This window comes from Miniopterus natalensis, chromosome 3 (genome assembly GCF_054644295.1).
Source record: "Miniopterus natalensis isolate mMinNat1 chromosome 3, mMinNat1.hap1, whole genome shotgun sequence".
Lineage (NCBI taxonomy): Eukaryota > Metazoa > Chordata > Mammalia > Chiroptera > Miniopteridae > Miniopterus > Miniopterus natalensis.
Window position 1 is genome coordinate 96,783,434 of NC_142083.1, and position 71,764 is coordinate 96,855,197.

At 46.7% G+C, this 71,764-nt stretch overlaps 1 protein-coding gene across 1 annotated transcript; it reads left to right on the forward strand.

Moving 5' to 3' along the window:
* The first annotated feature begins 10,671 nt into the window (after positions 1 to 10,671).
* LOC148093583 (acyl-coenzyme A synthetase ACSM1, mitochondrial-like) lies at positions 10,672 to 54,081 on the forward strand. Its single transcript, XM_087815155.1, has 13 exons — positions 10,672 to 10,863; positions 16,318 to 16,528; positions 18,964 to 19,171; positions 24,512 to 24,652; positions 26,591 to 26,750; positions 27,832 to 27,911; positions 31,765 to 31,888; positions 34,092 to 34,172; positions 34,818 to 34,919; positions 50,055 to 50,182; positions 51,260 to 51,359; positions 52,191 to 52,310; positions 53,913 to 54,081. The coding sequence occupies exons 1-13, from the start codon at positions 10,672 to 10,674 to the stop codon at positions 53,997 to 53,999; spliced, it is 1,734 nt and encodes a 577-aa protein (XP_087671281.1). The 3' UTR covers positions 54,000 to 54,081.
* Positions 54,082 to 71,764: the final 17,683 nt, after the last annotated feature.

Consider the following 71,764-nt stretch of genomic DNA (forward strand, 5'->3'; position numbering starts at 1 on the left):
TGCCCTGGGTTGTACAGGTTATGCCCAGTAGAAGTGCATCCTGCTGCAGGGGCACCTTTTTCAAGCTCTTCAGTGATCTCCAAAGTGATTTAAAGGCCATTCAGAGAATTTTTGACTTAAGGTAATGGATTTTTCAGTTAAAGTTTCTCAATTTAAAACATTTTTGACTTTTTTGCTCAATGTCTTTATTTGTTCATTATGAGCTTATTTTAATTTAGTCCTTGAGCATAGTTATTAAAGCTATACCACAGTTATTAAAATCCTTGTCTACTATTTCCAATATATGTGTCATCAGTTTCTTCTATTGATGTCCTTTTTATCTTGAAAATGGGTTATGTTTCCCTGTTTCTTTGTGTATCTAATAATTTTGGATTTTATGCTGAACATTGTCTATAATATGCTACAGGGATTCTGGAGTTTGTTCTGTTTTACTGAAGGGTACTTTGTTTGTTTGTTTGTTTGTTTTTTGGTTTATTTGTTTGAGCAGGCAGTTACTTGGCCATACTTAAGCTCTAAACTCTGTCCCCTCTACAGTTTTCAGAAATCGACCTCCTTCAGTTCTTTAGACTGAGACTAAAAGGATTCTGTGCAGTTGAGGGATCAGCCATAAATTTGGGTAAAGTGTATACACAGAGTATGGGGATTTCTTTCTCTGGCTCTTTCTTTCTTGAATTTTCCCCATAAAAAGTAGGAAACTCATCCAATGCTATCCATTTCCTTCAAGGGTAGACTCCCTCTGTTTTCTGACAGCTTTGGTAGCTCTGTAGTACATTCTAGTGTTGTTGTTGTTGTTGCTTATATTTTGTTCAGGGTTTATAGTTGGTATCTGTCAGAAAGTGGGTCCTGTGGAAGATACTAGTCCATTACTTGAAGTGAAAGTTCTGTAATTAAATCCCTAGTTGTGAATTTTTTGGTTACCGTCCGCACCTGCCTGTATGCATTGTGAGTGTGTACACTTTAATTCAATTAAAACACCTCCCCAAATGCTATTTTATGCTACTATGTATTAGCCGTTCCCAGGACGGAGCAGGAGAGCATTTTGGACTGTAATCCATACACAAGCTTCAAGCTAAACTTTGTTGTACTTCAGAGTGTTTGCACTTGGATTTGGAATAAGTTAAATCTCCGCAACAGGTGATTATGAAAGAACTGTGGACTCTTTCAGTTGGGACTAATCCTCAGCTCAACAAGAACCGGTGAATAAACATGATGGCTGAGAGCAAATATTTTACTTAGAGCCGAGTGGATCTAGATCCAAACACTGCTTCTGCCATTTCCTGGCTGTGTGGCATGGGACAAGTAGCTTAGATTCTCTGGATGTCAATATTCTCATGAGTAAAGTGGTGGTAATGATAGTGCCTTCCACATAATGTTTATATTATATGACTTAATACATGCAAATAGCTTGTCACAGAGCCTGGAACATAATCAATGTTCAATAAATTTGAGTCAGGATTTTGTAGTCATGGGAAATTCTGAGTGTCAATTTCTTCATCTCCTAATGAAAAGAAAAACACATACCTTGAGACAATAATATATGTAAAAATGAGGTTATGTATATGAATTCCTTCAGGCAAGAGGTCCTCAAGAAGTAATGACTTCCCTCTTCCCATTACCCTTCCCCTCTAATAATAAATAATAATAATATCCTTATGATGTTCTAAGCTGTCTACATGTATTACCTCCTTTAATTCTCATATCAATTCTATGAGGTAGGTACTATTCTTATCTTCAGGTGAGGAAACTGAAGCACAGCATTGCAGGAACTTTCCCAGGGCCTGTGTGACCTAGCAGCTGATGGAACAGGATTTCATTTCTGCCTATTTGGCACTGGAGTCTCTGTTTTAAAAACAATAACAACTGCAAATTGAAAAGCACTTTCCATATGTTCCATATACTAGGCCATTTTGAATGCCTTCCAAACATTATCTCAAATGGCTCCCTTCAAGGGACACAAGTCCATGCAATACTGGATCTGAAATGACTGGAGAAGGTATTGGTGAATTCTGATGGCTTAGCCAAAGATAAAAACACACTGAGATTTTGTAGCATCCTAAATTCCAGAGCCAAGGAATTTTTGTTGTTGTTACCAGGGTTGACCAGGTAATGTAAAGAGAGTGGGAGTCCCTCCCATCCAGTACCCAGTTTCTCAGCTGAATAACTCATATCTATCTTTTTGGTGGAAGAAGCCAGAAATCAGAGATGGAGAAGTGTGGCAGGTAGGATAGAAGTAGAATACTGTCGGGAGGCTTGAGCAGGGCACACTGCCTTAAAGAAAACCAGGCCTCAGGTCCTTTTCTGGCCTTCTCGAGCCTTTGGGACCTTGGGCATGTTAGATAATCTCCTCACCTTCTGCAGAGATACAACATGACCGACTACAAGTGTCATTGCCAAAACCGAAAGCCAGAGTCACCCTTAATTCCTCTCTTTCTGCCCTGGCAGGTGTAGCTAAGTGGTTAGAGCATCAGCCCACACACAGAAGGGTCCTGGGTTCGATTCCAGCCAAGGGCACCTACTTCTGTTGCAGGCTCGATCCCCATGTGCGGGAGGCAATCAATCGATGTGTCTTTCTCACATCGATGTTTCCCTATCTCTCTCTCTCTCCCTTCCACTCTCTCTAAAAAGCAATGGAAAAAATATCTTCAATGAGAATTAACAAAATATATATATCACCTGCTGAGGATGAACCAAACAAACCCATCAGCAAGCCCTCCAAACGGTACCTCAAAGCTCCACCCCACACCTGCCTGCTCCATCCTCACCGCGAGAAGCTTGCCCAGGCCCGCAGGGCTCGGGCACCGCAGCAGCCTCCGCACTGCAGCCCGCAGCTGCGCCCGCCCCGAGAAGCCCTCCCCTGGGCGCCGCCCGTGAGCTCTCCCTGCGCAAACCCGACCGTTTCCTTCTGAATTACCCACTTTCCCGGGCTATTTTATTTCAAAATTAAGTCGCCAAGGAAATCAGTGACTTCGTTGAAACTTAAATCATGTCTCTTTGTCTTAAAATCCTCTCAACACTCCCCACCCCTCTTCACACAAAACCCGAGCTCCTCTCCCCAACCCAGCCGCCTGCCGCACCTGCCTCGACGGATCCTGGAGAAGCTCAGCCTCCAGCTCGGCACCTGCTGCGCCCCCGGCCTGCCCCGCTTTCCCCTGGTCCTCCCATGGCTGGCTCCTTCTCCTTCGGGTCTCCAAGTGTCACTTCCTCAGAGAGGACATTGTCATCCCCCCGCCCCAGTCCCACTGTTTTATTACCTTGTTCTACTTTCTTCTGGGCACCGGTTACCATTTGGGATTCTCTTGTCAATGTAACTGACTGTTTCTTTGCAGTCTCCTGCCTCTCTGTCCTGGGCGTATAAGCTCCTTGAGAGCAGTAACCTGTCTGACAGTCCAAAGCTCTGTCCAGCCTAGAGGGTGCCATTGAATATCTACTGGGTGAATGAAAGCACCATGGCTTTGCTATGAGGCTAAGGAAGGCAATGGGTGTGAGGTATTCAGGTTGACAGGACACTTGGCTACAGCCACTCAGAGGGCTAGGCTGATAGAGTCTCTGCCGTATTCTGATGTTACCATCTCCACACGCGGTTTCCAGGACCAGTGAGTCAGGGGAAGAGAGTATCAGGGACTCAGACCTGCTCTGAAATGCTCTAGACCAGGAGTGACTTGTGTCACTTCCATCTGGGGTTCACTGACCAGAACTGGGGCTCGGGGGCCTCATTCTAACTACAACAGAGGCTTGGCAATGAAAGAAAGTGCCCACGCTATCTTCACAGGGTTGTACTCGCTCTACCATATACCCATGTTAGACGGGAGAAAACTGAGGCACCCAGGGATAAGAAACCTTCTCAGTGTCACAGGACTGGCAACTGGCAAAAGCTAGACTGAAACGCAGGCTTCCTGGCCCCAGAGCCTGTCTTCTTGACCCCAACACGGGTGTTACAGCTCCACACAGGAGATCCACTGAGATCCAGGGAGGGTCCCAAAGACTTTCCTTCCTGTGCCCATTCCTTCTCAAAAGTGACTGAGTGGCTGCTCCTTCTGCCTGAATAACAGGGCTTTTTATACTTTGATTCTTTTGGTGTTTAACCTTTAGCTTACTGTGGCCCGTCAAATAACCCTGCCTTCTCACTCTCTCATCTCCATGAAATAAATGCCTGTCCCGAGCTGAAAATTCACCCTAATGAATGAATCAGGCAGGAAGAGCCAGGTTTCCCCTCAGTCAGGCAGGGATGTTCTAGATGTTTCCAGCAATCTTTGGTGGTGACTTTGGATGGTGATATTTCTCTCCTGGTTCAATGGAGGTTGAGAGTTAAAATGTATGGGAAAGTTGGGTCAGAGTCCTGAAGAAGCTCCTATCCCCCAACAACACCCCCAAAATGGCTTTAGTAGACAACTAACAGTTCAAGCCACTACCTGTGACAACCCAGGCTTATTCAGTGCAGCCTCAATATCTACTCAGCGTCTGAACGCCTGGGCCAGGCTCTTCCCTGGCGTTACATCATGTATGCCTTTCAGAGATCCTAGGGGACACATCTGATCAACAACCCCCAGCCTCCATTTTTCGGACAAGACGACCAAGGTCAGAATAGCCAATGGCCATCTTATAAGTGGCTGAGCCAGAATTGAAGCTCAAGACTTTGGGATTCCAAAGACCCTGCATTTTGCTACTACGCCAACCTTAAACTTAGAATCCCAAATTAATAAAATCAGCCAACATTGATTATGCCAAGCACTGTGCTATATGCTTCCACAAGTTATTTCATCCGAAGCACAAAAAAACAACCATACCTGGCTGGGTGGTTCAGTTGGTTAGAACATCGTCCTGATATGCCAAGGTTGTGGGTTCGATCCCCAGTCAGAGCACACACAGGAAGCAACCAATGAATGTATAAAAAAGTGGAACAACAAATCAATGCTTCTCTCTCACTCTCTCTCTCCCTTCACCCCCCAAATCAATAAAAAACAACAACATAGGAAATAGGTGTCACTGTTGTTACCCCCATTTTACAAGAAGGAAACTAAAGCTTAGAGAAAGGAGGTCAGTGAAGGTCAAAGAAATGGTAAATGGCAAACCTGAGGCTTAAACGTAAATCTCTGCCTCCAGAGCACTGACTTTATCCACCAGGCTAGCCATTTGGCTCTCATTTAAATGAAAACATTGGAGGTACAGGAGTGGCAAAGGGGAGCAAGTTAGCCACAGACAACAGTGAGAGTGTTCCGTTTGACTTTCTTTGTTCATTCACACTGCAAGTCATCCAACAAGAATTGCAGGTGACTTCATATGGCTGGCTTTTCTTTCTTTTTATAAAAAATTTATCTTTATTGTTGAAAGTATTACAGATGTCCCCTTTTATTCTCCACTGACCCCCTCCACCCTGCTCCCACCCACATGGTTAGTTTTGCTAATGATTGTCTCCCCATGAGGCCTATGATTGCCCTCTGTCCTATTCTACTCAGGTATCATATTCATCGGAGTCATCCAGTTCCTGCCAAGTTTTCCACGCGCTGTGTGCCCCGGAGCTAAGTTCAGTTACGTACACATTCCCGTAAACTGCTGATCAGAGAGAAGCACAGGCGCAAGTTCCCTGTTCCCTACCAACCCAAGACCTGGCCTACCTGTTTTCTAGACAGTCCCCAATCCCAGGTAAGACAGAAGCGAATGAGAGGAGAAGGTGAGATGGAGGGAATGAGAGGTGAAGGAGAGATGAAGGGAATGAGAGGTGAAGGAGAGATGAAGGGAATGGAGGTGAAGGAGACGGAGGGAATGAGAGGTGAAGGAGACGGAGGGAATGAGAGGTGAAGGAGACGGAGGGAATGGAGGTAAAGGAGACAAAGGGAATGAGAGGTGAAGGAGACGGAGGGAATGAGAGGTGAAGGAGATGGAGGGAATGAGAGGTGAAGGAGACGGAGGGAATGAGAGGTGAAGGAGACGGAGGGAATGGAGGTGAAGGAGAGATGGAGGGAATGGAGGTGAAGGAGACAGAGGAAATGGAGGTGAGGGAGAGATGGAGGGAATGGAGGTAAAGGAGAGATGGAGGGAATGGAGGTGAAGGAAAGACAGAAGGAATGAGAGGTGAGTGACAGCATGTGTGTGTGTGTGTGTGTGTGTGTGTGTGTGTCTGTCTGTCTGTCTGTCTGTCTGGGGGCAGCAAGTATCTACAGAGTCCTGACCCTACCGTCTGAGAGCCTTACTCGAGTCTGGCAATGCTGCTTACAGGTCGGCTGGCCCCGGGCAAGCCTCCCACCCTCCCTGGTACTTCATTCCCTCACCTGCAACATGGAGGGGGCGATAGTGAGGAGGGGGCTGAGTGGGAGTGTGCCCGGATGTGCCTCGCAGGCGGCTGGCACACAGCAGGTCATCAGTTTAATGTTAGGCCGCTCTGCATGGGGTGGGGGTGCCGAGGGGAGTGAAAGAGGCCCAGAAGGTGAACCCGTGAAAGACTCCACTAGGCAGCAGTGGGTCACGTTACAGAAGGGCATGCCTTTCATTTTCTAAAAAACTCTCATATCTAACTGGGGGGTTGGCTTTAGAATTTGCTGGGTGTTACTGGACACCTCAGCATTTACTGAGCCTTACCCTTATTAGACACACCGCTGGCAAAGGTGTTTTTCTAGATTATGTTACTAATCCTGCGGGAAGCTGGGTGGTAGATATTGTTGCTGTGCTCTCGATTTCAGAGACATAAATAGTGGCCAAAACCACCGGGCTGATAGGCAGTGGAACTGCCTGGCTGTGTAACTCCAAGATCCCCTGTGACACACCGAGTCTGTTGTTTTATAAAATAAATAGCATTATCAGTCCAAAGTCTCGTGAAACCAGAGCTCTGTAGCTGGAACTCTTCGAGGTACTGCGGGCCTGGGCATGTAGCAGTGAGCTGAGCCACCCCTGAAAGCCACAGGGCCAAACGGCCTTCAAAAGCCACCTGAAAGCATTTCGAAAGATTGCCCTTTGAAACTACTTTGTAAGATGTCCTTAGACGAGCGATTTCCAGCCGTTTTCCTCTCATGGCACACATAAACTAATTACTAAAATTCTTCAGCACACCAAGAAGTATATCATATTCTTTGCCAATCTGACCAAAACTTGGTATGATTTTGATTCATCCACACCGGCCAGCATTGCTGTGTTGGCTGTTGTCATTTCTTAAATTGACAGTCTAAGGGAAAAGAGATCAGTGCCCCTGACTAAACAGTCAGGTACTGCATGTTTTAAAATCTTGTGGCACGCCGGTTGAAAATCGCTGCCTTAGACTCTAAAGTCCAAGAGGGTAGGAACTCGTGCAGCCTCAGTAATCTCTGACAGTATCTAAAACCATATTGGCACAGTAGATATTTGATGACTGAAAAATATGTTCATCTGTCTTTCAGACATTCTGTAGCACACTGGATTTTCAATCCCCAATTTTCAAGTTTTAGTTTTCTGAATTAGGACAAAACGGGAAGAATCTAGCATTGTGTTGAGTCCTCACGTGTCAGGCATGGTGAGGAGTCTGTCTACATGTACAAACAGGTACAGACACAGAAAGAGATGGGGCGCTGCGTTTGACTGTCGTGATCCATGATGCCAGGCATGTCATGAGCAATGTCGTTAGAGACAGACGAGAGGCAGCCGTAGACACAGGTGTGATGTCGTCACAGACCCAGAGGTGAGAGCGACATTGGCGGGGTGACGGGGGGAGCCGGCAGTTCTGGAGACAGGTGCGCGGGCCGCGGAGCCAGGAGCCCCGATGTCTCTGGCGGCCGGTCTCCCTAACTCGCCGCGGGCGGGCCCCTGGCGTGTCGATGCGGAAGCTGGCCGCTGCGGTGCCCGCGTCAGGAGCGTTCCCTGTCCCTCTCTGGGCTCTAATTCCGCAGGTCCAGCGGCCGCTTCTCCCGAAGCCTAATTATGCAGTGAGTTTCCGCAGGGAGCGTTTGTCGCCAGGCACTCCCGAGCCCGGGTGCTCGCCTGTGCTCTGTGCCTACGTGCTTTACACAGGGTGTCCTCCCTTCGCTCCCCCACTCAGGACACAGGTGTCGCCAGCGTTTCCATACTTTACAGAGAGGTTAAGAAAATTGCCCAAGGCTGTGTAGCTGATGAGTGGAGGGGCTGGGACCTGACCCTGCGCTGTTGGGCTCCTGAGGACACGCTCTCAGCTCCCAGTCCCCCCAGCTGGCTGCCTGTGGTGTTGGGCCCAGTCACATGAGGAGGTTAAACCAGAATTTCCAACACATTTACAGTGTGAGAGAATGCCAAAGTCAGTTCTTTTTCATTCGATTAAGAGGTGTATTAGGTTGCTGGGGCTGCCATGACAAAGTACCACAGACTGGGGCCTAAACCTCAGAAATTTCTTTCTCACAGCTCAGGGGGCAAGAAGTCTGAGATCAAGGCGGTGGCAGGATTGGTCTCTTCTGGGGGTAGCTCCTTGGATTGAAGGCGGCGTCTCCATGTTCACATGGCGTCCCCCTCTGCGTGTCTGTGTCCTGATCTCCTCTCATAAGGACGTCAGTCATGCTGGGTTAGGGCCCATCTAATGACCTCATTTTAACCTGATCACCTCTCTAAAGATTCTTCCTCCAAACACAGTCTCATTCTGAGGTAGCGGGGGTTAGGACATGAATTTGTGGATTTCGACGGGATGCAGTTTAGCCCATAATGAAGAATTAATTAATGTCCTCGTTCTTTCTCTCCCTTTTGTGTTAAGGGGCTGTTGGAACAGTCCTGAGGGTGTTTTAAGGGAGCTTCTGAGGTCATTTATACACCTGTGTGTGAAAATAGCAGCTGAGTCTGGTATTGCTCTAAATCAGTTGGTGCCTGTGGGGGGAGGTACGTGTTGTTGGAAAAGCAAGGATGCGGGCTTCTAGAACCAGCTCTGCTACTAAACTTGCCTTGCAACCTTGGAGAAATCCCTGTCCTCTCGGGGTGTTGGCCTAGATTGGGGTTTTTAAGCTCCAATGTCCACAGAGGCTGAACAGGTACAGTAAGTGTAGAAACAGGAGGTGTGGCAAAATGAAGAGTGGTGGAAACCCAGGAAAGTTGGAGAACATCCTATGTAATTGGAGCAAAATTTCCTCCAAAGACGAAGGGCCAAAGAAAATATGCCTGAGGGCCAGGTCTGGACCAGCTGACAGCTCAGGGCCTTTCTTTCCCAGCAGCGCTCTGACTAAATGAGAGACGGTGACTGGATGGGCAGGCACTAGAAAGGAAGAGGCATATTGTAGGTCCTGTGGCCTAAGGACCCACGCTGACGAGGAAACTTCTCACATCCCCATGCTCCTTTCTGCAGACAGTAACCCAATTGAGTATTTAGGTGTGTTTTTCCTACTGGGAATGTATAGCAGGGTTGTGGGGGCAGCATCAAAGTTAATCGACGTTAGGTTATTATGGGTCGAAAGGACCTGAAAATAAACTGAGTTTTATTGATCTTTCTATGGGTCTCCTGTCAAACAGTAGGATCTTATTGCTGAAACGGAGGGGAGCAGGCCTCAGTGTTTGCACTGACAAAGTGCTTGAAACTCAGAGCTGTTCCTGAGGCAGCTTTCTCCCAGTCAGCGGTCTCCTGAAAAGATCATTCTAGCTTAAGCCAACTTTTACTCTCAAACTTCAAGAAGAACCCTAATAAATGAGAGTTTTGCTCCCATTTTAGGGGCATTTGTTGGGATCTGGAGTGGCAAAGAAGTCTCGTGGGCCAACTGGATGGATTGGTAACAGCTGCCGGAACCCTGTCCTGGGGAAGACCCTGAGGCTAGACCCAGTCCAGGGAGGGCGCTGCGGTCCGAGCCTCCTCTGTCCTGAGCAAGGCCGGGCATGTTTGTCCGTATCCTTATAGCCTCAAGTGACGGAAACCTAAGGCCAGGCAGGAAAAATCGTTGGCTCAGAGAATCCAGGGCAGGGTATTAACAAGAGGGGTGGAGATGCAGATGGGCCTGAGGAAGAACAGGAACCGGCAGCTTGAGTGGCTCCGAGATGCCCTCGGCCCTCAGGTCCGGCTCTGCCCCTCAGTCTTCTTCTCTCACGCAGAGCAGGTGCGGCTGCGGGACAGGGCTCAGAACCACCCCCCACACACACCCCCGGGGCCTCAGATGCGCGCCCCTGCTCCCCGGAGAGAGGCCTTTCCACTCTTGGGTAACAGGCAGGCACACAGGATCTGGGAGAGGGATTATGAGTAGCCCACTCTGGATTTAAAAATCCTGAGGAATGATTGCTCAACCCTGCACCAGTCCACTCTGGCAGGGGCTGGGGTCATCTGAAAGGACAGCAGCTTTCATGAGAGCTGCACAGTTGGGCTGGGCGGGAAGAGAGGCGTCCAGAGCGAGGCTAGCATTCAGCACAGGACATGCAGATGACAGTTTCCCCCACAGGGGCTGCCACGGGGCTGCCAGCCTGAGCCCAAATCCCAGGGGTGAAAGAGAAGGAGAAGGCCCTGGGGGATGTGTACCAACCTCGTCTGGTCGCTCTAATCCCTCCCCATAACTGTCTGCCTGTGGTTCCTAAGCTGGGAAGAGAAGCGCTAACCCCCAAATCCATGAGGTCTGCCTTCCAAATTGACCAGCTGAAGCAAAACTCTAGCCATTAGCCGGAAAGGTGCCTGCGTCTTGTGGAGGAAAGTCCTGCTCCATGACCGACCTATTGGCCATCTCTTCCCAAGGCAGGTGCTGACCTGAGAACTCCGCGCCTGCTTCTGAGAGCTGCTCTGCCATGCGGGGGCTGATGAGGATCCGGGCCCTTTGGGGCGCCCACAAATTCTGCCACGGCTTCCGCCCTGCCCCTTGGCACTTGCGCTACCAGCCTTTATCAGCAACTGGAGCCCCGAGGTGGAATGACCATGATACACCCGAGGAATTCAACTTTGCAAGCGATGTCATAGACTACTGGGCTCAAATGGAGAAGGTGAGGAGGCACCTGCGCTGGGGGTGAGGACAGGCGTGGCCTCCCCAGCTTACCTTGCTCCTAGCGGGCTGAAGGGCACAGAACCAGTGTGGGTCCTGCCTCATCTTACCAGTGTCATGGGAAAAGCTTATGTTTGGGGGTTCAGTTCTCAGCCTGACCACTTCTACACTTCTCCGAGCCTCAGTGGTTTTATCTGTGACACAGGGATAATATCTTTTAAGAAACAAGACAATAGGTAAAAGTATCTGGCACACAGTCAGATAATTGTGACCAAATGCAAACCTCAACTTGCAAGGTCAGCAAGTTGACTTTAGCCTGAATTCTGGCTTTCAACTAACGGGACTGAGTCTAACTGGAATTCATCTCATCAAACTTGGGCTTAACTCCATGTTACACCCAGAGGGGTGGGACAGATCACCTGATTGCACAATGCACATCTGACACATATTGCTAAGCCATGTCATCAGTCTTCCTATGAGGATAGCAAGCCAGGCTGGAGTCCTCTATCAACTATCTACTTGGGCGTGGCATTGGGTATATCCAGAGAAACCAGTCCCTGTGGCCTCTAGAGTTCACATGACTCTTCAGAGAAAACCAAGTGTTTGGTTTGGTTTGTTTTTTCCTAAGAAACAGACCAAAAAGGAGCAGTGCTGGCACCAGGGGTTGGGACAATGAGTGGTGTTCCAGCTAAGTCCCAGCTGATGACATTCTCAGCGTGCAAAGTTACCCAACATTATCTTCATACAAAGTGAGAATTCACCTGCAATGGAGTCAGAGTTGATAGAATTTTTGCTTCCCATGAACACGCACTCATGTGTTAGCAGTCAAGGCTTACATGCCTTTCATGAGGCTTTCTCCTGCCTCTTTCTTTTTCCTTAATTTTCATAATAACTCCAGGGAAAATGGAGCCTTGGGTTATGAAGAGCATTCTTTATATGCCATGTCAAGCACTTTGCATTTAATGGTCTGATTAGATGGGGACTTTTATTATCCCCATTTTACAGATGAGAAAACTGAGGTTCCAAGGGTTTTAAATAGCCTATGGAAATTACATACATACTAAGTAAAAGGGCAGAATTTGGGTACAGGTTATCTAATCCTAAAATGCATTATTTAACCTGGTCTCATGATCTGATGACACCAAAACATCTGTTCCTTCAGACTAAAAATTGACTTTCATTACTGCCCAGACCAAAAATCTGATGAAGACCCTTTGGACCAAGAGATGGGCTGGAGAGGGAAGAGGTAGAGGGGAGGAAATGAGCCCATCACTTTTCCCGAATTTATCTTTATATGATTCTTGCTGGTTCGTTCATGCATCACCCCGTGGCGATAGCCATCAAGTAAATAGTATTCCCCCCTGGAATGTCAGTTTTTGCTGGGTTTTATATCATCATCAGTCACTGTCAGCTCCTCCGTATCTCCCAACATCTCCCACCCCGAGCACCCTCATCCCATTGACTTTCATTCTCACAACACTTCCGATCTCTTTCCACTTTTCCAAGTTCCTTAACCAGGATCAGTGTCTCTCTAGTGATGCGTGGTGTTTGACACCTAGCAGTTTCTCAGTAAGCAATTGTGGAATAAATTAATTTTAAAAATATATATCTTGCCCAGCCGGGCATGGCTCAGCGGTTGAGCATCAACCTAGGATCCAGGCGGTTGGAGTTCAGTTCCCAGTCAGGGCACATGCCCGGGTTGCGGGCTCCATCCCCAGTCGGGGGCGTGCAGGAGGCAGCCGATCAATGACTCTCTCATCATTGATGTTTCTATCTCTCCCTCTCCCTCACCCTTCCTCTCTCTAAAATCAATAAAGATATCTATATAGATATCTATATCTGTCTATCTAGCTATCTATCTATCTGTGTATATATATATATATATATATATATATTTTTTTTTTTTTTTTTTCTTCTTCTTCTTCTTTTTTAATGCAACTCAGGCATGTGCCCTGACTGGGAATCTCCCGGATTATAGGTCCATGCTCAACCGCTGAGCCACTCTTCCCTGGCGGAATAAATTAATTTTGAAACCTGCCTTACAGTCCATAGGTCTTGGTGCTGCTCCTGTTAAAGACTCTGCAGAGGGCACACCACTGAGTTCCACTCTGCTCTCTGAATCTCCCATGCAATATAACAGTCTTAATAGAAATCCAGCATTTTTATGTGCACTCTTCTAGTTGTGTGTGGGTGTGGGAGTGTAAGTGTTGGCAAATAATTCATTATAAAACAAAAGAAAGTGCCTCGTGGCCCTAGCCAGGTAGCTCAGTTAGTTAGAGCATTGTCCCAACCCGCCAAGGTTGTGGGTTCAATCCCTGGTCAGGGCACATACAAGAATCAACCAATGATGCATAAATAAGTAGAAAAAGCAAATCGATGTTTCTCTCTCTCCCTCTCTCCCTTCCTTCTCTCTCTCTAAAAATCAGTAAATCAATAAAAAAATTTTTTTAAATACTGAGGCAAACCTTTCTATAAGCAATAGACTCCTGTGTGGGGGTTCTGTTTGTTTTATTGTGACTTGGATGTCTTTTTCCATAATTTTAAAACATTTTCCATTACAATTGACATATTATATTCATAAGTTATATAAATGTCTAATCATTAAGTTGTACACCTGAAATTCGTATATTTTTCATATTCAGAAAGAATCATCTCATTCATGAATCACCCAAGTAATTGATCTACTTTCCAGTTTTCTTAGCAAGGAGTAGATGTGTGTGTTTTTGTTTATTTAAAACAACTATATTGGTGTATATTTTACATAGAATAAAATGCACACATTTTCAGTATGAAGTTTAACGAGTTTTAGATTATTTCTATCAGCCCAAAAGTTTTCTTTTGTCTTTTCTCAGCCAATCCCCACCCACCCCCACCCTGACCCCAGGCAACCACTGACCTGCTCTTGCACCCTTTTGTGTCTGGTTTCTTTGACTCAGCAAAATGTTTTTTGTGGACTAGTTGTCAGTTCTTTTTTTTTTTTTTTTTTTTTTGCTAACCCTCACTGGGGGATATTTTGTCCATTGATTTATTTTTAGAGAGAATGGAAGGGAGGAAAGGGGGGTGAGAGAGAGAGAGAGAGAGAGAAAGAAGCATTGACGTGAGAGAGAAGCATTAATTGGTTGATACAGGGCTGGGATCAAACCTGCAACCCAGGTATGAGCCCTTGACAGGAAAGCAAACGGGAGAATCAAACCCGAGACCGTTCAGAGTGTGGGCTGACGCTCTAACCACTGAGCCAGGGCTGTTCATTTCTTTTTACTGCTGAGTTACTTAGTGTTTAATCTTTCAAAACTATTTCTCAATATCTCTTGGTTTCAAAGCTCACCTCATAAAAGTTTAAATTTCAAATCCAGCTTAAGGGTTGTGTTTTATCTTCTTGAAAACAGCTTTTGCCAATATATTAAATTAATCCTTAGCACAAAAATCCATAAGGACTTAAGTGATATCTTTGTCAAGGTGCAAGTATTAGGATCTAACGCACTGTCTGAATTCTGAACAATTGTTTTCTGCCTCGATCCACTAGCTTTCCCATCATTTTGTAAACCCCTACAGAAATAGTAATACTATGCTCCCCTTACATAAGCAGTCACGACTTGTAAATGCTTCTTAATATCCTTTAATCTGCTAGGCAAGAATTTTTTTCAAAGCACTGATTTTTTTATAGCTAAAAAGATACATATATGTATATGCACATACATTAATCTTATCTCAGATGAGATACCCTCTTTGGTTCCAATCATCTGAGTAAAAGTAGCAATAGGTTCATGTTTTTGTGTCTGTGGGGGAAAATATTGCTGGAAAAATATACACTAAACCATTTTCAGTGCTAACATTCAGGGCGTAAAAATGTGACGAGAAATTTGAAGAAATTCTTTGGTTTACAAGAATCTTTTCTGCTCATAAGTTTCTGTATTGCCTGAATGTTTACCCTGAACATGTTTTGTTTGAGGAATAAAATTGTTTGGGGAAAAACCATGCTCAATATAGAAAACTTGGGGAAAATAAGACAGGTGATTTAAACAAGAAAATTGGCCATAAATATTTAAAACCATTTACATATGTGCATATATGTGTGTCTTGTTTAACATTTTATCTTTTTGGCCTAAGAACAGTGCGTAAGAAATAATAATAACTTAGTAATATTGAATGAATAAGTGAGTAATTGTTATTGAATTTGGATTATAATGTAAATATGACTTTGCTTATATAAATTAATATTATATTGTTAGCATTTTATTGCAAAAAATCTGAATTTTGTTACTGGTTCTAGAATTTTGGAGACAGCATATCCTTAGATGCTGCCAATCTTTGTCTTTCAATTGGGAAATTTAGTTCACTTACATTTAAAGTAATTACTGATAGGGAAGGACTTACTCCTGCCATTTTGTTGACTGTTTTCTTGATGTCACAGCTTTTATTTTTCTCCCTCATTTCCTCTTTTACAGCTTTCTTCTGTGTTTGGTTTACTTTTCTGTAGTGATATGTTTTGATTCACTTCTCACTTCTGTCTGTGTATATTCTGTGAATTGTGTATATTACACAGAATGTCTAAAAGTTATAATAATCTGTTTTAAACTAATAACAACTTATTTCAATGGCATATAAAAGCCCTATCCCTTTCCAGCTACATCTCACCCCACTGAATGTTGCAAACAAATTTCACTCTTTTCCTTCATCCCAAAGAGGGGGTAGGAATCGGGTGACTTCCTCCCAACCATGCGGCACCACATCAGACAAGGGGTGGTGCGAAAGGGAGAAAATCATCACAAAATGTCCTACTGTTCTGAGTATGGCTTTAATTTGTTGGTTGCTGCAGATCCTTGACTGTTTCAAGAGGTCCCACAGAGCTATTTTAGTCTGTTGTTTACTTGATCTTTCCCTGAAGGAATGGGGGCCTGGAGCTTCCCAGTCTGCTTCTTGAGAATTTCACCTTTAGAGGTAATTTAATTTTAAAAATAAATTCCTCCAAATATTCAGAACCTAAATTAGCCTCTTTTATTATGTAGCAATTATATTAATAGTAATATTTATCGAGCACCTACAATGTCAGGCACAATTATGTACACTTTACGCGCTTAAATAACTCATTTAGACTTTACGACCTTCTAGGTAATATTATTGTCCCCACTTCATAGATGAGGAAACTGAGGCACAAAGAGGAGCCCACTGTCTATATGGAACTAAGACAGACACATGGGGAATGGAGCTTTAAGTCTTCAGTTGGTGACATGAGGCTCTTCATGGTTTCATGTGACTGGAGAGGAGGTGGCTACAGTAGAGCAGAAGTTGGCTGGATCAGACCTCACCCCTAACTTCTGTTGGCTCTTGAAATGATTTAAAATGGGGTCTCGGTCCCTGAGCCTTGCTCCCTGGACCGTGTCTATGACAGTGGGTGGGGATCCGTGCACTGTTCCTAGGAGGCAGGAGGTCACACACGCTGTATGATCTTGACCAGGAAGGCAAAAGAGGCCCAAACCCAGCCCTGTGGTGGGTGACTAACGAAGGAGACGAAGTGAAGTGGAGTTTCCAAGAGGTGACAGACTTAAGCTGCCGCACAGCCAACGTCCTCACACAGACCTGCGGCCTGCAGCAGGGAGACCGCCTCGCCTTGATTCTGCCTCGAGTGCCCGAGTGGTGGCTGGTGGCCCTGGGCTGCATCCGAACAGGTCAGTGACTCCGAGGGACCCCTAGAGACTTAGGGATGGGCAGAGCCGCCTGGTCCTGGGATAGTAGGTGCCTTCTCTCCCTACCTTCTTTCTTCTTCACGGTCTTTCTCTTTCCCAAACTCCCTCAAATGCTTTTCACCCCTTCCCACCTATTCTCTCCCTCAAGTCACATTCGCTCAGACACAGCGCCATGGTTCTCCTTCATTCACACGCACGCACACACTCACACTCACCACTGCCTCTTGCACAGCCCCAGACATTATCACTTCTTAAAGATTCATCAATTGCTAACCTTTTGTCATATTTGAACATCCCACTGAGTTATTTAAGAATCAGTTGCAGACACTGTGACACCCATAAATACCGTGTAAATACCCATAAACACTGAGCCCCAGACACTTCCTTCACATAGCAACAGACTTGTCACACAAGAAGCCTGACATCAGTACAATGCAGTTACCTGGTGCATATCCATAGTGGAAATTCCTCAGCTGCCTTAATAATGTCCTTGAGAGCCATTCCTTTCTTTAAGTCCAAAATCCAGCTGAGGGTCATGCTTTGCATTTAGTTGATTGAGTTGTCATGTCTTCCAAGTGTCCTTTAATCTAGAATGGTTCCCCAGCCTTTTCTGTGTGACACTGACATTGTTGAAGTGTCTAAGCCAGTTGCTTTGCAGGAGGTCCATCCAGAATTGCATTTCTGACTCTTGCTTCATGATTATATTCAGGTTAAGCATCTTTAGCAGGGGTACTGGAGGGCAATGCCGTGTGTTTTGGGGTGCATCACGTTAGGGGTACATGCACTTGTTTTGCCCTGTCATCAGCGATGTTGTTTTATCTCGTTAGGAAGGTGGCATTCGTCTTTGCGAAGGCACCATTTCCCCTCGTCGGTAGTAAGTGGTCTGTGGTGTAACATTTATGAGGCCGAGTGAATATCCTGCTTCCCCATTGCCTTCCACCCTCTGGTTGGAGCACCCACTGGTGATTCTTGAGTGACTTGCATATTATTATGGTGGTTTTATATCAGGATTTTCTGTTTATACCCCCCCCCCACATTTATTAGTTAGCATTCTTCTGCAGAGATTTCCCATTTAATTGCCTATCTATCATCTATCTATATCTATCTGTCTATCTATCTGTCTATCTATCTATCTATCTATCTATCTATCTATCTATCTATCATCTACCTGTCTATCGATCATCTCTCTATCATCTCTCTTTTATCTATCTTTTACCTATCATCTATCTACCATCTATCTATCATCTATCTGTCATCTATCTATCTATCTATCTATCTATCTATCTATCTATCTATCTATCTATCTATCATCTATCTATCATCTATCTAATTTAGAATCAGTATGGGACTCGTGGATTTCTGTTGAATCACTTCAGTTGAATCACATGTTCACACATCAGTCTGTTCATCTTTTGCTTATATTCTCTCTCTCTCTCGCGCGCGCTCTCATTAAATAGTTGGTTAATTCATCAAGGTCACATGGAATCAAGGTTAACAGCAACAGCAGAGGTATCATAAAGAAGCCATGTCACCTGTGGAGCTAAGATGGCCCATGACAAAGCCGAGCTGAGCCCTTGGGGACAAGCACACTTAAGAGGGTAGACGCAAAGGAAGGGACTCCCAAGAGGTCAGAGCACACACTGGGCTTGAGGGCGGGAGCAGCCCAGGTGACAATGGCCATTTCGAGACAGAGCTTAGAGGAGTGGGAGAGAAAGGTGGAGAGTGGGCGCGTCCTCAGTGTCAGGTGGGCAGTGTGGCGCTTTCCTGGAGACAGGGCACGGGTGTTCGTGAAGAGAGGAAACGGGACAGGGGAAAGTGGGTGCTCTGTGGAGCGTGAGCAGCTAATGACATGGACGACTCAGGGCAAGGCACCTGGCGGGGAGATTAGAATCCACTAGGCACGCGAAGACCTGAGCTCACTGTTGGCCACAGAGGACGGAAGGGGAGGCCGGAGAATTCAAGGGACAGCGTGGGTAGATTTGGGTGTGAGGCCTGAGGGAAGGGGGGTGCACAATGCCAGGGGCCTGGCACAGAGGGAGTGGGAGGAGGAAGGGGGCCGGGCCGCAGCTCTTCCCGATGTCAGAGACCGTCCCCCTGGCCTCTCTGTTCCCAGGTCCCATGCAAACTTGTGCGAAGTGGGGCCCACCTGTCTGCGGGCCGCATCCACCCAGAGTAGAACAGTTTAGGGCAAGGGTTTCAATTGTAACCTGCAGGGGACTCACTTGGAGGTGTCGTTAAGATGCAGGTTCTGATTCAGTAGGTTTTGGGGGGGCGGGATTCCTAGCCCCGGTGCTGCTGCTGCTGCTGCTGGTCTTTGCAGAGCAAGAGGTTGGGGGGTTTCTATGCACATAAGCCAGGCCTGGAGCCCATGGCTGTGAGAGAGAAAATGAAGCAATTAGGTTCTTTCTTGTCCCCAGGGATCATCTTCATGCCAGGGACGACCCAGATGAAAGCCAATGACATTCTCTACCGACTAAAGGAGTCTAACGCCAAGAGCATCATCACCACAGATGCCCTTGTCCCGGAGGTGGACTCTGTGGCTTCTAAGTGTCCCGCTCTGAAAACCAAGCTCCTGGTGTCTGACCACAGCCGTAAAGGGTGGCAGGACTTCCGATCTCTGGTCAAGTGAGTTTCCGGTCCAATAAATGTGCCCCTGAGGAATGGTGGGAGGCCATCGGTGCCCAAGCACTGGTAGACAAGCAGCGAGTGGTATGAAGCTCACCAGGTCTGACTCCGGAAAACTCTTCCCAGCTATGTCCCTGGCCTGCTGCGTGACCCTGGGCTAGTTCCTTCCCCTCTCTTAGCTAAGGTTGCTTTGTCTGTAATATAAGGACATTGCACTTTTATGTTTCTCTCACTACAACTTTGAAAAAAGATGTATAATGTCAGATGATTACTGTGTTTCAACCGTCTTGTAGGTGAGGAATCTAAAATGTTATTCACATAAATATAAATATCCCCAAAAATGTATATACACACTTTGAATAATCATAGGGGCAGTGTTTACTACAATACATTTCATTTGCAAAATTGAGCACTCAGCTGTTAAAGCATGTGTACATCTTTTGGGAACCCTGTATGTGAATAAGTTGAAGGAGAGATTGAAAATGGATGTTTAAGGTGAAACTTGACACAGCAAGAAAAATTGAGGCTGTGGCTGCCAGGGAGTTTTGGGAGCCGACACCTTCCAGGGGCTGGGTCCCGTAAGGGATACTTTGCAGGAAAAGTTAGGGAAATGTTGGGAGGTAAGAAAGACCCTTTCCACCTCCAAAACTCTAATTCTGTAAGCTTTCAGCATTGTTTACACTGTTGACATAAGAAACTTCCAAACCTGTAGAGAAATTTTGTAAGAGTTTGAGTCAAACTGACAACATACGCTGGGGAGCAGGATCCGAAATGCTCCAGAGAGTGGCAGTTGTGCAGCTTCTTTTGTGCGTTTGAAATTAAGGAGGGACTAAGAAAGATTACAGGAAGGGGGAGAAGGCCAGGCGGGGATCAGACTGCAGGGTAGTGAAGATTCGGTGCTCCCTTGAGGGTAATGCCCCTTCAGGGAGTATTACTTTACCTGCTTCAAGGGGGTGTTAACCCAGGTGCACTGGAACAATGGGCAGGGCTGTTGCAAACCTTTCACTGAGCAAGCGACAGGCCGGGGCCTGACTGCGCACCACGACCTGCCCAGGCAGGGATTTCGGATCAGATCACCCGTGAGGTTAGTTCCATAGAACCCCTTTCTCCATCCACAACACAAGCCAGGCTGTGTTTATATTTTCCTTTCTTTTATTTTATTTTATTGAGGCAACATTGGTTTAAAACATTATATTAGTTTTATAGGGTTTGTTTTTTTGAAGTAACCCTCTGTTTCTAAAGTAAAAAGTTACTTCAGCCCTAGCTGGTTTGGTCAGTGGTTAGAGCATCAGCCCACGGACTGAAGGGTTCTGGGTTTGACTCTGGCCAAGGGCACACACCTCGGTTGCAGGCTCCATCCCTGGCCCAGGCGGGGGCACATGTCGGAGGCAACCAGTTGATGTGCCTCTCACATCCATGTTTCTCTCCCTCTCTCTCCTTTACACTCTCTCTGAAAACCAATGGAAAAAATATCCTCGGGTGAGTATTAAAAAAAAAGTTCCTTCAACCGCAAAAGGCAAACACTACAGCCAAGCCACATCTTATGCTATAGATTCTAAGGTGAGAGACTTAGTGGTCTCCCTCCAGGGAGCAGACCCTCTCCTTCTCTTTCTCTCAAGGCATTACCTTTGCCCTCCTCTCTTCTAAGCTCCAAGGGCCCTTCTTCAGCCTCTAACATGTTTCCTGAGCCCATGCAGCCCAGCTGGCTCACTTCTACTACCTCTGTAACTTTCTAAATAAACTCTCTTATAATTTGAAAAACCAAATAAATGAACTCAGAAAGTTAAAAATAAACTTAACTAAATAATGCTGTTTAAAAATCCTTTCAATTGCCCAGAGTCAGGATGGTACCATTTCTCAGCAAGAGCCAGTGTTCCCTCCAGCATTTGGGTGATTCACAGTTTTTTTTAATACTACGGGAAATTTGTACATCCAATCATCGCAGGCCCAGGAGACTGAGTCTAGAAGCTTCCAAGAATCAAGGCCAATGTACACATATATTTCTTTCACTCTCCCTCTCCCTCCATTTCTCTTCCCCACCCCTTATAACCAAAGACATGGAGTTAAATTTCTGTAAACTTAGTTTGTGTGAAAAACAAGCTTAGCATTGTGATTAAGAGCACGCTCCATCGATCAGGCTGGGTTTGAACGCTGGCTCTGCCACGCTGGCTGTATGTCTTCAGGGAAGCTACCTGACCTCTCTGAGCCTCAGTTTCCTCATCCACAAAGGAAGTGTGACAAAGTGGGCATACTCACCTCTTAGGATTGCTCTGAAGATTGAGTTCTTTTATTTTTTTTATTTTTTTTATTGTTGAAAGCACTACAGGTGTCCCATTTTTTCCCCCCAATTGACCCCCTCCACCTCACTCCCACCCCCTCCCCAGGCCTTCACCCAGTCATTGTCCACGTCCATGGATTATGCATATATGCATATAACTTCGTTGGTCAATCTCCTCCCACCCTCCACCCCGCTTCCCTCTTCCCTCTGAAATATGATCGTCTGTTGCATGCATCAATATCTCTGGATCCATTTAGTTTGTCAGATTCTTTTGTTCATTAGCTTCTTCTTTAAAAAGACCCTTCAGCATTTCACGTAATGCTGGTCTGATGGTGATGAACTCCTTTAGCTTTTCCTTGACTGAGAAACTCTTTATTTGACCTTCAATTCTAAATGATAGCTTTGCTGGGTAGAGCAATCTTGGATGTAGTTCCATGTTTTTCATCACTTTCAATATTTCTTGCCATTCCCTTCTGGCCTGCAAGGTTTCTGTTGAGAAATCAGCTGACAGTTGTATGGGTGCTGCCTTGTAGGTAACTAACTGCTTTTCTCTTGCTGCTTTTAAGATTCTCTCTTTGTCTTTCACCTTTGGCATTTTAATTATGATGTGTCTTGCTGTGGGCCTCTTTGGGTTCCGGTTGTTTGGGACTCTCTGTGCTTCCTGGACTGGTAAGTCTATTTTGTTCCCCAGGTAGGGGAAGTTTTCTGTAATTATTTTTTCAAATAGGTTTTCAATTTCTTACTCTCTTTTTTGTCCTTCTGGCACCTCAATAATATGAATGTTGGGCGGCTTGAAGTTTTCCCAGATACTCCTTAAACTATCTTCATATTTCTGGATTGTTTTTTCTTTTTTCTCTTCTGGTTGGGTGTTTTTTGTTTCCTCATGTTCCAAATTGCTGATTTTATTCTTAGTGTCCTCTACTCTACTGTTGATTCCCTGTAAATTATTTTTTATTTCAGTTCATGTAGCCTTTATTTCTAATAGGTATTTTATTAGGTCATCGATGGTCTCACTTGTTTTTGTAATAGTCTCAGTAATATCCTTGAGAATCCTTATAACCAAAATTCTGAACTCTGTATCTGTTAGCTTGCTTGGTTCTATTTCATTTAGTTCCTTTTCTGGAGAATTTTTCTGTTCTTTCCTTTGTGACATGTTTCTTTGCCTCCTCATTTTGGCTGCTTCCAGGTGTTTGTTTCTATGTGTTAGGTAGAGCTGCTATGTCTCCTGGAATTTGTAGAGTGGCTTTGTGTAGTAGGTGTCCTGTAGGATCCAGTGACTGACTCAGCCTCCCCATTCACCTGAGCTGGGCCTTCCAGGTGCTCCCCTGTGTGGGCTGTGTGCACTGTCCTGTTGTAGTTGAGCCTTAATTGTTATTGGCCTCACTGGGAGGAATTGACCCCCAGGCCAATCGGCTGTGAGGACCAGCTGCAGCTATAGCCAACGAGCTGCTGTGCTGGAGACACCCCTATGGAGCAGGATTTACTTCAGTGGAGCTTTGGTGTTCACCAGGTGTGCCCCTTGGGTGTGTCGCTCATGGATGTGGTGGGGTTGTAATCCAGTGTGGCCAAGTCTGACCACCAGGTGCACTGTCTCTGGGGCCTCCCTGGAGGTGCAAAGTCAGCCTCTGCCAGTGCCTTGCCCAGGGCCACCCAGCATGAGCTACACAGCAAACCGTAGTTGGCTGCTGCTTGTGCTGGGCTTGGTGGTGTCCAGGAGAGGCCAAGCTATGAGCCAATGCAGCTGCCGCTAGTGCCAGGCCCGGGGCCGCTTATCAAGCTGTATGGGGCAGCTGCTGCTTGTTTGAGAGATTTTAGGAAAGTCCTAAGCATGAGGCTCCAGAGGCCACTTGCACAGAAAAGCCCCTGGAAATGGCCTGGATGAGCTGCAGGTGGGGAGGGGCGGGGCCTACGGGAATCACGGGGCGGGGCCAACGGTGTGAGTCAGGTGCTGGCGACTCAAATATGCGCCTGCCTGCGGGCTGTGTGCGGGGAGGACTCGCCACAGGGGCCATGGCCTCCGCCAGCCCTTCTGCCTGGGAGGAAGCCGCCCTCCGCCTCTCGCCCGGATCTCAGGCAGGTTAGTTCCCCCCCGAGTGTCCCGGGTCCCTTTAGGCTGCTGCCCGGCGCTGGGCTCCGAGGGAGCGTCCGAGTGAGTCCGCGCCGGGCCCTTGAGAGGAGCTGCTGGGGCTCCCGCAGCCTCCGCGACCCTCGGTGACAGTCCCCGCTGGTTTCACAGCCCGGAGTTGTGGGGACGTCTCTTCCCGGCCCTGGAGCCCTGGGCTGGGGGCCTGCTGTGGGGCTGGGACCCCTCCCTCCTCCGGGAAACCTCTGCCCGGAGATTCCGTCCCGGGTTTAACCCGGGGCACCGGGGGTGGGCCCGCGGCCACTTCTCCGCGATTCAGCCCCGATCCGCCCGCGTCTCCGCCCCTCCCCCCGGTCTCGGTGCTTCTTCAGCTCCCTGGTTGTGGGGCTTCTGTGCAGCCAGATCTCAGGAGCTCTGAGTGCTGGTGGTTCCGTATTTTAGTTGTAATTTTGATGTGGTTGCGGGAGGCGGCGGGGGCAGCTGTTACCTGCGCCGCCATCTTGTTTCTCCATCGAGTGAGTTCTTATTGATAAATCATTCAGACCATTTTCTGAAACAGTAAGTTCTAGTTCAATATTTGTTAACATAAAAATTAATCAGCTGTGTTTTCCCCATGTTTTAAATGAAGGGATGTCAGTCGTCTTCTCCAAGGCCCCCATAAACTCCGTTTGATGCGCCAGAGAACCAGTGTTGCAAAACGCCAGTTTTCTGCCCTGGCCCGTAGCTCAGTTGCCTAGAGTAGTGTGGTTCCCATACGCCCAGGTTGTGGGGACAGGGCACATACAAGAATCAACCAATGATGCATAAGTTAGTGGAACAAGAAATCGATGTTTCTCTCTCTCTCTCCCCCTTCCTCTCTCCCTAAACTCAATACAAACAAGCAAACCAATTTTCTGACCTCGAGCCTCATGATGTTTCCTTTGCTTACCCTGAGCCAGGAGACTTGACTTCTCTCCCTTTCTACTGAATGCCTTTCTAGATCAGCATCCCCAGACCACACCTGTATTAAGTCGAAGACCATGGACCCAATGGCCATCTTCTTTACCAGTGGGACCACCGGCTGCCCCAAGATGGCAAAACACAGCCATGGACTCTCCCTACGCTCCTCCTTCCCTTCATGGTAGGAAAGAGGGCACCAACTTAGAGGCTGGGTCACCATCTGGGGCTAGGGGTGTGTGCGTTGGGAAAGGTGCTCCAAGTACAACCGAGTCCGTCCTGCTTCTCCCTTCTGCTCTCGTCGGCTCAGACCACCCAGGGGCTGAGAGGCAAAAGCCTGGACTCCTAAGCATTTGTGGACAGAAGCCTCCCAATGACAAAGGGGGTCCTGCCTGAGCGCCTTCACAGCTGTGGAGGAAACACGGGTGGAGGCAGCAGGCATTGTACAAGCTGCACAATGACAAGCCTTGTGTCCTTGTCACTGGTTCCAGGGTTTGGTGGGAGGAAGACAGAATGTTCTAGCTATGTGACCAGAGGTGACAAGTCCTCTTCTCTCTGTCATTATCAGCCAATCAAACTTGGAGTTTCACAATCAAGAACTGTTAGGGGAAGTAAATACCTGGAGCCAAGCCACTGCCTTTAACCTAAAATGAATAATTGTAGAGGCTGAAGCCATAGACTTGGGCTAATCATTTAATCAAATTTAAACCAAGCATCTTCTCCCTCCCACTCCCTCCTCCCCAACTAGCAATATTTAGACCAGACCAAGTTCTATATATTTTCCACCTTATTACCAGACCAGGGGGCAGGAGGGTGTCTTGTGGACACTGGATACCTGTGCTAACAATAATCTTGATCAGCAAAACCCTGGAGGAATCAGGGTGGAAGGAAGGGGAGGGCTTTCTGTGTAGTCAGAAGAAAACAAGCAAAGGCACAAACATATGAAAAGTAGCATCCATAGAACTACAGAGATTGAGAAGAGCTGCTGCTCAGGGTGTCAGGGAGTGAAAGGCAGAGGAGCTGGGAAAGTGAGTGGGGCCCAGATCTCCTGGGGTTGGGTGGACTGTGGGGTAGGGATTGGAGCTTATTGGGAAAACCATGAGAGGTATTGAAAGGTTGTTAGCAATGGAGAGACCTGATCAGATTTGTGTTTTGAAAAGATCACTGTGGCTGCAGGATGAAGAATGGGTTGGGGGAAAAAGTTTTAAAAAGACTAGCTAGAGGGTCTTAGGATAATTTAGGTGCCAGATGGTGGTCAGGCTTGGACAAGGTGCTGGGGCATGAAGGAAGTTAACAAGTTTGAGGTTTTAGGAGACAGAATGGGCAGTGAGTGCTGGCTGGATGGGAGACAGGAGGGCATGGAAGGCAAGGTAGACTCCCAGGTTTGGACAGAATGACACTCACTGACTCACAGAGAACACTGGAGAATTCTTAGTCCAGGAAGACAGGAGAGATTAGGGTGCTTGGGGCTTGAGGTGCCTGAGAGACATCCCAGAATGATGTTGAGTGGGGAGTTGGGTCTGAAGCTCAAAACAGAGGCCCCTAGCTAGTCATGTCTTGTGGGAGTGCCACAGCCCCAAGACAGAGGGGATGAGGGGGTGGCTGGCTCTCCAGGTCCCTCTGCTCATAGAAAAGCTCCTCAGAGCAGGAGCCTGCTCATGGGGGAGTTGAGTTTCCTCAAGGAGTTACACACACAGAAGCCCCTCAGGAGCAGTCAGAGGAGGGAGGAAAACACTCCAGACATTTTCTTCTCTCCACCCACCAGCTATTTCTGTTAGGTTTTGAGGCTGTTCTCAGAAAGGCCCGGCCCTTATTATTCCAGGGGCTGCCAGCATTGCCCAAGGCTATACCAGGCACAGGCTTGAATGCAGAAAGAGAGCAACAGGCTTCATCCCAGTATCCCCAGCCTTAAGCCTCATTATGGTTGAACCAGAAGTGGCATGTGACCAGGAAATATTTGACCTACCTTTGGGACCTGGGGTGGGAGTGAGTCTGGAGCCCCACTGAAACCACAGCAACTGAGAGTGAGAAAGGCAGGTCGCTACCTGAGGACCAGATTCCCCAGCCCTTGATCCCATCTTCCCGTGGTTACAAAGCTGAGGCCACTGTATTTTGGAGTTAGCAGGAAATTACTGCAGCTGAAGACGAGTGATGTCCTCTGGTGCCTGTCAGATCCAGGCTGGATTATGAGTGCCATGGGGGCCCTGTTTGAACCATGGACAGCAGGGTCTACAGTCTTCATCCATTACCTGCCCCAGTTTGATCCTAAGATCATTGTACAGGTAAGAAGACTAACCTTTTAGTATCAACAAACTCTTAGAAGAAACTCCTGTTTCAAGCTCAAAAGCTGGACCTTGCTGAGAAATTGTTTATATGGCAAAGAGGCCCATTAGTATAATATAACTCAGGTTCTGCGTTCCTCAAAATGTGAGGTGCTGAATCAGTCACTGTATCAGAATCACCAGGAATATACATTTTGAGAAATTAAAGCAACCAAAACAAGCTCAGGTCTCAGGGCTCCTCCAGGGCCAGGTAGCTGGTGTTTGAGGGCGGGGGGAGAGACGGGGTGTATGAATTTAATGAAATGTTTAAAAACAGAGCCCTTGGAATGTGATGGTTCTAGTTTCTTTTCACACACTTACCATTTATTAGTGGTCTACTTACCTGTCTGAGCCTCAGTCTCCTTAACTGTAAGATGGGAGTTTTAATAGTTACTACCTCATACAATTGTTGGGAATATTGAGACGATACAGGCAAAGTGTGTAAAGTGCTTAGCCCTGAGGCCTGCACCTAAAAACTACTAGTAGAACAGGAACAGGAACAGGAACAGATGTGGTGATTGGGGTCCTGGGGTGGGGGGAGGGGAGAGAGAGAGGGTTTTGTTCTTGTGGGGTTTTAACTAGTAGCTTTTTCAGTAATTGCTAGCAGTTGCATACGTAATGGTAACAGCTGAAGTTGCCTGCATAAACCCCTTCAAATTACTTCCCTGCACCTGAAATGCCATTTGTGTGTCCACTTGCCACACCCTTGCTTTCTTGCTGCAGACCTGCCTTCCACCTCTCGAAGTCCAAGCCCCATGCCTCCTCACTGTGGGTCCAGGTCTTCTCCAGGCCCTTCTGTTGGAGCCCCTCTCTACTCATCTCTAATCCATTGCACCTTTTCTTCTGTATTATCAGTCTCTCACTTTTCATCAACTCTACTCCTTCAGTCCAAAAACACATTCACATTCCATATACGTATATGGGAAGAATTAACAAATGAATAAATGGGCTCTCCTAGAGGGACGATCAGAATTAAAATGCTAAGTGGTCGATATTTTTAATTTAATAATAAAAATAAAACTTTTCTCTCCTCACTTTGTAGACACTCTCCAAATACCCCATCACCCAATACATTACTGCACCCTCCGTGTATCGAATGATTCTGCATCAGAATTTCACCAGGTATGGAGAGTAGTTGGTTGTAATAACAATCTTTGGATTTTAAGGAGTCTGATTCACTGGGGTGGTGTTGTTGGTGAGAAAGAGGCTCTTCCACAGAATTGCGAGGACAGAATTCCAAGGAATCACACACGGGAATTTGTGATGTGGCCATGTGGTTTATTTGTTATGTAATATCAAAAATGTTCTCCTCCTGGCTTCCCAATGTCCCATCTCTTTCCATCCTGCCACAGAAAAAGTCCAATCTCCTCTTCAACAAGGCCAATGCAAAGGCCAATGCCCAGAGTTTCTGCTTCATAATCCTTTGGGCCTGTGTAGTCTTGGGTGGGCACCAGGAGGCCACTAGACCTGCATGGTTGTGTGCTCCGGGCGGGAAAGAACAGGAACAAATGTGGTGAGTGGGGTCCCGGGCGGGGGGGGGGGGGGGAGTGAGAGAGAGTGTTTTGTTCTTGTGGGGGTTTAACTAGTAGCTTTTTCAAAACAACCAATTAACTTCCAAAGATTTCAGGGGCTACCCCCTAAGCCAACCATCTTTTTCCCAGGTGAGACTGATAGGCCTTTATGGTCCAGCACCCCCACCCTGTGCCATTTTGACTTTATTGTGCATGTCCTGATCTCCCCCTGCTCCACCTTCCAACACATGCAATCAGCAACCGGGGGTGGCTGGACGGAGGGGTGTTGATCCCCTTGGAAGGACCAGGCTGCAATTTCTTGGGGTGTGAAGCTGTAGTAGCTTCCTGGTGAAGCAAACAGGCCTCTGCTCCCCAGCTGACCGTGCTCAACAATGTCTGACTCCCCTTGCTCTCTTTCTTTCAATAACTAGCCATCGACAGTAGCAGTCTCACTGTTTTAATTCTGGTTCTTTGAGGATAGTGTGTGCATGTGTGTCTGTGTGAACGTAGGTAGTGATAATTATCAGCCAGTCTAATTCGTTTATTAAGCAAGGCTCAGAGATCCAAATGGAACACTCAGTGACCCTTGCATCATTGTGGGGTTTTTCCTTTTTTAAACATTTTTATTGTGAAATAACAAACATACAGAAAAACACGAAAGACATAAATTTGCAGATTAAGAAATTGTTGAAACTTAAACACCTATGTAACCACTCGTTCAAGTCACAAAAAGAGAACATAGCCAGCCCCCAAGTGACCCACTCATACCTCTCCATCTCCCCAAAAGGAACCCACTATCTTGACTTTTATGGTGTTCATTTCTCTTTTTTTCTCATTTCTTTATGTTCTCTTGTCGTTTACATCCTAAGGAAATATCCTGAAACAAATCATTCTATTTTACTTGTTTTGAGCCTTGTAATAACATTTTATTCTGTAATATCTGGCTTCTCTTTCAATGTTATATTTCTAAGATGTGTCCATGTTGCATTACATTGCTGTAGCTAATTTTTATTGCTGTATAATATCCTATTTTATGAGAAATCCACATTTTTTATCAGTTCTGTTAGGTTTGGCTGGTGACGCAGGCTATGAAAGAATTCACAACTAAAAGAAGAGATGCAGAGAGGAAGTTTATTTTACTTTCCAAGGGAGGAAGGGCCAGTGTATTGCTAGCCAATATGGGTCAGGGAACAAACGGTGGCCTTCTCTTTTAAGCAGTGGCTGTTGCTAAGCAACAAAGAAGGAAGGGGGTTGTCTTGAAGTTGATCAGATTCCACGGAGGTTGTCTTGAAAAGTTACAGTTTGTTTACTTTCCAGGAGACAGTCCAGCAGGTGTCCCAGGGAGGGGTCTTGTCAGTATGTTTCCCAGGCCTCTAAACATGCTCAGAGCAGAAGTTACAAAGAGCTAAAAGGTGGCCTGTTTGAGGGGCAGAGAGGGAACTTCCTACTAACTATATACTCCTTGCTTCCAATTACCCCTGAGTCGTGAAAAGAGCAGGAGGAGGGGGTGCAAGAGTGGAGCCTTGACAGTAGCTGATCTTGTCCCACAGTTTGAACAAAGGGGCCAACAACCTTGGGATTTAATCACCAGGTGTTTCTCATAAATTGTGGAAGGCCACAGCAGACAAAAAGAGAGGCCTGTTTCCTGTCCTTATAAGTTCTACCATTAGTGGACATTTGGGTAATTTTCATTTTAGGGCAATTGATGACTAATACTGCATTGAATTCCTGTGCATTTGCCCTGGTTCATGTAACCACTCATTTATGCAGGGTTTTCTAGGAGACAATTGCTATGTGACAGTGACACTGCATCCTCCCACCAGTTTCTCCAAAGTATCAAATCAACTTATGCTCCCACTGGCAGGGTAGGAAGAATTTCCATTGTTCCACATCTTTGGCAATATTTGTTGTTGTCATAGTTTTTCACTTTTGCCAGTCTGATGGATGCATGGTTTTATTTTGCTATAGTTTTATTTTTGCGTTTCCCTGTGTTTGTAGATTGATTTTTATCTAAACTGAAATCTTGTCTTTGAATCAAATGGGCATTTATGTATATTTTAGAGACTCTAAATGGACATGGCTGCTTCAAAAGTCAGAGCTAACAAGTTTTAGACACAGAGTTAAAATATCAAGGAGTTCAGCAACTACCCTTACGAAGCTAACTCTGAACTACAACTTGATTTTATTCATGAGGCCTCCAACTGGCTGGACTCTGTCTCTATCTGTATTTCAAAGCTCCTACTGCAGCCACTTTCTGCAACATTCCTCAGATGATGAACTTTGTTCAATTCCAGTAAAAGTCCCACCAGGGCATAACTAATGACTCCACTGGAGACTGCTCATTTTACCTGCTTCGGAGAAAGCTCCAGGTGAATGAGGAAGACACTTTTAACGAAACCGTCCCCCCTGTCCACTCCTGACTCTGTGTGTACCAGGAGAGGGTGACAGGGAACACAGGGAAGGTGAGCCAGATGTCTGTCACCTCCGTCATCCCCAAGAGCTGACCTGCTGAGCCCACTGGTAGTCAGCCCTCAGTCACTTCTCCCCATTTCCTTCAGGGATTCCATCATGATTGTGTGATTTTTTGGGGTATTATTTATGGAAATTTTCATGGGAAAAGTGAAGGAGAGGATCTGCAGCACACGACATGCTTAGTACATGATATACCTACTACGCAATCACAGCAGACTTCTGTTCTCTCCAAAATCCCTTCTCTCAGGACTGTTACCTGTGACCCCGCCCTCTTTTCCAACACCCATCCCAATCTTCCTTGTGTCCTGAGCAATTAATTCCCAGCCACTAACTTGCATTCCCCACTCAGAAGCACAAAGGCCCTTCAGGGCACATAACGCCTCTCCCCAGAAGATAGGAAGCACAGTCCGACTACCATCTCTGTGTGTCCTTGGAGTCCTGGCCTTCGCCCCTTTGTGGTTTCCAAAAGCATCTCTCGCCCTGGCCGGTTGAGCTCAGTGGTTAGAGTGTTGGCCCACAGACTGAGGAGTCTCGGGTTTGATTCTGGTCAAAGGCACATGCCTCTTTTGCAGGCTGGGCCCCTGTCGCTGTGCATGTGGGAGGCAACCAGTCGATGTGTCTCTCCCACATTGATGTTTTTCTCTCTCTGTCTCTCCCGATCCCTTCCACTCTCTCTAAAAAATCAGTGGAAAAATATCCTCGAGTGAGGGTTCACACGCGCACACACACATACACACACACACAAGAATGCTTCCCTTACACAAGGTCTCAACGTCCACATTTAATTTGATCCCTAACTGACCCATGAGCCTCATCACACACACACCTGTGGAAGAGCTAATAGGGAATGACGGGGAGTGAGTGACATCCACCCGGAAGGCAGGCATGAAAGTGAGGAAGCAGAAGGGTGAATGAGCTCCTGACTCCTGGGCCTGGGTCGGAGCATCCAGGGCCTGCTCTGACTGTCTGTTTATACCTCGTCTCCCCCTAAGCCTCAGGTTCCCCACCCTGGAGCACTGTGCCACCGGTGGGGAGGCCCTGCTTCCCGAGGAGCAAGAGAAGTGGAAACAGCAGACGGGCCTTACGCTCCACCAGCTCTACGGACAGTCAGAAATGGTAGGTGGACGGGCCCCTCTGGGCCAGCCAGGATGTGCTCAGCCACCGAGCCCAGCAGGTGACCTGAATCATGCCAGGACTGTGTACAAAGGCCCTACTGTGTGCACAGCCAGCAGACGGGATGATTCAGAGTTCTAGGCTAATTTGCTCCAAATCAGTTTGCAGAAAGACAGTTCACACACAGCTCATCGACTTGTCAGGACACCAGTGTGCTGAAAACTATTGGACAAAAACTTAGGAAAGGGTGTAAGAACATGGAGCTACGTCCCTGTGATCAGGGAGCTGGAGGAACTATGGAAATGGAGACCCTCTCCTGCAACACAGAGGCCCCACCAGCAAGTCCTGCCCCTGTCACCATCCTGCCTAGAGCAGTAGCCAGAGGCTGGACAGCAGCTGGCCCCAAAAGTTCATTTCTGGGTGTTTATGAGGGTGGCACACAGGTTTGATTGTAGGGCCTGAGCAGGAGTAGAGGAGGGAGCAGAGACATCACGCACGCGCGCGCGCGCGCACACACACACACACACACACACAGAGTGATGCAAAGGGTGTCTCTGAGTAGGCAGGGGGCAGGGCATGAGAGCAGGTGCCTGCCTGGAACCTCAGGGACTTCATCAGTGGTCCTATGAGGAGCCGCCTCTCTTCCAGCACATTCTCAGTCCACCACTGATAGTGACAGAGCCACTTCCCCAGCCTCCCATCATCCTGTCAGAGCTGACTGCCACCTCAGAACCTGTAAATGGCTGTTTTAGTGCTAATTTACATATTTGTCTGACTTTCCCCCCCACCAAAAAAATTCTTATTTTAATCAGTTAAGTGGTCTGCTTCCAGGCCTGAGAAATGTTAAGATTCTAGGCCTGTTCTTGCATGGCTCCCAGTTCATTTTTGGACAAAGACAACCACACACTACACCCATAACCCTGTCCCTTTGCGCTGACTCTTTGAAACAACAGGACACTCCTTTTCCCTGCGTGACACTTTAATCTCAAAGACCTTCAAACCTGCTCCCTCACCTGTGGATGTCCCTGTGTGCCTGATGTGTGAACAACAGCCTGGCAGAGGACGACCGTCCTCTCCTAGGAGCTCAGGCCTCAGTTGTCTCAGCATTGCCAGTGACAGGCTTCAAGACTGTAGGCATACCATAGAACCTTCCAGAAGCTCAACTTCCCTGTCTCCAAAATGGGAAGCAGAATCTTGTGTATGGTGAGGAGGAGAATGAAAGGACAGGTGTAAAGCTGCGGTGTGGGGCCCAGCCCTGCAGGTGTCCACTGTGCCGACACTGCTGTCCCCACTGGATGTCGGGAGGTGGTCTCCCAGATGTCAGGTCTCCGGAGCCGAATGGGGCTGTCTCTACGCCCAGGTGCTTGTTATCTACTGAGGAAAACAGACACGCAAAAATCAGTATAATGCCCTGTCAGTGACAATAGAAATGTGGGGAAAATACGACAGAAGGAGAATCTCCCAGCTGACTTCTCATGGGGCCTGGGTGACGCTGGCTGACCAAGTAGCCAGTTGAAGTCACTTGGTGTGTGAGGGCACCGTGCAGCTTCCAGCACTCGCAGGCTCTCTGAGAAGGGAGCGCTGGGTCATGCCCCTTTGACAGAGGAGATCCAGGGGCATTAATTTGTCAAGAGTCACACCGTGGTCTGTCGGACTGTAAAGCGCTTAGCATTAGAAAGAAGGCATTTCAGGGAACCGTGAAGGGGGCATAGGTTCATCAGGAGGCCAAATGCTGACGGGGCAGTGGGAGCAGAAGGGACAGCCTCAGTGATTTCAACACAGCCCCGAGAAGCGGCTGAGGCGGGATTCCTATCACTGTTTAACAGTCCTGAGTAAATGTTTGTCAAATGGTCTCATGACCTTCCCCTGCCAAATGGGCACATGCCAGGCATGCACTGGGAACTCCACCACCCACAACACATGCCCTCAGCCCAGAGCTCAGCCCTTTGCTCCTTTCTTGGCCTCCCGCACCGGACCCTGTAGCCCCGGCAGCCAGCACTGGCCCAGCACCGTCAGGCGCAGTGAATGTCTGCTGAAGAGCTGGGTCAATGCCTTGAGCCTACAGTTCAGGCCTTCGAGCTCCCCCACAGGCTCCGTGAGCAGCGTCAAATGACACCTGGGAGCAGGGATGCTGTGTATGATTCTTGCTGCTTTGCGATCAGCCTGGGCCCTTTGACAACTGGCATTCTCTTTCTTCTGTGCACAGGGAGTTTCTTGCGGCACTGCCCGGGGAATGCAGGTCAAGCCCAACTCGATGGGGAAAACCGTCCCACCCTTCGACGCCCAGGTTTGGTCCTAAGGGCATGGTCATGGAGCACTGAGGGCTCAGCTGGGATTGGACCTTTGTGTGACACCAGGCTGCAGAAGCAGCCATGCCCCCTGCCCGAGCTGTCCTTCCTCCTCTCCTCCTATTTGCCCTCTGATTTCCTGGGGTTTCAGTATTGTGGGCATGAATGCAGCTCCCAGTGCCAGCCAGAGGCCTCGCACACAGCAGGTGGCACACAGTAGCTGTGAGGAGCACTGGCAGCTCTGTCCACCAGCTGGTGCTCTTAATTTTCCTGACCCCTTTTTTCTAGCTGGAAGACACATTTGCGATGTCCATATACCAAGACACATTTGGCATGTGTCCCCCCCCATGTCAAATAAATGGCAGGTATAAGATCAGCCCCATGTCTTTTGGGCCCCAAAGCCTAAATGAGAAATCCAGGGATTACAGAAAATTGTGATAGGCTGTAGGGAAACTCACTGCAACTCTTGACGTGACAGAGTGACTTGCTGATTTCAAAGCCTTGATGGGCTTATTCTATTTTCTGACAGGGACCCTCCCCAGTGGTTCCCCACTGGTGTCACATGAATAAACCAAGCGGTGTTTGGGCGGGGCAGGAGTGTTGGGGAGCCCTATAGGGTGGGACTCACAGACGTTTTTCTCCAGATCATCGATGACAAGGGCAACATCCTGCCGCCCAACACTGAAGGCAACCTTGCCATCAGGATCAAGCCCAGCAAGCCCATTGGCCTGTTCATGTGCTATGAGGTAGGGCACCCTGTCTGCCCCTCCCTGGCCCCAGAGTCCCTGCGGTGATAAGGAGTGGACCCAACTCTGCATCCTGAGACTTCTTCACTTCTCCCTTTATTTGCTCCAACTCAGTGAAGCCTGTTCTAATTCATCACAAAGCTCACAGTGTGTCCCACAGCCTGTGCTATCCTAACCCATGTGGCACTGACAAGACAGAAGGAACCCTGGCTTCAGAGTCATAGGACTTGCAGGCCAATGACTTCCTGTAGCTAAGAATACAGGCTTTGCTGGGTTCAAATCCTACCATCCAACTTACCAACAGGAGTTCCCCTATCCCCACTTCATAGAGAAAAAAACTGCAGACTGGAAGAGTTATATGTCTTCCCCATGTCAAATAAATGGCAGGTCTAAGATTCAAACCCACGTCTTTTGGGCCCCAAAGCTAAATGAGAAATCCAGGGATTACGGAAACCTATGATAGGCTGGAAGGAAACCTACTGAAACTCTTGACCAGACAAACCCTACCCCTCCCAGGGTAGTAGAGGCCACTAGGAGGAAATTCTCAGCTCCCAAGATTGGCCATAGAAGAGTGGGCAAACCTGAAGTTGACCTCATGCCCATTTCCTTTCTCTAAAAGAGCAGCCACCTGAGGCTCTCTCCCTGTCACTGTCCTCATCACTCTGGCCTCCAGGGGGCGCTGCTCCTCATGTGATACTATCGTCCTAAAGCAAACAGGCAGCCTTAGCTTCTCTGGAGCACAAGTTGAAGCTTGGATACAAGAGAAAACAAACACAGACTAACATGTATACAGATCAGTGGTTCTCAGCCCTGCCTGCACATTAGAGTCATCTGGGGAGCTTCTTCTAAAAAACATTAATGATTGGATTCAACCACAGAGATTTTGGTTAAATTGAACTGGGGTGGTCCAGAACAATGACATTTGTTTTTACTGGACGTGACTTTTATTTTGTACCGATGTCCTGACATATGCCCACCCATGCTCTCCCATTTCACATGCTCTCATTCCATGTTGTCTCTCCTCCACTGAGATTTGCTTGCCTTTCTCCCCCTTTCTTTTCTTTTTTATGAAGATAAAATACATACAACATAACATTTACCATTTTCACAACCTGAGGGCATAGAGCTCTGTGGCATTGAGTTAATTCACAATATTATGCAACCATCACAACTATGTATGTGCAGAAAATGTTCACCATCCCAAACAAAAACTCTGTTCTCATTAAACACTAACTCCCCATTCCCCATCTCCCCAACTTTTTTGTAACCTTTCATATACTTTTTGTCTGTAAGAATTCACCTATTTTAGGTACCTTAATTAAGTGGAATCATACATTTGCTCTTTGGTATCTGGCTTATTTCACTTAGCAGAACATTTTCAAGGTTCATCCATGCTGTAGCACGTAACAAAATGTCCTTCCTATTAAGGCTGAATCATAGTCCATTGTATGTATGTACTATTTTTTGTTTATCCATTGGCCTCTTGATGGACATTTGAATGGTTTCCACCTTTTGGCTCTTGTGAGTCATGCTGCTATGAACATTGGTGTGCAAGTATGTGTTCAAGTTTCTGCTTCCTCTTCTTTGGGATATATACCCAGAAATGGCATTGCTGGGTCATATGGTAATTCTATGTTTCAGTTTTTGAGGAACTGCCAAAATGTTTTCTACAGTGACTGAACCATTTTCCATTCCCACCAATAATGCACAAAGGTTCCGATTTCTCCACATCCTTCCCAGCACTTGTTATTTTCTCAGATTTTTGTTTGTTTGTTTGTTTGTTAATTTTTTTTTTTAACCCTCACCTGAGGATATTTTTTCCATTGCTTTTCGGGGGGGTGGGGAGAAACATCGATGTGTGAGACAGACACATTGACTGGTGGCCTCCTGCATATGCCACGACTGGATCCAGGGATCAAGCCTGCAACCGAGGTATGTGTCCTTGGAGGGAACCAAACCCAGGACACTCCAGTCCACAGGCCACGCTCTAACCACTGAGCCAAACCAGTTAGGACTGTTTGTGTGTTTTTGATAACAGACATCTAATGCTTTTGAGATGGTATCTCATTGTGGATCTGCATTTTCGTAATCCCTAGTGATGTTGAGCACCTTTGCATGTGGTTCTTGGCCATTTGTATATCTTCTCTGCAGAACTGTTTATTCAGTACCTCTGCTCATTTTTAAAAAATACATAGTAGACATTCAGTAAATTTTGATATTTTCCTTTCAATGATTTGAATTTAATTGGTGAAGTCTTTTCAGTTTTTTTAATTGATGTATAATTGACATATAACATTATGTTCGTTTCAAGTGTACAACAAATAATCTTTTTTGCTTTTCAATATATATTTTTTAAATAATTTTTTATTTTTCATTTACAGTTGACATGCAATATTATATTAGTATCAGGTGTATAAGCAGTGATTAGACAAAGACATTTATAAAGCTTCCTAAGTAATTATCCCAATAAATCTAGTACCCATCTGACATCATACATAGTTAACAATGTTATTGACTATATTCCCTATGTTGTACTTTACATCCCCGAGACTATTCTGTAACTACCAATTTGTACTTCTTAATCTCTTCACCATTTTCACCCATTTACCCAGCCTCACTCCCATCTGGCAACCACCAAAATGTTCTCTGTATCTGTGAGTCTGTTTCTGTTCCGTTTGTTCATTTATTTTGTTTTTTAGATTTCACATAGAAGTGAAATCATGTAATATTTGTCTTTCTTTGCCTGACTTATTTCACTCAGTGGAATAGCCTCTAGGTCTACCAGTGTTGTTGTAGATGTCAAGATTCCATTCTTTTTTTGACTGTCATAGTCCATTGTATATATGCACCACTTCTTTATCGATTCATCGCTTTATAAAAATTTATTATTTAAGTCCTGTATTAAGAGGTGCTTGCAGTTTGTTGACTTTTTTGAAAAAAATCAAATTGTAAACTGTTATTACCAATTAAAAACGAGGTACTTAAAAAAATCTCAACTTGATCAGATATGAAACAATTTAAAAACATTTAAAGGTGTATTGAGAAAAACAAGGCTTTTTATTTTATATATTTAATTTTTTAAAATATACCTTTATTGATTTCAGAGAGAGGAAAGGAGAGGGAGAGAGAGAGATAGAAACATCAATGATGAGAAAGTCATTGATCGAGCCCGCAACCCAGGCATGTGCCCTGACCGGGAATCAAACCCCAATCGCCTGGATCCGAGGTCAACGCTCAACTGCTGAGCCACGCCCGGCTGGGCAACAGGCCTTTTTAAAAAAAAAAAACAGAAAAACTTTTGTCATTACCAAAAAGAGACGTCTTTAGGTAAAAATATTAAAAACCTCATGTTGCACAGGTGATGCAGATAGTTTAGTTATCTGGTCAAAAAAAGCAACCACTTAAGGTCTTCAGCTCCAACATTTTGTTCATTTCTTATTGCTGGAATTACATATTCATTTCTTCTTTTTTAATTTTTCATTTATCTTTATTGTTGAAAGTATTACAAATGTCCCCCTTTTCCCCATTGATCCCCTCCACCCTGCCCACAGCCAGGACTTTACCACACTATTGTCTGTGTCCATGGGTTATGCATTTATGCATATAAGTTCTTAGGTTAATCTCCTCCCACCCACCCACCCTTGCCTTCCCTCTGAGATCCATCAGTCTGTTCCAGCTTCTATGTCTCTGGATCTATTTTGCTCATCAGTTTATTTTGTTCATTACATTCCACATATGAGTAAGATCATGGGATACTTGTCTTTCTCTGACTGGCTTATTTCACTTAGCATAATACTCTCCAGGTGCCACCATGCTGACTCAAAGGGTAAGGAGTTCTTCTTTTTTATAGCTGCATAGTATTCCATGGTGTAAAAGTCCAAGAAGATGCTTCATATGATTTCAATCTTCTGGAACTTGTAGAGACTTGTTTTATGTCCTAACATGTGGTCTATCTTTGAGAGTGTCCCATGCACACTTGAGGAGAACGTATATTCTGCAGCTTTGGGGTGGAATGTTCTGTAAATGTCAATTAAGTCCATCTCATCTAGTGTGTCATTTAGAGTCACTGTCCCTTTGTTGATTTTTTGTCTGGAAGATCTATCCAGGGAAGTCAGTGGGGTGTTAAAGTCCCCTACTATGTCTGTATTGCTGTCAATCTTTCTCTTAAGGTCCTCCAGAAGTTTTTTTTTCAGCCTGTGTGAGTCTTTTGTTTTGAGGTGCGTCTCTGGTAGACAGCATATATTTGATTGCTGTTTTCTTATCCATTCAGCTCCACTATGCCATTTGATTGGAGCATTTAATCCATTTATATTTAAGGTTATTTTGATAGGTACTCATCTATTGCCATTTTATTTCTTTACGCCTATGTTTCTCTCTATATATTTCAACTTATTACAGCAGCCCCTTTAACATTTCTCACAATGCTGGTTTGGTGGTGATAAATTCCTTTAGCCTTTTGTTGTCTGAGAAGCTCTTTATTTCACCATCTATTTTGAATGATAGCCTTGATGGATAGAGTAGTCTTGGTTTCAGATCCTTGTTTTGCATTACCTTGAATACTTCATGCCATTCCCTTCTGGCCTGTAGAGTTTCTGATGAGAAGTCAGCTCATAGCTTTATGGGAGCTACTTTTTAGGTAACAGCTTGCTTTTCTCTTGCTGCTTTTGCAAAGATTCTCTTGCAAAGATTCTCTCTTTGTCTTAAATTATTGGTATTTTAATTATGATGTGTCTGGGCGTGGGCCTCTTTGGGTTCTTCTTGTTTGGGACTCCCTGTGCCTCCTGAACTTGTGTGACTTTTTGTTTCACCAGGTTAGGGAACTTTTCTGCTATTATTTCTTCAAACAGATTCTCTAACCCTTCTTCCTTTCGACCTCTTCTGGCACCCCTATGATGTGAATATTGTTACATTTCCTGTTGTCCCACAGCTCCCTTAAACTGTCCTCCTGTTTTTTATTGGTTTTTCTTTTTGGTTCTCTGATTGAGTGATGTTTTTCTACCCTGTCTTCTAATTTGCTAATCCAGTCCTCAGCTTCCCTTCCCCTACTCTGCTGTTTATTCCTTCCAATGTATTTTTTTATTTCTACTGTGTCATTCCTGATTTTCTTTATAGTTTCCATATCTTTCCTCATGCTGTTAGAATCCTTATGATCAGTACTCCGAACTCTATCTTATAGATTACTTATCTCCATTTCATTAATCTCTTCTTCTGGAGAATTCTTTTGTTCTTTCATTTGGGGCTTGTTATTTTGTCTCCCCATTTTGGCTGCCTGTTTGGGTTTGTTTCTATGTATTAGGTAGATCTGATAGGACTATGAGTCTTTTGGATGGTCTTTGGTGCACGTCAATGTCGGACGCTGTTTGTGATTGGCTTTGAGTACCCTGTTTGAAGCTTTCAGCAATCCACAGCTTGTGGCTCCCTCTGCTAAGGCCGGGTGTGTTTGGACAGGACCAAGATGTGCATCAAAGTCTGCTTTTCCAAGTCCTGGCTCCACAAGCAGATCAAGCAAAGACTCAAAGTGCCCAGAGTCTGATTGTTATTTAAAAACTCTTGGAAAAACAAGATAGTGGCGTAGGTAACAGCTGCATCTGCTGCTTCCTGCAACCACATCAAAATTACAACTAAAATACAGAATCACCTTCACTCAGAGCCTCCTGAGATCTGGCTGAACAGAAGCCCTGCAACCAGGGAACTGAAGAAGCATCGAGAGTGGTAGGAGGGGCGCAGACGCGGGTGGATCGGGGCTGAATCGCAGAGACCCGGCCGCGGGCCCACACCCGGTGCCGCGGTTTAAACCTGGGAGGGAATCTCAGCGGCGGAGTTTTCCCGGAGGAGGGAGGCCATCCCAGCCCCACAGCAGGCCCCCAGCCCAGGGCTCTAGGCCAGGAAGAGACGCCCCACAACTCCGGGCTGTGAAACCAGCAAGGAATGTCGCTGAGGGTCATGGAGGCTATGGGAGCCCCAGCAGCTCCTCTTAAAGGGCCCGCCCATGGACTCACTCGGGCGTGCTCCCTCTGATCCCAGCGCCGGGCAGCAGCCTGAAAGGACCTGGGACACTCGGGGAGGAACTAACCTGCCTGAGATCCCGGCGAGAGGTGGAGGGCAGCTACCTCCCAGGCAGAAGAGCTGGCAGAGGCTGTTGCTCCTTTGGCAAGTTCTCCCCGCACACAGCAGGCAGGCAGGCGCCAAATTGGAAGTGCCAGCGCCTGACTCTCACCGTTGACCCTCCCCGCGATTCCCGGAGGCCCTGCCCCTCCCCACTTGCAGCTCATCCAGGCCATTTCCAGGGGCTTTTCTGTGCAAGTGGCCTCTCAAGCATCATGTTTAGGACTTTCCTAAAATCTCTCAAACAAGCAGCAGCATGCCCCATACAGCTTGATAAGTGGCCCCAGGCCTGGCACTAGTGGCAACCTGCATTGGCTCATAGCTTGGCCTCTCCTGGACAACGCCAAGCCCAGCACAAGTAGCAGCCAACTACAGTTTGCTGTGTAGCTCATGCTGGGTGGCCCTGGGCAAGGCACTGGCAGAGGCTGACTTTGCACCTCCCCAGAGGCCCCAGAGACAGTGCACCGGGTGGTCAGACTCGACCACGCTGGATTACAACCCTACCACATCCACAAGGGGTGGACTTGGTGAACACCAAAGCTCCACTGACACACTCAAGGGGTGCACTTGGTGAACACCAGAGCTCCACTGAAGTAAATCCTGCTCCGTAGGGGTGTCTCCAGCACAGCAGCTCGTTGGCTATAGCTGCAGCTGGTCCTCACAACTGATTGGCCTGGGGGTCAGCTCCTCCCAGGGACGCCAGCAGCAACCAAGGCTCAACTACAACAGGACAGTGCACACAGCCCACACAGGGGAGCACCTGGAAGGCCCAGCTCAGGTGAATGGGGAGGCTGAGCCACTGGACCCTACAGGGCACCTACTACACAAAGCCACTCTACAAATTCCAGGAGACATAGCAGCTCTACCTAATACATAGAAACAAACACCTGGAAACAGCCAAAATGAGGAGGCAAAGAAACATGTCACAAAGGAAAGAACAGAAGAAACCTCTAGAAGAGGAACTAAATGAAATAGATCCAAGCAAGCTAACAGATACAGAGTTCAGAGTTTTGTTTGTAAGGATGTTTAAGCAAATGGTTAGGGAAATAACTGAGAAAATCGATAACATAATAAAGTACCAATTTGATATGAAGGCTACAGGGTCTGAAATGAAGAATAATTTACATGGAATCAACAGTCGAGTAGAGGACACTGAGAATCAAATGAGCAATTTGGAACATGAGGAAACAAAAAACACCCAACCAGAAGAGCAAAAAGAAAAAAGAATCCAGAAATATGAAAATAGTATAAGGAGCCTCTGGGACAACTTCAAGAGGCCCAACATTTGTATTATTGGGGTGCCAGAAGGAGAATAAAGAGAACAAGATATTGAAAACCTATTTGAAAAAATAATTACAGAAAACTTCCCCTACCTGGGGAAAGAAATCGACTTTCAAATCCAGGAACACAGAGGGTCCCAAACAAGAGGAACCCAAAGAGGCCCACAGCAAGACACATCATAATTAAAATGCCAAAGGTGAAAGACAAAGAGAGAATCTTAAAAGCAGCAAGAGAAAAGCAATTAGTTACCTACAAGGGAGCACCCATACGACTGTCAGCTGATTTCTCAACAGAAACCTTGCAGGCCAGAAGGGAGTGGCAAGAAATATTCCAAGTGATGAAAAACATGGAACTACAACCAAGATTGCTCTACCCAGCAAAGCTATCATTTAGAATTGAAGGTCAGATAAAGAGCTTCCCAGATAAGGAAAAGCTAAAGGAGTTCATCACCACCAGACCAGCACTACAGGAAATGTTGAAGGGTCTTCTTTAAGAAGAAGCTAATGAACAAAAGAATCTGATGAACTAAATGGATCCAGAGACATTAACACATGCAACAGACGATCATATTTCAGAGGAAAGAGGGGAGGGCGGTGGAGGGTGGGAAGAGATTAACCAAAGAAGTTATATGCATATATGCATAACCCATGGACACAGTCAATAACAGGGTGAAGGCCTGGGGAGGGGGTGGGAGTGAAGTGGAGGGGGTCAGTTGCAGGGGGAAATGGTATACCTGTAATACTCTCAACAGTAAAGATAAATTTAAAAAGTAAAAAAAACAATTAAAAAATAAATAAATAAAAACTCTTAATGAGCCTCAGGCTGTAGCCCACAGCAAGGCATAAACTCCACAGGGTGGGGTGAGACGTTTTCAACAGGTGGGGTAATTGCTTCTCCCCCAGGCAAAAGCTGCCTGGATGTTAAATATCTGCCTGAGAAAGATGTCCTCTGATGTGTAGGGAAATGACTCAGCACAGGAATCCCGATGCACACACTCTGAACTCTATCTCCAGAGCCCAAAACCTTAGATTCTCCTCACACAGCTCTAGTTCACTCTACCCTCTCTCTGCTGGAACCCAAGCTCAGTGGCTGCACACAAATCTTTGTGCATTGGCCCTTTAAGAGAATGACTGCATTTCCAGCCTTCTCTCCCTAGTAAACAGAAACCCTGCTGCTTTTCACAGACAGATGTTATATGGGCACCTTTCTCAATCCTGATGCTCTGAGCTGGGGTGCCCAGCTTTGGGTTTAGACCCCAGAGTTCTCAAGTGATCCCCCACAACTTAGGTATTCTTCTAGAACTTCAGCTGCTGGGTCTTGGCCTCACTGCTCATGGTTTTGGTGATGGAGACGGTTCCTGGAGCTAGGTGCAGGAGCTGCAGCTCCTCCAGGAGTGTGATGAGAACTAGACTGTCATTGGAGGTGGTGAGGCTGCTCAGGGCTCTCTAGGGTCTGCTCTCCACTCCCACTAACAATCGAACTTCCTTTCATCTCCTGATGGACACTTAGTTCACTCCCATATCTTGGCTCCTGTAAATAAAGCTGCCATGAACATAGGGATGCAGATGCCTTTTCTAACCTTTTGGGTTGCTTCAGAAGTGGAATTTCTAGGTCCTTCTTTGTCTCTTTTATATAGCCTTTGTTTTAAAGTGTATTTTATCTGGAATAAGTATTGCTACCTGAACTTTCCTGTGGTTTTTGTTTGTTTCCATTTTCATGAAATATCTTTTCCCATCCCTTTACTTTCAGCCTGTGTGTGCCTTTCCATCTGAAGAGAGTCTCTCATAGACAGGATATGGAAGGGACTTGTTTTCTTATCCCTTCAACCACTGTATGTCTTTTGATTGGAGCATTTAATCCATTTGCATTTCAAGTAATTGTTGATAGATATGGAGTTAGTGCCATTTTATTATTCATCTTTTTTTTCCTTCTTCTTCTTAAAGAAGACCCTTTACCATTTTTTTGTAATACTGGTTTGGTGGTGATGAAGTCCTTTAGCTTTTTCTTATCTAGGAAGCTCTTTGTCTGTCTTTTGATTCTATGATAGCTTTGCTCGGTAGAGTAATCATGGTTGTGGGTCCTTGCTCTTCATCACTTCAAATATTCCTTGCCAATTCCTTCTGGCCTGCAAAGTTTCTGTTGAGAAATCAGCTGACAGTCTTATGGGAGCTCCCTTGTACATAACTAACTGCTTTTCTCTTGCTGCTTTTAAGATTCTCTCTTTGTCTTTAACCTTTGGCATTTTAATTATGTGTCTTGGTGTGGGCTCCTTTGGGTTCTTCTTGTTTGGGACTCTGTGTGCTTCCTGGACTTGTCTGTCTATTTCCTTCACCAAGTTACAGAAGTTTTTCATAATTATTTTCTCAAATAGGTTTTCAATTCCTTGTTCTCTCTCTTCTCTTTCCAGCACCCCCATGATGCTGTCCCAGTGGCTCCTTAAACTATCCTCACTTTTTTGGATTCTTTTTTCTTTTTGCTGCTCTGAATGGGTGTTTTCTACTCCTTGTTTTCCAAATGGCTGGTTTGATGCTCTGCTTCATCTACTCTACTGTTGATTCCCTGGAATAATTGTCCATTTCAGTTCATATATTCTTCATTTTAGACTGGTTCTTTTTAATGTTTTCTATCTTCATTTTTATGTTTCCTGTCTCTGTGTTGAAGATCTCACTCAGATCTTTGAGCATGCTTATGACCAGCATTTTGAACTCTGCATATGGTAGATTGCTTGTCTCCATTTTGTTTAGTTCTTTTGCTGGAGTTTTGTTGTATTTTTTCATGTGGGACATGTTTCTTTGTCTCCTCATTTTGGCTGCCTTCCTATGTTTGTTTTATGTATTAGATAGAACTTGTCCATCTCTTGGTCTTGGTAGAGTGGCTTTATGTCATGGGTGTCCTGTGGAGCCTAGTGGCACAGCCTCCCAGTACCCAAGCTGTGCTTTCCCAGTGCACTCCCCATGTGGGCTATGTGCATCCCTCTTTCGTAGTTGGACTGTTGTCATGTCGGTGGAAGGGACTGACCTGCAGGCCAATCGGCTGCAAGGACTGGCCTCGACTACCATGGAGGAATGCTGTGCAGGGGCCTAACCTAGGGAGCAAGACTTGCTTCAGAGGGGGTCTGGTGCCCAATGAGTCTACCCCTTTACTGGTTTGTTTGTGGAGGTGGTTGGGTGCCGTTCTGACTTGGTCTAAAGCTGCCCATGGTTGTGCTGACTCAGGGGTCTCCCTGGAGGTGTAGGTGAAGGTCAGCGATCACCTGTGCCCTGTCCAGGGCCACTGGGCATGAATTACAAAGCAATCTCCACATGGCTCGCACTTGTGCTGGGCTTGGAGGTGCCCAGGAAAGGCCAAACTGGGAACCAAGGCTGGCTGCCTCTAGTGCCATTAGTGCCATGCCTGGGACCACTTAGAAAGACTTACAGTGCATGTGGGGGACATATGCTGCTTGTTTGGGGTTTGTGAATCTTTGGGAGATTTTAGGAAAGTCTGATGTATGAGCCAAGACAGGCCATTTGTATGGAAAACCACTGGAAACAGCTTAGGTGGGCCCACAAGTTGGGTGGGGAGGGATCTCAGGGAATCACCAGGGCGGCCAAATGGTGTTAGCCAGGTTGATGGAGACTGAGATATGGCTCTATCGGTGGGGCAAGGGAATAATAACCTCTGCCAGCATTTCCTTCTAGAGAAAGCTGCCCCTCTAGCCCTCTCCCTGAAGCCAGATGATTCATTTCCTTGCTGTATGTCCCCGATGCCTTTTCAGCTGCTGCCCCAGCTCTGGAGGTCATAGCAAGTGACCCCAACTTAGTCCTAGCTTAGGCCCTTTAAGATGAATACATGATCTCCAGCAGCCCCCCTCGCCCCCTCCCCCCGCACCCCAGCCACAATCCCCACTGGTTTTTAAAGCTAAGCGTTGAGAACTTCTCTCCCTGGCACTGGAACCCTGGGTGGGGGTGGGGGGTATCTCGCTGGTGTGGGGTTGGGACACCTTGCTCCTCAGGGGACCTTTGAAGCTGAGATATCCCTCCTGATTTTTAACCTCCATATGTGGATGTGGGGTTCTCTCTGCCCATCCTACCAGCCTCAGTGTGGCTTCTTTCTTACATCTTTAGGTAAAAGACTTCTGTTTAGATAGATTTCAAGCAGTTCTGAATGATGGTGGTTTTGTAGTTTGGCTGTAACTTTCGTGTGGCTTGGGGGGCATGTGAGTTTGGCATATACCTAGTCTGCCACCTTGGTGGAAGCTCCTTTTGCCCAGTTTTAGTTGGGTTGTTTGTTTTGCTATTAAGTTGTAGGAGTGCTTTATTTTGGATGTGAATTTCTTATCAGATATATGCTTTACAAATATTTTCTCCCATTCTGTGTGCTGCCTTTGCATTCTCTTGATAGTATCCATTGATGTACAAAGATTTTTAATTTTATAAAGGACATTTAATCTCTTTTTCTTTTGTTTCATGTCCTTTCGGTATTATATTTTATAAATCATTGCCAAATCAAAGTCATGAAGATTTTCCCCTATGTTGTCTTCAAAGAGTTTTATCATTTCAGCTCTCTTATATCTCAGTTTGGGATCTATTTTGAGTTAATTTTTGTATATAGTATAAGGCAAAAGCATGTGGACATGCAAGTTTACCAGCATCATCCGTTGAAAAGACCATCCTTTCCCACTGAATGGTCTTGGCACTCTTGTCTAAGGTCAATTGAAAATGTATGTGAGGGTTTCCTACTGGGCTCTGTATTCTATTCCAATTTTCTATACGGCTGGTTCTATGCCAGTACCATGCTGTTTTGATTACTGTGTCTTTGTGGTAAATTTTGAAACCAGGAGTGTAAATCCTTGAATTTCCTTCTCCTTTTAAAATATTGCTCTGGATACTTGGGATCCCTTTATATTTTATATGAATTTTCAGATGGATTTTTCTAGTTCTGAAAAAAACACCACAGAGATTCTGATAGGGATTGCACTGAAACTGTAGATAGCTTTGGATAGTATTGCTATCTTAATAATATTAAGCCTCCAATCATTAAGAATGGAAACCTTTCCATTGATTTGTCTTCTTTCATTTGTGTGGGCAAAAATTGTTAGTTTTCAGTATACAAGCCTTTCACTTTCTTGACTAAATTTATTTTTAGTACTTATTTTCTTTGATGCTACTGTCAATAGAATGGTTTTCTTTCCTTTGTTCATATAGAATGTTACTGCCTTCATTTAGTTCTTTGTCAATTTTTCTCTTAGCTTTTTGGCCATATTTAACTTTTTTTCCAGCAGTGAGAATCATTTTTTTTTTATTTCTTAATTTATGTATAGCCCTCATTTCACAGAAGTAAAAGTACAGGTGGGAAAAGCAGCAGGCACTGCTGCTAAACTAATATTATATTAGTTTCAGGTATAGAATATAGTGATTCAACCTTGATTACCTTACTATGTGATCACCACATGAAGTCGAGTAACATTTTTTATTTAAATGATGTGTCTAGTAAGTCTGATGTCTGGGCTTCCTCAGGGGTGGTTTCTGTCAATTACTTTTTTAAAATTTATCTTTATTGTTGAAAGTATTACAGATATTCCCCCTTTATCCCCTCATTGATCCTCTCTACCACCACGCCGCCCCCCATCAATAATTTTTATTTCTTTGAATGAGCCATGTTTCCTGTTTTCTTTGTATGTTCTGTGACATTTTTTATTGGTTGCATATTGGGCTTTTCACTATTATAATGTGATAACTCTAGAAATCAGACTCTGCCACTTCCCTAGGGTTGAGATTGCTGGTGGGGGTATTTTTGTGTTTGTTTGTTTGTTTGTTTGTTTGTTTGACTGTTGAAGGCCATAGTCATAGGAGTCCTTTGCTTTGAGACTTTTCTCTTTTTTTTTGGCAAAGACTATTGTTTGTCATGTGTGATTGTTGAAGTTCTGATCCTTTACCTCACTTTCAGGAATGTTTTGACAGGGATTCCCTTGACTGCCAGGAGCTCAAACAAACAGACAGAAACAGCAACAACAAAAGGAGAGAACTGCCACTGGCAGAGGGCTCTGCCCTGGGCCCTCCTCACGGCTCAGCTCAGCGGGGCTTGCTCTGAGCCTGGGGCCATCAGCCTGACCTGAAAGCTTGAGGTCTTCTCAGGGCTTTGCTGAGCACGCATCTTGCCCGACTGTGCGTGGCTTTCTAAATTCCTCCATGTACTTGAATATCCAAATTCCCTCGCCTGTGCCCAAAATCTCACCCCAGCTTCTCCTCCAGGCCACAGTCCGTTGTGTGTCTCCACCCGGTCTCTTGCCTCAGGCCTCTGGTTTTGCAGTCCGCCTGGTAGCTGCCATGAGCAGTGCCTGCTGCTTTTCCCACCTGTACTTTTACTTCTGTGAAATGAGGGCTTTAGTCCTTCAGGTGTCCCCAGGCAGGTTAGAACAGATGCACACGATAATTATTATTTTACTTTAAAACAGTCCTTGTATAAAAAATTATAAAGAACAAGTTGATCTGGGATTGCAAGTGGAAAACAGTTTTATTTCAAAGCAGGTATAACCATAGCTATACTGCAAACAAAATGATTTTCTTAAATTCTAGCTGAACCCTGTTCCCACAAAAAGCTCTGATCTTGAAACTTAGCTCCCCGAGCTTTTGAAAACATGGTGAAGAGCCTCATTGAAATAATCAGAACAACTGAAAGGGAAGCTAAAAGGGATGTGACTCCAGGTTTTTTTTAATGTTTTTTACTGGGACCTTGTAAAATCATTTCATGTTCCACAAGAGAGAGGATCCCAACTCATGGCTTAGTGGTTCAGAGGCCAACCCTCCCACTGACTGGCTGAGTGACTCTGAGCAAGTTACTGTGCCTCTCTGAGCATAAGTTTTCTCTTCTGTTAAATGGGCTTATAAAAATGTCAGTCTCACACAAAACCTGCGCACGAATGTTCAGAGTGGCTTTCTTCAGGATAGTTAAAGACTAGCAACAACCCAGATGCCCTGCAGTGGGTGAGCAGTTAACAGACTGTGGCTACCCCCAACATTAAATACTGTTCAGCAATAAACAGGGTCAACGTATCGATGACACAAGGGCCTGGAGGAATCTCTGGAGGATTAAGAAAGAAAAGCCAGCCCCAAAAGGTTACATGCTGAAGGATCCTACTTCAGTACCATTCTTAAAATGACCGAATTATGAAACTGGAGAAAAGATTAGCTGCTGCGTAGGGGTTAGGGAGGTAGGGGAGGAGGGAGAGGGGAGCGGAGGGAGGGGGGTCCTGGTGCTGACGGGACTGACTGGTGGTGAATACCTGAACCTACCCAGGCGGTGACATTGCCTAGTACGGGACACACTCTCACCCAAGCCAATGAATACGAGGAAACAGGGGAGAGCTGGGCCAGACTGGGGCCTGTAGCAACGTCAGTATCCTGGTTGTGATATCGAGCTATAGTTTCACAAGATGGGACCACTGGGGGGCAAAAATAAAAACTACCAGCCCCATAGGCTTTCTTTGACAATGAGATGAGATAGTATTTGGGGGAGAAAATTCATTTAACAAATGTTTATGACATCTCCCATCTGTTCAGCTACTGTGTTATATTAATATAATTGGCAGTATATTTTGTGCATTGAGTACATGTAAAGAAAATAGACTCAGAGAAATTCCAAACGTTGCACGGGTGCCTGGCAGAGTGGGAAGCAGGATTCGAACCCAGATCTGAGCCGTAAGTATCAGCTCAGTATCTCTAAACTCACAGCTCAAAATCTTTAAGCTCACTGCCGTTCTCTTTGCAGAATGACCCAGTGAGGACAGCCAAAGCGGAGTGTGGGGACTTTTACAACACTGGGGACAAAGCAACTATTGACGAAGAGGGCTACATCTTTTTCCTGGGGAGGGATGATGACATCATCAATGCCTCTGGGTAGGTGTGGCTGCCCTGGAGCCGAGAGGCAGGATCTAGCTCGCCTGGCCATTCCCCTTTCCTCCGTGCATGGGTGATGGGACCCTCAGCCTATTCCTGAGCAGAGCCACGTCTACAGGGCCCTGACCCAGGGTATCTCTGCAGCTCTCCCAACATAAAAACTAAGTTCAAGAGGGCCTGCGATCGCAACCACAATAAGACATCATGTCATTTAAAGAGGCGTATAGGATTGGGAAGGGAGACCTTATTTTGGCCCTTATTTGTCCCCATTTGTTGGGACAAATTATTCTCTGTGTTCCTCTAACGGGACACATGTCACAAAAACACATCACGAAAAACAACAACCACAACCATAATAGTAACTAAACTTTATGGAGCACTTACTATGTGAAAGTACTCTCCTCAGTGCCTTGTATAACCCAGTACCTGCCATTATTGTGCCCTTTTTACAGATGAGAACACTGAGTCACTGACCAGTGAAGTAAATTGCTGAAACTTCCAAGATAGTGCAGGGTGAAGCCCAGATTCGAACCAAGCTATTCTGGCTCCCAAACTGTTGTTCCTAATGCTTAGGTGATTGAGGGAGAAAGTGACACAAGTAACAACTCTTGGATATGTCAGGGAAATTAAGTTTGTTTTACTTTTTTAGTTTCTAAATGAAATGTCGATGTAGTGGGACTAGGCGGCAGAATTTCCCTGAATGTTTAAGACAAAATTTGAGACTCCCAAGTGTCTGACACTTCAAAGTATGACTCTCTGTGGGGGAGCTCCTGGCACCAAGCCCCATAGCCCCAGAAGGACAGCTTCCCTCCCCTACCCCCCCCTCAAACACACACCCAGACGCAGTGAGGGGAGAAACCCTGGGAGCCTCTGAGCTTGGTGTTTCTTACACCTGGAACGCCCAGGTGTCACATGTTGCTCCCACTACAGGGCCCTTTCACAGTCCTCTGGCTCTCGTGACAGTTGCCCTCTGTGGCAACGAAAGGTGTGAAACTCCCAAACATGAGACGAGCGCCTGGGTCACCCCAGCCCTGGCATCTGCTCAGAGCCTCTGAGCAGGACCCGTTGGTTCCGCAGGTACCGCATCGGGCCCACAGAGGTGGAGAACGCCCTGGCCGAGCACCCGGCAGTGGCCGAGTCGGCTGTGGTGAGCAGCCCGGACCCCATAAGGGGGCAGGTGAGGACGGGGGGGGGGGGGCAGGCGGGCGTGTGGCTGAGGGCATCCGAAGGCTGGGGCAGGGGAAACTTCCAGAGCAGCCGGTGGGTGGGGCGCACTTGCACCGTGTGGGCAGCAGGAGGCACTGCGGCACCCTCTGTGACTTAGTAGAACCCTAAGAGTGTTGATTTGATGACAGCTCCTACTTGGTGGGTCCTTACTATGTGCAGCTCGTTTAACCCTCACAACCGCCTAAGGAGTTAAAGCCCCTATTACAGCCTTTTCATAGACGCAGACGGGCGTGAGGAGGTTCAGTAACTTGCCCAGATTGTGCGGCTCAGGGATGGAAACCGGAGCGCTCTGGTTCCGATACGTTCATCGATTCAACAAGGGTGTTGAGCACCCGCTATGAACAAGGGCCTGTGCAATGAAACGGGCGTAAAGAGCAATATAAAAACCATGACTTGCCAGCAATTACTAAATGCCCACAAGGCTCCAGGCACAGACCCGCACACACGTTAAGAGTAAAAATGGTGATGGTACTGAGGAGGGGTGATAATGAAGTTAAACCAGCTGCACCTCTTACATGTGTTATCTCGTGGAATCTGTACATAAGCCCACTGTGGGATGAACCTGCACTGTCCCCATGTCGCAGAGAAGGAATTCAAGGTTAAATAATTTTCCGAGGCAAAGCGTGGGAATTGGAAGTGTTTGGATTTGAACCTGGTCCTGTCCTTTTCCAAAGGGTCAAGTGTCAACTTGTTTTTCCATTCATTGCATAAACATTTACTCTTTAAACCATACAATTGGTTGCCACTCACCCTGAGCCTCCGCTCTGGTTCTGAACTGCAGGTGGTGAAGGCTTTCATTGTCCTGACCCCACAGTTTCTGTCCCATGACACGGACCAGCTCACCAAGGAGCTGCAGGAGCACGTGAAGTCAGTGACAGCCCCGTACAAGTACCCGAGGAAGGTGAGTGAGGGCAGAGGCTCGGTGCCCTTCCCGTGCTCCGTTGCCCCAGGTCTGGTAGGGAGGCCGGGTGCGCTTAACCTGCCAATAGAACGAGCATTTTTCCCTGCAGAGCAGCAGCTCGGCTTAGAGGCGCAGTGCTGCCAAGCGAATGAGACGGAACCTCTGTCCTCGGTCAGAAACTGCAAAGCCTGCTGGCACTTTAACCTGAGGGCAGAAAGTCAGAGAAGTGCCCAAGGCTATCCAAGAGATTATTTAAAATCTTTCATAATTTAAAAAAGACATCCAAATGAGTCACTTCCAAACTATTTTTACTTTTGTTTTTATTGATTTCAGAGAGAGAGGAAGGGAGCAGGAGAGAAACATCAATGATGAGAGAGAGTCATTGGATGCTTCCTGCACACCCCCAGCTGGGGAGCCAGGCCAGCTGGGCCCAAACTATTTTTGTTTATTTTTTTTTCCAAACTATTTTTAAATGATTTATACTAAGAAATACATTGGATACTGCAACTCAATACTTAGTTACATACACAATAAACAAATTTTAACACATTTATATTTATCCTTACAACATGCACTCCATTCCGATGCTTTGTATTCTACTACAGTTGTTTTTAATGTTGTGCGCAAGCAACAAAAATGCCCAATAGAGAAATTCTTAAATTATTTGTAAAATTTAATATTATCCTATAATTTAAAATGGTGTAGATTTTTTAATTTTTAACATAAATATGACAATATATTATTAAGAGAAAAAGCAGGATAAGCAAGAATATACATAATATTATCAGATCTGTTTAAAAACAAAGTTTGAAAGGATATGCATGTCAACAAGTCAACGATTCCTACATTGTCTGAATGTTTTTAGTCAGTGCATTTGTAAAGCTATGTAGCTAACAGTTACTGAATATTTACTACACGTGCCAGGCCCTGGATTCAATGCTTCACATGCATTATTATTTAATCCTCTCTGCAACCTGAGATGGTTTAACCAAGTATTTTACGGAGAGGAAATTGAGGCTCAGAGACTCAACGTAAATTGCCTGAGAGTAGAGTTAATACAAGGCAGAGCTGGACCTCAAACCCATGTGTCTAACAGCAGAGTTCTTGCTTCTAATGCTGGGCTTGCTGCCCCCTCGAGAGTAGAATAGGGGATGTGTACCAGTTAGGGGCTCGATGCTATTGCGGGTAACAAACAGCCCAGAGCCGTGTGGCTTATTCTAAGGGAGGCATCTCCCTTGCTCATGGCACGTGCCTATCCTGCCTGGTTCTCCTGGGACCAGGATAAAGGAGCAGCCACCATGTAGGTACCTGCCAGGGGCTGTCAGAGATGGACAGAGAGGGTGGCCAGGCTCAGTGGTTCCAGACTCTTCTGTTGGAGGTGACCCGCTCTGTTCCCACCACATTTCATTGGTCAAAGCACGTCACAGGGCTGCAGCCAGCTTCAGGGGCTCAGGAGGACCTGACATACTTGCTGGGGCCCATTAGAGCCACCGCATGGTGCCAGCCTGTCTGGGGAACATTCAGGGGCAAAGGAGAGGAGTGGGGGTTGGTGGGAAACGACAGCAGGACTAACTCAGGATGGTTTGCTTTCTCCTCGGCCAGGTGGAGTTTGTTACCGAGCTGCCCAAAACCGTCACTGGCAAGATCCAAAGGAGCGAACTTCGGAGACAGGAGTTTGGCCAGGTGTAACTGCAGGAAACTCAGGACCCCTTTCCAAGTGCGACCTGGGTAAATCCCTGGCTGCCTCGGCTCCCCTACATGGCGGGGTAAGGTGGGGATGTTGAGAGAGTTCATTGGAAGGGCACAGGACTTCCAGCATCCCAGCATTTCTGTTCTTTTAAGTTAACATCGGCCGGGCCGGCATGGCTCAGTGATTGATCACCGACCCATGATACAGGAGATCAAGGTTCGATTCCCAGTCAGGCTGCAGCTCGATCCCCAGCAGAGGGCCTGCAGGAGGCAGCCGATCAATCAGTCTCTCACTATTGATGTTTCTCTCTCCCTCTCTCCCTTCCTCTCTCTGAAATCAATTAAAAAATATATTTAAAAAAGAAAAAAGTTAACATCGGTCACTCCCCTGCCTCCAAGTCTCTCGCTCCTTTGGATTGCTGAGGTGAGCTCTTGAATTAGGGCTGAAGGTATTGAATGCTGACATCAGCATCAGCAGTGACCCTGCACTGCGCATTCATCTTGTGCATGACCCTGTGCTAAGTACGGTCCCTCCGTGCCTCTCCCCAATCCCCACTGGAGAGAGCCCAGGGCCTGATTCTGTCTCCAGGGCGGAGTGTTCCTGGGTGGCCCTGCCCATCCAGGAGATGACCAGGACCCAAAGGTCCGGGAGTGATGCTCCAAGCAGCCCCAGGCACCTGCCTTGGCTAAGGCTCAGCCTAGTCTCCCTGTTGTCAAGTGAGTGACCTGCTCTCGATGACCCGAGTCCCACAGGACTTTCCCAGCCTTCTCCAGAGGTGCTCAGTCCGTCATTCCTAGGCAGGACCCAGGGGCCCAGGAGTCTTACCCCTCAGCTTTCCCCCATGTGCACCCACCACTCATTCCTTCCCAAGGATCCAGGGTCTTCCAGCCCCTCTCCGAGGGCCCAGAGTCCCCCCAGACACCCTCCCGACACACTCTATAAGTCCTTCCTGCCATCAGAGTCTTCCCCAATGCCTCTCCCGCTGGGCCTGGGGTTCTATGAACTGACCCTGCACTTCATCCATCCTTGGGGCCTGAGATGGGACCTACAGGGGGACACTAGAGGCTGGAAGGAGCAGGGACAGAAGGGGCTCAGCCTGGACAGTGGGGAAGAAGCACCCCCCCCTTCTCCCTCACCTCTGGAAGTCACCCTTAGGGAGATTGCCTCTAAAGCTGCCCATTGCCAGGGTGCACAGACCGACAAGCTCACAGGGAAACACACAGACACCACAAGCACAGAGACTCACAGGCACAGACGCCCCAGCCTCACCTGGGCACTCAGGCGCAGGGCTCACAGCCAGGCTCACACAGACCCACACTGTAGACCCCCGCAACCACACCTTGAGGGGAACACACGCACGGACACAAACACTCGGGGCCACCTGAGACAGCCCCACAGGGCACACCACACACACACTGGACACACACGTGCACACACCAGCAGCGACATACAAGGACACAGGACACAGACACAAAGAGGACGGCAAAGACACAGATACAATCAGGAACACCCAAAGGGGCAGCACATTCACACACACAACCAACACGCACCCAGGCAAAACAAGTCCTCCCGCAAATGCTGAGTCATGAATTCACTGTCTTGGAGGAAATATTAAGGTGTTGAGTTTTCAGAACATACAGTTAAATCCAGAGCAGTCTCTGTACAAGTTACCAGAATCATCTGAACCCAGGGGAAGTCTGTCTTCTTCCCCAGAAGAGGCTAATACAGTCAATACCAAGGATCTTAAAGAAACCCCACACTATTAATGCAATTTTCATGACCCCCACTTTGGTCTTATTGAAAATATATAACTTACCCATGGGAGAGGGTGATGCTGAGGGGTTCCAACATAGCTTTAGACACTGGAGAGGGTAGAGCCTGCTGTGAACTAGAAACTGTGCTTCACGAGAGACACCCACGTTTCTAATGTCTAAAAACACTACCAGTGACACAGGAATCCCGGAAACCTCCTGGGGCTGATGTTGGTCTCTGAGGATGAGGCCCTGAGACAGATGCATTGTAAGTGGCTAAGGCTCCGCATTATCTCAATATCGTTTCATCTATGGCATATCCTGCCTCTTTATTTTGACCCTGGACCTGATGTATTTGAAATCTGTGTGTGCTTACCTCCCTTACTGCCTCCTTGTAAATGTCCGCATCTGTCACCTTCCCCTGGAGAACTGTCCTTGCTGTGAGTATACGAAAGTGCCTTACAGATAGATTTTAATCATAAATAAGCAAAAATGTTTAATTCACTGGACCTTTTATCTATGTTCAGTACTGTAATTTTCCTCTAAGCACTGATTTTGCTGCCTCCCACAGATTTTAATAAGACTTTGAAAATGGCTGTTCGAAAACCCAATTTCATACATGTGGGAGGTGGGCTTCCCCCACAACAAACAGTTCTCAGACACCAGCAGGGTAGCCAAAAAGTCAACTCAATTCTGGCACAATTTACTTGCAGATAACACCAGATTCCACAGGTTAATGGTTCTGTCCAACAAGACTCCTCCCTCCAACATGCACACACTTTACACACCAGACACAAGCCCAGGGTCTCTGTGCTCCTAACTGGCCACAGATGGAAGTTTCCAACAACCCCTCCTCCAGCTCAGACGCCAATTCCAAGTGCAGGTTGTCACCTGCAGTTCTAACCGACTGGCTGTAAATCAGAGTTTCCCGCAACCCCCTCCTTGGGTTCAGTTAAGTTGCTAAAACAGCTCACAGAACTCAGAGAGACATGTTACTTATTAGACCCTGGTTTATTATGAAAGGGTATAACCCAGGAAAATCCATGAGGAATGGTGCCTAGAACCCGAATGGGGAAATGGTGCGGAGTTTCTAGGCCTTCGCAGAGTGCACCACTCTCTCCAAATCTCCACATGTTCACCACCCTGGACGCTCTCCAAACCTGTCCTCTTGGGTTTTTATGGAAGCTTCATTACAGAGGCATGATTGATAAAATCATTGGCCAAGGGAGACTCATTCAACCCCCAGACCCCTCCCCTCCCTGGACACGGTGGAGGAGGTGGGGGTCGGACTGAAATTTCCAACCCTCTCATCACATGGTTGGTTTCCATTGTCAGCCCCCATCCTTAGGTTCTCTCCAAAAGTCATGACATTCATTCACAAAATAACAAAAGACACTGTTTTCCACTCTCAACACCCAGGAAATTGCAAGAGTTCCTGAAGCTGGGAGCCAGGAATTGTGGACAGAGGCCAAATATGTATGAGACATCTCAGTCATCTGAAAGCCAAATACATAGTTCTTACAAGTCACAATATCACTGTCCACCCGCAGGTCTTTGAACACAGTTCCCTTAGAGCAAAAGGTGGTGGCACAGGACTAGAACCCCATTCAGTCGTTCATACGCAGCCAGTCCATCATCTTATATGAAAATTGCACACAGGGCGAGGCCACTCAGGGATGCAGGCTGCCATCCAATCTCCTCAGGTCCCAAAAGGAGGAGTGGTCTCAGCAATACTTGCCCCACCCGTCCCGGGGGACCTGCTAGTAAGGAGCCAGGAAACGATGCCATCTCCTGCGCTGAGCCTCTTTGAGGTGTTGCAATGCTGGATTTCCTCGTGACAACACCCAGCCCAGGCGTCTGGTCCCTGGCCCTCGGCCACTATTTTCCTTCTCTCCCCTAAACCCAAACTCCGCCTGCTTTGGAAGGGGTGCAGGGTCCACCTGGGCGCCAGACTGGACCGCAGGCAGCAATATTGGTCTAGCAAGTACCCCTGCCCCCCCACCCCCATCCACGCTGGTTCACACGGGGTAAGGTGACACAGGTGCAGAACTCGAGGGATAGCTTCACCACCAGGCAATGCAGCTGCACCCACTGCTGATCCCAATTTGCCGGACAGGAGGAGGGCACATCCTGTTCCATCCAGCCCTTGGGAATTGTGACACAAGGTTAAAAACACAGGGATAGCTTCCTGCTTAGGAACCATCCCTGTTCCCAGCCCTTGTAGTGGCAGCCCAGGTCCCATGGCCACCACATCAGGTAGGGAAAAAATGTAGGTGACGTGGGGAAGGAAGAACACCAGCATCCTCCCCACCCCTCTCCCCAGATCCACCTAAAAACAGAGGAGTCCACCCAGCGAGGACACTCACTGAGCCCCACTCGTGTGCGCGCTGAGTGTGAGTACACACTTGCGCAGGCCTGTGAGCCAGCCCTTTATGCCTCTCTGTCTCCCGTTTCAGACACGCAACGTTTCACTGTCCATTCCCATTCTCTCCCCAACTCGGCCTGAGGAAGACGTCTCTCGGCCATTGTCGGGCATTAGCGGCTGTAAAGTGTGTCCTTGACCTGAAGAAATGACGCTCAGCCATCAAATCTGGAGCAGCAGCTTCTGCTGGGCAGGTTTTTCATGGTCCTCTGAGCTTCTGCTTCTGCCATTGGGAAGGCAAACCCAGGCCCGGGCCCAGTCAGTTCCTGTCATGTCCCGTCTGTAGCCCCAGGGCCACCGTATCAGTCTGACTTGCCAGCTCAGCTCAGAGCCGCACCCAGGAACTGTGCCACAGAGCCACACGCAGTCTCTGTCCCTTTTGCTGCCAGGTACAGTTCTTTTGAACATTTTGGGCCTCAGATGGTATGAGGCAACTGTGGCTGCCTTCAGCCCATCTGCATGGCTGCTTCTCCCACTCTCACGCTCCCTCACCACTTAGCTACACACACACGTACGTGCACACACACGTTTGCGCACACACATGCACCCTCACACTCAGGCACACACAGAGGCTGCTCTGCTGCTCCCAGCCGCTCCTGGGCAGTGTGTGGCCAGTCACACCTTGCCCACAGGGCCGGTGGTAGCCTCCCCCACCTAACAGAAGGGAGGGCCACAGGCTACAGGCACTGCTGGGGCAGAATGGATTGGGGTGCGGGACCTGGAGGGACCTGCCAGACGCCGTTCGGTCCTTGCTGCTTGACACGGTCCTTCAAGGAGGAGACATCTGCACAGCAAATGCTCCATGGGACTTGGCATGTGGCACATCCCTCTTCCCATGCTTGTTCCCCTTCCTGACGCTCCGTGTCCTTACCCGAGTCACTGCACCAGGAAAGGGCATTGTCCTAGCTGGAAACTTTTCCCCAGCAGGGGAGTTGGAGAGAACTGGAAAAGACAGTGATTCAGTAAAAGGCCCAAGTATTACAAAGATATCATGTGGCGCCTATAAGGAACTTAGACTCAGGCTGTCAACAGAAGAGTTAGGACTTGTTAGGCCCACGACCCCGGGACCTTCCCACCAGGGAGAGGCCTGGGTCCGGGCCCCTGCTGACTCGGCCCCTTAATCCACAGGGAGGCCACCAGTGAGCTCCCACAAGGAATGTATTACTGGGGGATGTTTATATTAATGGAAAGCTCTGGGAATCCCCACAAGGGAAGAGCAGTCTAGGAAAGAGATGATTTCAGTCTACACCTGAGCCCTTATCATACGCAGAATAATCACACACAGGATAATCACACACAGAATAATCATACGCAGAATAATCACACACAGGATATCACACTGAGGACGGGGCGCTGCAGGGAATGTCAGCGGGGAGACTGAGGCAGGTGCCAGGCAGGCGGTCACTCACCAGAGCTACAAACAATCCCGCAGCTCCAGACCCTCACTTAGGACTCGCATAACCTTCACATAAGAAAAGCTGGCTCAGTTACTCTCCTTTAGCTATGTGGTAGAGCAAAAAAAAATTAGTAACTTCAGAGTATAAATAACAAACTAGAGGTTAACCTGTAGAATAGCCTATAGAAATATAAACGATAGATGAGACTAAAATTAACACACCTAAACAGATGTAAATTCTTTAGCAAAGGTCAGAGAAGAAGGTACAGTCATTAACTGTGAGAGGCCAGAACAGAAACCAAAACACAGCGTGATGTCATGTTGTTTAACCAGCAATAAAATCTAATAGTATAAATACAGCTGTAACAAGGCGATAAAAGGAGAAGCTGATTGCCCTGATGCTCTGAACACTGTCTCCGTGTCCTTCATTCTTCGCCGACACCGTCCACATCTTTGGGGACCCCGGGACCGCTGGGGCTGGACCCCGGGGGGAACCAGATGTTTCCAATCAATTCCTTCCCCATGGCTGGGGCGGGGGTGCACACCACTGACCTCTGCCCTGGCCACCCCTCTTAAGGAAATTGTGGGAGTGTTATGGGGGCTCATGGGACTTGCCAAGACAACTCTGCTGCCATCACCCCCACAGAGCCAACTGGCATTGTGCTATTTGGGGACAGCTGGCAGGCTCGGTGAAGATCACAGAGACTAGATGACCACAGCCCTCCTCACTGGTCTCCGGAGCCACTCCCGGCCCCTCAGGCCTTCCTCAGCATCAGAAATGGGCCATGTCCTGAGGACAAATACTGCTCTCTCTGATCACCAGTCACCCCTGTGACTGGCTGGCATCGTGTGCTCAGTGAGTGTGTATTGACTGAATGATCATAGCCACCGTCAGATCCAGGTACAGGGTGAGTCCACCACCCACATGGATTTCCCAGGCCCCTTGAAGTGAATGCTCCCCACAGGGGAGCCCTGCTCTGCCCCGTCGCTGCACTTTCTGCCTGTTTGTGATCTGTGTGTCCACGAGTCACACTGTGTGCACTGCAGGAAGCAGACGCTGTGAATGGTTTATTAGGGGTGACACTATGAGAGACGAAAGCGAGGGGGCAGGTTGGGCAGGGAAAACCATAGTGCAGGTCTGACAACCTCTCTAAGTATATAACTGACACAACCTGTTTGTCACGGCTCAGGGTCCTCTTGAAATTTTAAACTGGTTTCCTGTCCTGTAAGGCAAGGAGTTTGGGTTGTTTCAATGTGACCTTCATTTCCTAACTCATTCTGTCTCCTATTATCCACCTGTGGCCTCTGCCGGACGCGTTAGTTCCGGGGGTGGCATTGTGTCTACATCCAGTGGAAAATCGCTGTCTTCAGCTCTCAGGCACAGATCTGAACTTACACATCCCACTTAACTTTTCCTGCTTTAACTGGGAGGACCGGGATTTTAATTTAATTTTATAAGAGGGGTCTTTGCCTTTCTTTTGAAACAGGGCCTGCACATCTCAGGGCCTAAGCTGTCAGGCCCTTAGTTGAAGTCCCTGTGAGTCAGTGAACATCTTTGATGATGTCTGTGGAGACCTTTGCTTTTCAGCAGTGAGAACGGTTAGGTGCCCAACAAGTCCCAGACACTCTCCTCAGTACTTAATCTCATCTTCCTCACAACGACCTCAAACACCAGTGCTACCCATTTCCCAGCCACAGGGCTGAGGCTCTGAGTAGGCCGCCCTGAGGCTCGGCGTGAGGGGCTGGTGGGCGGGAACACAGCACTGAGCCGGATTTTGTGACCCGGGCTGGGGGAGATGCAAAGCTGACAGCCAGGGGTGGGGGGAGGGGCTGCAGGGGGGCTGCTGACCAACCTTGAACTCCCCACCGAGTCTGACTCCAGCTGAAGGCCGGGGCAGCTGCTTAGCTGACCTACAGCCTGTCTTCACTTTCAGTCCCTTTGGAACACAACAGACTCAGATGCACAAAGCGCCCAGAAGAACCAGTTTCCAGGGCTTTCACACAGATCCAGAACCTTCAGAAATCCAGGGAGGGTGGGGAATGATCTTACTTAGATGACGCCCCGAGGGCTTTATGGCAACAAGGACATTTGATGGACACCTGCACTGCCCACAGTGTGTCCTCTGATCCATAGAGCGGCACTGCGTGGACGCGAGCTGCCTTCACGCTCCCTGGGGGACGGCCTTCCGGCTCCGTCCACGGGAACCCAGCGAACTCCCACGGCCCCTGCTCAACTCTCCCTTCGCTTCCACAGCCTTCCCTGAGTTCCTGGGTGGTCACGTCTCCCTCTTTCGTAGTCAGGCCCCTCGCAGGAGCCTTTATTGCGGCGAGCACGAGCTCTGTCATTTAGCGGGTGTCCCTCTCTCCCCGGGCCCCTTACACCCCTGAAGCCTGGGATGCGCCCAGCACATGGTCTAGGGCAGTGAGAGCTGCAGAACCGATATGGCGGCCTTTCTGGAAAAAGCCTCTTTCCTTCGCTACGACAGACACCTGCTGCCCAGCTTAGGACGGAGAAATGACACAGCTGCTGGTGCGTGTGTCCTGAGGGCCTGGCTGTTGCAGGGTCCTGACCAAGTTTGCCCGGGCATCACAGAGCCCTCTGTGCCATCGCTACGTCTCTGAACGCTCCCAACGAGAAACGTAATGAACTTGTACTTTCCCGATCATCGCACCAAGGGCTCCGGGTGGCGAGGAGGGTGAGATCCCGGAGGCCACGAGAGCGGAAAACGTGCAGTGACTCGTAGCCATGTCTTGTGACCAAGGGTGGCCCGTGGAGCACGGCATGCAGGTTGGTCCCGGGAAAGGAGGAGCCCCTCTTGCCTCCGGATCGGCCTGCAGGAGGGAGCTTAAAGGTGTGTTGATCTGACAGACGAAAGACCCGCAGCGGCAGAAGCTGGAACCGAGGGAAGCGGGTGTCAGCACCTGGCGCCCCCCTCCACCAGGTCCAAGAGAGCACCGTCAGCACCAGAAAACACCCCTCCCCCCGGGTCCCTCCCCCACACCAGGGCCAGTGGAGGCCACCACGTGGCATTGCCTGCGTCTGCAGTTGTAGAAAGCAAGATGCTCTCTCCCAGAGATGAACAGGGTATTACCCAACATGAGTAGCATAACCCGGAAAGACAGGTGTCTGTGTTCAGGGCCACCCTCCCCTCCCCCCCCACCAGAAAAGCTTGCTGTTTGTGTATTAAGACCAGAGAGAACGAGAGGGGATCCCAGTTATTCCTGGGTAAAAGCTGTGCCCGCAGGCTCCTGCATATGCCCCTGCCTGTCCTCATTGGCTGCCCCCCCAAAAGGCTCTTCCTCTCTGGAGGTGCTGCCCATGGCCCCAAAAACGTCCAGGGAGGTGGGGATTCCTGGAGTCCTGCAGGGGATCTGGGAAAGGCATTCCTGATAGAAACAGTGTTACTTATGACAGTTAGTTAGGTTCAGCTGTATTTATCTTAACTCACAAGTAATTCTGTATTTTAAAGACACTATGAGACAGAGTCATTCATCCAATGAAAAAAATGAGGTGAGAATTCTAAATAACAGAATTAACACAAATGTGTGTGTGTTTTCAATTACAGTTTACGTTCAGTATTATTTAGCATTAGTTTCAGGTGTACAGCAAAGTGGTTATACAATCAAATGCTTTACAAAGTGTTTTCCTGGTAATTCTAGTACCCACCTGGCACATACATAATTACCACAATGTTATCGACAATAGTCCCTGTGCTGTACTTTACATCTCTGTGACTGCTCTGTAACTACCAATTTGTACTTCTCAATCCAGCCCCAGAACCCTTCCCTCTGGCAACAATCATTCTGTTTTCTGCATCTATGGGTCAGTGTTTGCTTTGTTTTGCTTGTTTGTTTTGTTTTTCTAATATTGCACATATAAGTGAAGCCACATGGCATTTGTCTTCCGCTATCTGACTTCTTTCACTTAGCATAATACCCTCTAGGTCCATCCATGCTGTCACAGATGGTAAGATATTCTTTTTTATGGCCAAGTAACATCCTACTGTATATGTGCACCACCACTTCTTTATCACTTGGCTATTGGTGGGAAGTTGGGTTGCTTCCAAATCTTGACTATTGTAAATAACGCTACAGTGGACATAGGGGTGCATATATTCCTTCCAATTAGTGTTTTGGGTTTCCTCAAATAGATACTCAGAAGTGGAATCACTGGGTCATAAGGCAGTTCCATTTTTAATGTTTTGAGAACCCACCATACTGTTTTCCACAGGCAGATACAGACAATCAGTCAGCACTCACTGGGGCAGAAGTTCAAGGTCAGAAATCTCTCTAGAAACCAGAACACTGTGATAGGAAAACTTATAGCATAATTGGTGAATACCTGGAAGCTCAGTGTGGACAAGCATGAGATTTAAAACCAGGGTTCCCAGTCCTGGCCCGCATGGCTCAGTGGTTTGAACATTGGCCCATGCACTGAAGGGTTGTGGGTTCCGTTCCCAGTCAAGGGCACGTACTTGGGTTGCAGGTTCCCCCACCCTGGTCGGGGCAGGTGTGGGAGGCAACCAACTGGTGTGGCTCTTTCACATTGATGTTTCTCTCTATCTCCCCCCTTCCCCACTCCCTTCCACTCTCTCTAAAATCAATGGAAAAAATAGCCTCAGGTAGGGATTAAGAAAAAACAAACAAAAAACCCAGAGTGCCCAGTGTTAGAGGGTAGGGTCTCCCATACTTGTGTGAGTTTTATCTTCAGGAATCCTAACAGGTTTTCACAGTAAATATTGGGGTGGAGGGAGATCCTCTCATGCTATTGGCTGGGAGAGGGGAGAAATGAGCCATTTTAAAATAAACACATGATATTCGATTTCTCATAAAAAGGCCTGCCCTCAAGAGGAACTATTTTACCAGAGTCTATGAGAGGTTGTTTTTAAAGACTAAGTGACACAGGAGAAGGGAAATACCCAACTCCAGTGTTCTCCCCCTTCTTCCTGGGTCACCTAAGATGAAACTGAGCCTAGCCCCTGACCAGATGCATATAAAACCTCACACTCAAGGCCTACTTACCTCCGTTCCTTTAAACCAGGACACAACACACAGCTTCCCATGAAGCATCACAAGGTGTGCGAGAAGAATGAACAGCCCAGTTTCAGAGAGAGCACTGGAAGCACGCTGCAGTGGCAGACACTGTGGACTTACCAGGCTGGGCACTCCAGCCACTCTAACTAACATAACACACTCTCTAGTGGAGGAAGTGGATAGCACGTGGGAGAAGGTGAGTGTGAGCAGAGAGGAAAACTCGAAAAAGCCAAGGGAGACTCTAAAGCCAGAAGCACCATAACAGAAAGAAAGGGCGCCTTGGATGGGTTCATTAGCAGGCACCCCATGGCTGAGGAAGAATCCATAAGCTTGAAGAAATGTCAGTAGAAATTTCCTAAACAGAAACACAAAGGGAAAAAGGGAAAAGGACAGCGCAGGAAACCCAAACCAGTGGGCCAGTGACAAACGGTGTGACATACATACAATGGGAATAACAAGAAAAGATGCAGTATTTCAGGCAGTCATGACTTAGATGTCCCAAAATTAATGATAGCCACCAAGTCCCAGATGCAGGAAGCTCAAAGAATTCCCACCAGGATAAATACCAAAAAAGCTGCACCTGGGCCCGGCCGGGCGTGGCTCTGCGGTTGAGAATTGACCTAGGATCCAGGCGATCAGGGTCCGGGTTGGGGGCTCGATCAATGACTCTCTCATCTTTGATGTTTCTGTCTCTCTCTCTCCCTCTCCTTTCTTCTCTCTGAAATCAATAAAGATATATTTAAAAAAAAAAAAAAAAGCTACACCTGGAAAAATATTATTCACACTACGAGAAGTCAAAGACAAAACAATTTTGAAAGAAGCCAGGGTAAAGGGGTAGGGCTGTGGGGTATAGCATAAGAAGCACATCCAATTTCTCTACAGAAATTATGTAATCAACAGGAAAATAGAAAGGCATTTATATTGTTAAAAGTAGCCCTGGCTGGTTTGGTTCAGTGGTTAGAGGTCGGCCCGCAGACTGGATGGTCACGGGTTCGATTCCAGTCAAAGGCATGTACCTCGGTTGCAGGCTTGATCCCCAAACCTGGTCAGGGCATGTGCAGGAGGAAACCAATCACTGTGTCTCTCTCACATCGATGTTTCTCTCTCCCTGTCTCTTCCCCTCCCTCTCACTCTAAAATATCAATGGAAAAATATCCTCGGGTGAAGATTAACAAAACAGACAAAAAAAGAAGTTATTTCAATATATCTCTCACACAGAATATCTTTAGAGACCCTACAGCAGCATCCAGGAGGTAGGTACAACCCCTCAAATGTCTCCTCATGGAGGACAGGAAAGAAAATGGATTAAAAGAGAGCAGGAGAAAACTTTGGGGTGAGACGAGTGCGATTATTACCTTAACGTGCTGACGGTTTCTTCGATGCATACACATATAGGCTATCAACAAGCTATATTCATGAAAAAGGTGTTACTACACATAAATTATACCTTAGTTAAGCTGTAGGGGAAAATATCTGATACAAAACTGGTAAATAGCCCACTCAGTGTGGCTCAGTGGTTGAGTGTCAACCCAGGCACCAAGAGGTCGCTCTTCAATTCCTGGTTAGGACATGTGCCTAAGTTTTGGGTTCAGTCCCCTGTTGGGGTTGTGCAGGAGGCAGCCAATTGATGTTTCTCTCTCTCTCCCTCTCCCTTCCTCTCTCTGAAATCAATAAAGATATATTTAAAGGGGGGGGGGGGAGAATGAAGTAAGGAAAGAGAACTAGTCTATGAGAATGCAGCCTTAGTAGAGGGAATATTCCAATAAATGTTATCAAGAAATTTCTTCCTTCACAGACTCAAAACACAGAATAGACCCTTCTTTGATTGAGGGATTAATTTAGAATGATTTTGCTTCAACGAACATGTTGTTGCAGACCACTAAAACTTCCAGGTCCCTCTCTAGATATCTGGTACATGCCAATCAAAACACATTTGCTTATCTCTATTCTGTGATCTAAGTCATTTTCTCTCTCTGCAGAAAGTAGGTTTGTTCTTAATGTTTTAATGAAAGAGTAACAACTTTCACAGTAGGAAACTGGAATTACTTTTTATTTGTTTGTTTGTTTAAATATATCTTTATTGATTTCAGAGAGAGGAACGGAAAGGGAGAGACAAAGATGGAACCATCAGCGATGAGAGAGTCATTGATAGGCTGCCTCCACTGGGGATTGAACCCCCACTCAACCGGGGCATGTGCCCTGACTGGGAATCTAACTGAGATCTGAATTATAGGTAGATGCTCAACCACTGAGCCACCCTGGCTGGGCTGGATTTACTGTTTTTTAATTTTAAAAATGTTAATTGCACTTGAAATACAGTATTATATTACTTTCAGGCGTACAGGTAGTGATTTGACATTTTATAACTTACAAAGTGATCACTCTGTAAGTCTACTACCCACCTAACACTATATATAGTTACTATATTATTGACTATATTCCCTATTCTATGCTTTACATGCCAATGACTACTTTGTAACTACCAATTTCTGATTCTGAATCCCTTCCCCTTTTTCACCCAGCCCCCAAAGACCCTCCCATCAGATGACTATCAAAATGGTCTCTGTATCTATAAGTTTGTTTCTGTTTTCTCTGTTCATTTTTTAATATTCCACATAGAAGTGAAATTACATGGCATCTGTCTTTCTGTGTCTGACCTATTTCACTCAGCACAGTACCCTCTAGGTCCACCCACATTATTGCAGATGGCTAGATTTCATTCGTTTTATGGCTGGGTCATATTCCATCATACATACGCGCCATTTCTTCTTTGTCCCTTCATGTATTGGTGAACACGTAGGTTGCTTCCGTATCTTGGCTGTTGTAAATAATGCTGCATTGAACATAGGGATGCACCTGTCTTTTTCAATGAGGGTTCTGAGTTTCTTCAGATAAATACCCAGAAGTGGAATCACTGAGTCCTTCTTTGTCTTTTGTTATAACCTTTATTTTAAAATCTGTTTTGACAGGTATAACTATTGCTACCTCAGATTTTTTGTTTGTTTGTGTTTTGAATTTTTATCTTTATTGTTGAAAGTATTACAGATATCCCCTTTTTTTTTCCCCATTGATCCCTCCACCTCACATTCCTTCCCCCCTCCCCCTCCCAGTCCTTCACCACACTATTGTCTGTGTCCATGGGTTATGAATATATTCATATAAATTCTTTGATTAATCTCCCCCACCCCTGCCTTCCACTGAGATTCCTCAGTCTGTTCCATGCTTCTATGTCTCTGGATCTGTTTTGTTCCTCAGTCTATTTTGTTTATTAGATTCTACATGAGTGAAATCATGTAAAACTGAGTCAGGAAGAAACAGGAAGCCTGAATAGCAACTGATGAAATCGAAGCAGTAATAAAAAAAAAAAAGAAAAGCCCTGGTCAGGACAGATTCACAGGGGAGCTTTCTAATTCTTTAAGTTGTAGGGTTAGATAGTTTACTAAAAATTATTCTTGCTTTTTGAGATAGGCCTTTAATGCTATGAGCTTCCCTCTGTGGACTACTTTCTCTGTGTCCCATAGATTTTGAGTTGTTGTGTGTTCATTTTCATTTGTTTCCAGGAAGTTTTTTATTTCTTTCTTGATCTTATTAGTAACTAGCATGTTATTAAACAATGAATGGGTTACTAATAAGATCAAGAAAGAAAGAAATAACATGCTATTTAGCCTCCATGGGTTTGAATGTTTTTGAGTGTTTTTACTGTAGTTGATTTCTAATTTCATGCCATTGTGATCTGAGATGCTTGATACAATTTCAATTTTCTTGAACTTATAGAGACATATTTTGTGTCCTAACATGTCATCTGTCTTTGAGCATGACCCATGTGCTTTTGAGAGGAATGTATATTCTGCAACTTTGGGGTGAAATGTTCTGTAAATATCAATTAAATCCATCTGATCTAGTGTGTCATTTAGAGTCACTCTTTCTGTGTTGACTTTTTGTCTGGAAGATCTATCCAGGGAAGTCAGTGGGGTGTTAAAGTCCCCTACTATAACCGTATTGCTGTTGATCTCTCCCTTAAAGTCCTTAAGGTTATTATTGATAGGTCCTTATTTATTGCCATTTTAATTCTTTATACCTATGTTTCTCTCTCTCTTTCTTCTTATTATTACAGCAGTTCCTTTAATATTTCTTACAATGCTCATTTGGTGGTGATAAACTCCTTTAGCCTTTTTTTGTCTGGGAAGCTCTTTATTTCACCATCTATTTTGAATGATAGCCTTGCTGGATAGAAGAGTCTTGGTTTCAGATCTGTGTTTTCCATTACCTTCAATACTTCATGCCATTCCCCTCTGGCCTGTAGAGTTTCTGATGAAAAGTCAGCTCACAGCCTTATGGGAGCTACTTTTTAGGTAACAGCTTGCTTTTCTCTTGCTGCCTTTAAGATTCTCTCTTTGTCTTGAATTTTTGGCATTTTAAATATGATTTGTCTAGGTGTGGGCCTCTTCAGATTCTTCTTGCTTGGGACTCTCTGTGCCTCCTGAACTTGTGTGACTTTTTCCTTCACCAGGTTAGGGAAGTTTTCTGCCATTATTCCTTCAAACAGGCCCTCTAACCCTTCTTCCTTTTGACCTCTTTTGGCACCCCTATAATGTGAATATTGTTACATTTCATGTTGTCCCACAGCTCCCTTAGACTGTCCTCCTGTTTTTTCATTGTTTTTTCTTTTTGGATCTCTGATTGAGTGATATTTTCTACCCTGTCTTCTAATTTGCTGATCCAGTCCTCTGCTTCCCTTAATCTGCTGTTCATTCTTTCCAATGCTTTTTTAAATTATTTTTTATTTCTACTATGTCATTCTTAATTTCCTTCATAATTTCTATATCTTTTTTTCATGCTATTGAGCATCTTTATGATTAGTATTCTGAACTCTGTATCTGATAGATTACTTATCTCCATTTCATTAATCTCTTCGTCTGGAGAATTCTTTTGTTATTTCATTTGGGGCTTGTTTTTTTGTCTCCCCATTTTGGCTGCATGTTTCGATTTGTATCTATGTGTTAGGTAGATCTGGTAGGACTCCCAGTCTTTTGGATGGTCTCTGGTGCAGGCCAATGTCAGACACTGTTTATGACTGAACTTGAGTACCCCGTTTGAAGTTTTCCACACTCCACATCTTCAGGTATCCTTTGCTGGGGCTGGGTGTGTTTGGACAGGACCAAGATATGCACCAATGTCTGCTTTTCCAAGCCCTGGGTCCAGAAGCAAATCAGGGAAAGACTCTAAGTACCCAGAGGCTGTTATTCAGTCTCTTAATGAGGCTCAGGCTGTAGAAACTCCACAGGGTGGGGTGGTTGATTGTTATTAGACTCTTATGGAGCCTCAGGCTGCAGAAACTCCATGGGGAGGGGCCAAAGGTTTTCCAGCAGGTTGGGGCAATTGCTACCCCCCAGGCAAAAGCCGCTTGGAAGGTAAATGTCTGCCTGAGAAAGATGTCCTCTCCTGTATGGGGAATGACTCAGCACCAGGGTCCAGATGGGTGCCCTCTGAGATCTATTCCCTCAGCCAGCCCCCAGGATTCTCCTCATCCTGCTCTAGTCCACTCTGCCTTAGCTAAACTGGAGCCCAAGGTAAGTGGCTGCACACGAAACTTTGTGTTGGTCCTTTAAGAGGGCACCTGCATTTCCAGCCATCTCGCCCTGGCAGACAGAAACCCTGCTGCTTTTCACAGCCAGATGTTATGTACCTTTCTCAGTTTTGCTGCTCTTGGCTGGGGAACCCAGCTTGGGGTTTAGACCCCCGAGTTCTCAGTGGTAATACCCCAACAGCTGAGATATCCCTCCAGACCTTCAACTGCTGCCCATGGGGGCCCAGCCAGCCCTCTCACACCTCTGCACTTCCTACCAGTCTCTATGCAGTCTCTACTTTTCCTCCTTGGTATATGAGGGTGATAGTCTTCAGTTGTAGTTGATTATTCAGGGTGGTTTTTCTATATTTTAGTTGTAATTCCAGTTTGGTCCTGGGAGAGTGTCATTGTTGCTTCCACTCAATCCGCTGCCATCTTAGATTTCCTATCCGGGAAAGAAACTGCGGTGCCAGGACCATGAATGCCTTCACCACATGCAGCAAGGATGAGGGACAGGGCAAGGAGAGAAGGATCAGAGTGCAGCGTCACCTCCTGGGATGATGCAAAGTCAGTGTTAAGGCTTCCACCACAGCCACCACCTTTATGTGCTCTTGATTGAACCTCAGATATTTGGGGCTGCAGAAAGGGAGAGAGTGTAGATACTAATGGCCAAGACTCCGATTCTCTCTCAAATGGCTTATGGGATGGGCAGTAGGACTGTAGATTGAGACTCACCTCCTGTCCCAGGGACACTGAGAGTGACAGAGAGAAACTAGACAGTGAGGAGAAGAAAATAAAGACTATGGACCATAAACCCCAATGATCTGTTTAAGCTCTTCAAACTGCAGTTTGCACAGCTATAATATGGAGATCCAGTTGTCATACTTAATTCATGGGAAATACAATGAAATCACATACAGCCTGGCTTAGCTCTGTGCTTGGCACACAGAGTTTTCTCAGTAGAGGATTCTCTTTGGGCCCCATTTGCCTAGGGGCTCCTATGATCTCTATGGTGATATGTCCCATACCTGCCAGACATATGATATTGTCAATTTGCACCCTACAGAAATGTACTTGGACACTGGCCCACACCTCTGAACCTTGACTTCTCTCCACACATCCACCAAGCTCCATGAGAGTCCAGCTGGGTCTTTTCTGTAGCCCTGCATGATTGTAAGGGTCCTTCACCTTCCTTGTATTCTCACTGCAAACCCCGTGGCTCAGAGGCTCTGTCTCTTGGCTCAGATCTCTCTCTGTTCTTCCGGTCAGAGACCAGATTCTGATTCAAGTGCCACTAATAGTAGACCTTTGATATGCTTGCTATGTGCCAGATCTTAGTCCAAGCACCTTGTAAATATTAGCACATTTAGTCCTCAAACAACCTTTCATCTTACTTATGGGAAACTAAGGCTCGGAGGCCAAGTAACTTGCCCAAGGTCACACTGCTAAGCAGTAGGGCCAAGATTTTGGCCCAGGCTGTCCAGCCCCCAGAGTACACGCTCTTGATCATCATACTATACGCCCTTGTTTCCCAAATCTGCACAACCCCAGGCTTCCGCTCCCCATCACCTCTCCTCGGATGGGGCCCGGGCTGC

Excerpts from the sequence above, each read along its gene's own strand:
- LOC148093583 (XM_087815155.1), top strand. The coding sequence starts at position 10,672 with ATGCGGGGGCTGATGAGGATCCGGGCCCTTTGGGGCGCCCACAAATTC. Across the intron at positions 26,751-27,831 it reads ATCCTAAGATCATTGTACAG|ACACTCTCCAAATACCCCAT; the intron begins GTAAGAAGACTA and ends CTCACTTTGTAG. Across the intron at positions 51,360-52,190 it reads CGGACCCCATAAGGGGGCAG|GTGGTGAAGGCTTTCATTGT; the intron begins GTGAGGACGGGG and ends TCTGAACTGCAG.